The sequence below is a fragment of the Budorcas taxicolor genome, chromosome 15 (assembly GCF_023091745.1).
Source record: "Budorcas taxicolor isolate Tak-1 chromosome 15, Takin1.1, whole genome shotgun sequence".
Taxonomy (NCBI): domain Eukaryota; kingdom Metazoa; phylum Chordata; class Mammalia; order Artiodactyla; family Bovidae; genus Budorcas; species Budorcas taxicolor.
Window position 1 is genome coordinate 79,226,649 of NC_068924.1, and position 71,514 is coordinate 79,298,162.

The 71,514-nt window shown below is 47.3% G+C and overlaps 2 protein-coding genes across 2 annotated transcripts; one reads left to right on the top strand and one right to left on the bottom strand.

Annotated features, from left to right (window-relative positions):
• Positions 1 to 41,743: 41,743 nt before the first annotated feature.
• LOC128059994 (olfactory receptor 9I1-like) lies at positions 41,744 to 43,676 on the bottom strand. The gene is made up of 2 exons (XM_052652211.1): positions 43,626 to 43,676; positions 41,744 to 42,709 (listed from the first exon to the last, which is right to left on the bottom strand). Exons 1-2 carry the CDS (start codon positions 43,674 to 43,676, stop codon positions 41,744 to 41,746), a joined length of 1,017 nt encoding a protein of 338 aa, XP_052508171.1.
• Positions 43,677 to 64,230: 20,554 nt separating this feature from the next.
• Positions 64,231 to 65,169, top strand: LOC128060637 (olfactory receptor 9I1-like). Its single transcript, XM_052653019.1, has one exon. It carries the CDS (start codon positions 64,231 to 64,233, stop codon positions 65,167 to 65,169), a length of 939 nt encoding a protein of 312 aa, XP_052508979.1.
• The last annotated feature ends 6,345 nt before the right edge of the window (positions 65,170 to 71,514 follow it).

A 71,514-nucleotide genomic window follows, 5' to 3' on the forward strand; every position in this document is an offset into this window, starting at 1 on the left:
ACTGCCAGCCCTTGGAGGAAGGCACATTTTATGAAACAAAACAAAGCAAAAACCCTGCTAACCTGTGCTAACGGCTTATCTCATCTCCCAAGTTTGTGCTAACTCGTGATTAAAAAGGGGAGTGAGAGCTGAGTGACTGGAAACCTGGAAGCATTGGGTCTTGATTAAGGTCAGTTCGCTCAGAGGCTGATCTTATGGACACAGGTGTCTCCATCCACCCAATTCTGCGCCATCTGTCCTTCCAGATTACTAAGCTTCCTCCTTTGTGCCAGACATGATTGGGAGCTAGGCCACAAAAGCTGAGATCTACCTTCAAAGCGCTGCTGTGTTCATCTCAGCAGTGTGGCCAACAGAGAAGGCTTGTGATTAAAAGATGGTGTAGCCCGAGGAATATGTTTCAGTGCATCCCAAACATTTCATAGCTGGGAGAACCTCAGCTTATGTGACTGTTAAAGCCCCATCCTTATTTCCTTCTGGGAATAACTTGACAAGTAGAAAAGGCAGGTCAGGCAAAGATCCTTTATGAGCCCTCCTGAGACTTTAGTGTGGGTGCTTCTGGGTCTTTTAACACCTTTGGAGAAGATGGGATTGCCTTTAATTCTCTGCTTAGGTTGTGATCTTGTCTAGAAAGCTGGAACTCTAAGAAAGCCTTTGAGGGTCTCTATAACAGCACTTCCTCCGGCCTTTCCAACCTTTCCTTTCGGCTGTTTTTTTTTCTTAGTCTGTCCCATGGTTTGAACCAACTGGATCACTTTCCCACTCCTGCCATCCCCTCTCATATCTGGTATGTGTGATTATTTATTACTCTTTCCAACTAGAGTGTAAACACTTTGAAGGCAAGCACCCATTTGAGCATTTCTGTATCCCCTCCTTGCTCCAAGATGCATGGAAGTCACTGCATAAATACTTGTGGCATAAACACGCGTTTGTTGAAGTAGTTATGGAATCCCTATAAGAATACAGGAGGGAGTCTGAGCAGATTACTCGGCTTGCGGGTGAAGCTGGGTGTAGACTCATGGGAGATTCCTGGAATTCTTCAGTTTTGAGGGGCAGTGCCCAGACTGCCTCCAGGCTGCCTGGCTTGACTTCTGACTCTGCCTTGAACCAGGTGTGTGACCTTGGATATGAAATTCTATCTAAAAGGGGACCTGTCTCATAAAGGCATCACAAAGAGGAAATGCATTAATATCAATACATACATAGTGCGTGGAGCATCACTTGGCATAGAACAGTACTCAAAAAGGTAAACTATTACTACTGTTACAGTCTTACAAGATCTCACATGATATAAATGTTGATAAAATTACCGAAAACCTATTTTTAAAAAGCTGTGCCTAGTTCAAAGACATTCTTTTAAAATTAGGACTTTTCTTCTATTCTGACTTTGTTCTTATAACTGGCTTGGATATTTGTAGCGCTGTGCTGCTAAATGTTTAACAACTGGCTCTCTGGGGAAAAAAGCTGGGATTGTAGTGTTTGCTGATTTCTATGGTTTAGCAAACAATTTGCATAATTTCTGAAAATTTTACAAAGACTTCCCATTGCCAGTAGGAGCCAGTTCTCTCTTCTACAACTAGACCCCTGATATCTTTAATAATAAGGTGTGTGCTAAGTCACTTCAGTCATGTCCGACTCTTTTGCAACCCCATGGACTGTAGCCCGCCAGGCTCCTCTGTCTATGGGATTCTCTGGGCAGGAACACGGGAGGGGGTTGTCCTTTCCTCCTCCAGGGGCTCTTCCTGATCCAGGGATGGAACTTATGCCTCTTATGTCTCCTGCATTGTCAGGTGGGTTCTTTACCATTAGCGCCACCTGGGGAGCCCAGTAATAAGTTACCTGGGTCTTAGTCCCTTTGGCTCTAAGTTCAGTATTCCTTCCGTTAGGCTGCATTGCCTGTCTGCAGGTCTCTGAGATGAACAGGGTCTGGGCAAGGGTCTTGGCTGCTCACCTGCCAAGGCCTGGCGTTCTGTGAACTGGCACGCGCACCTCCCAGGAAGGGTCCCTTTCCTGGGCAGCAGGTCATCAGGTTCCCATGGGCACCAGGCAGGCTTGGTAAGTGGCGGTCAGATCAGGACGTCTGAAGGCAGACAGGTGGACAGCTGTCGCCTTCTCAAGCCCCCATGCAGCTCTGAGTGCCTTCTCCGGGCCTTGGGGTAGATGCCCCGAGTCAGGTCCACCTGCACCCCTGTGCTCCTCCCAGAGCTTCCTCATCAGACTGCTGCCTGAGTACCCAGCCGGGCGGGGCACCAACAGGAAATCCACAAAGCCAGGCATCGCTCTGGAGGATACAGTCAGGCTCAAGCTGCCCTTGAGCAGGCCCTGGGCCGTGGGGCCCGGCCCCAAGGCCTGCAGGAGAAGGAGGTGGAGACCCCTGTCCTCTGGGTCACCTTCTTCCCATGGCCTCGGCCAGGAGCCTGGAGTGGAAGTGGGCCCAGGCACAGACGATGCCCGTGGTGGCGGGGCGGGAGGCGATGCCGCGGCGCGGTGGCCCAGCCCCCTGGAGTAGGCCACGCGGCCGCCCGCGAGCTGGATCTCCGCCTGCAGCGGCTGCTCTGGCCGCTTGAGGCTGTCATTGTCAGAGCCCACCAGGCACCCGCGGGGCCAGTGAAAGTGACTCAAGAGCTTGGCCAGCACCCAGGCCTGGTGGGTGCTGCCCGGCACTGCGCGCAGGAAGGACGGGAACCGGAAGTGATCCCAGAACTGGGGAGGCTGAGGCCCGTGGCCCACCTGCGGGAGGTCTGGGGCGCATTCCTGGCTAGAATGCCCGCCGGTCCCCCTGCGGAGTATCCACTAATCTTCTCATCAGACACCAGGTGCTTGGCCTTATTCCTCCCTTCTCTGTCCAATGTTATTAAGAACATTGTTTCTCCCTTACAAAAAGCTGTGCATAACGAACATACAACTGATGGGTCTGGAGAGAAGTATATGCCTGTGGAAACATCACCACAATCTGCCACAAACCTGTCCATCAGGTCCAAGTTTCTTCCCACCTTCTTCTTTATTATTATTTAATAGTTGTTTTTGTGATAAGGACACAGCACAGTACCTGCCTCCTTAGCTAATCTTTAAGCATGCAAGGCAGTATTGTAAACTGCAGGCATTATGCTATACAGGAGCTCTCTAGGACTTGCTTCTTCGGCATAACTGACAATTTGTACCCCTTGACTGATATCCCCCACTTTTTTCCCCCTCCTTCCAGCCTCTTCCCTCTTCCCTCCTTCCAACCATTGTTACTACTCTCTGCTTCTAGCAGTCTGACTATTTTAGGTTATCATGTGAGAAGTATCATGGAGTACTTATGATTCCGTGTCTGTCTTTTATTTTTAATTTTGTCTCTTGTCCAGGGCGTTCCAAAGCCTACAGGCTCAGGCTGGAGGAGCCAGGTCGCCTTCAGAAGGAATGCAGTGGGACTAAAGGATACATCTTAGGGCGCTGAAGGACGCAGAGAAGTGAAGTGTGCTGTTAGTGAGTGCTTTACGTTTCAGTGTTGTGTAGTTCTTGACACTGAGAAATAAAAGTTCAAGTGAATTAAAAAGGGGTATCGTTGGAAGAATTGAAACAGCATTTAGAATTTCCCAAGCACTATAAGGAAAATATATTTAAATAATTAGGAAATTTCAAAAAATGTAGGAAAAAATTAGGAAAAAACAAGAAAAAAGTATAATAAATGGAAAACTATAGTAATAGCAATAGTAAATGAATGCATAGGCATCCCTTCTAAGAAATAAAAGCGCTTTTCTACTTATCATTTCTCCTAACAAGGTTTATTATTTATTAGTAAAATGTTACGACCAAGCGCATAAAAGAGAACATTTTATAGGAGGGAGGAATGAGGTCACGCAGGTCAGCAATCAGAATGAGTGTGAAAGGAAACTACTGTAGCTAAGAAGAGCGTGTCGTACACTGTGTTTAAAATAGATGACTAACAAGGGCTTCCCTGGAGAAGAGGATGGCAACCCACCCCAGTATTCTCGCCTGGAGAATCCCCATGGACAGAGGAGCCTGGCCGGCTACAGCCCATGGGGTCTCAAAGAGTTGGACGAGACAGCAACTGAGCACAGCCTGTATCTCGTTCACGGTGCTGTGCAGCAGAACCTGACATGACGTTGTAAAGTGGTTAAACGCTAATGAAAAAGAAGCTAAGAAACTCCCACAGAATTAAAAGACTTTTTTTTTCCATATTGAAGCGTGAAGACTAAACAAAATATGACTTGTCTATTGAGCGGCACCATCTGAAGCCTCCCCGACACCTGCCCCTCGGGCTGGGCTTGAGCTCTTGCCTCTCGTCCCCTGCCGGCCCCAGGACTCTGGCCTTTATCTCATCATCACAGAGCTCCTTCTATCTCAGACGGTTTGAGCTCAAGTCTTTCCTCCCCTCATTATACCTTAAGCAGGGCCCATTGAACAGGTCTTGGCTGTCGAGCGCCTGAATGAATGTATGCCCTTCTCTCTCGTCCTTCTCCTCGTCTCCCTCCCCTCCTCCTGGAGGTTGTCCAGGCTACTCCAGGAAGGGTTTACAGTCTCAGACTTTGCCCGCCTGTTAGGGAAGCTGTTCCACCAGGTGGACGCAGACAGGTTCTTTCACTTCAAAGTGTTTGGTGACTCTCCGGCCCTAGACTAGCCGAAATGACACAGAGGACTTGGGAACTGGCTTTTCTCAAAAGGTGACTGCTCCTTCCAAGTTTACATTGCTAGCATTACTGTTAGAGCCTTATCCTTATCCTCAGAATCTTTCATTACGATCATTCTATTGTTAGAACATTACTGTTACAGAGTCTATCATTATTGTTAAGAGCAACAATCCCTAACTACTGGAGTAGGTTGCCATTTCCAACTCCAAGGGATCTTCCCCACCCAGGGATCGAACCCACGGCTCTTGTGTCTCTTGGCAGGCAGACTCTTTACCACTGTTATACCTGGGAAGCCCCTAACCTTTATGAGCATTTGTTATACGGCAGGCCCAATTATTCCATTGTCAACACCCACAATGACTCTAAGGTATATCTTTGTCACCTTCGTCTTGTAGGTGAGGAATGTGGAGCTCCAAAGGGATGCCTTAGTTGGTCAGGATCGCGTAATGAATAAGATGTTTTTAAGATTCAAATCCAGGTTTCCTGACTTTGAAGCCAGGGTCCTTCATTATTTCTAGCTTCTGCTTCCCAGCCCATCTCTGCTGCTTCCCTCTGCTGGTTTGCTTCCTGGGATTCCTGTGAAACCAGGAGAATTTCTACCAGGTCCTTTGACTGGATGAACTCTGGGGTTTTACAGAAGCAGAGTTGGAAAAAACAAGGACTGCTGCCAAACGCTCAAGCATATCTCAAGATGTAGTCCATTTGGAGCTCCCTTGAATTTTAGCAAAATGAAGATACCACGCCACGGAGTGGGGTCCCCCGTGTTTAGAGGGACGATGCGGACACCCTGAGTTCGTGGACCTAGGAGCGTGTGGCCTCCCAGGCTGGCCCTGGGGAAAATGAACTTCATTGACAGAGGTCAGCCTCACGTCACAAGTGACCCATTGGGCTGTGATGCTGCGGAGACCTAGGAGGTGGGCCAGGTGTATTCTCAGGGCTGGAATGTAACCAGCCAGACAGGTGACAGTACCATCAGCTGAAGACTTAACCTGCCTGAGTGATGTCTCAGCTGTGCCAAGAGTTCTGGCCGCAGGTCTGATTCACAGAGAGTCTGGTCCAGTTTCTTCCCTACGCTCCAGTTCTAGGCTCATGGTTCATCCTTCCGAGAAGACACTGGCTTCGGATAGAGGCTCTTCTGCAGGGACAGATACACCGACCAGCCAGCTCAAGGCTGTCGGTCGTGTTGAAAACCGCATTTCTCATTCTGAGTTAATAAGTGATGTCTGCTTTTGACAGTGATTTTGGGCAGCTCGAGCCAGCCCCGCCAGTACCAGGCATTCCTGGGTGAGTACTTTTTCCTGGAACTGTGACATCATGCCATTGTCTGTGCCCTACTTGACTGTGAGCCCTTTGAAGTTGGCAGCTGGGGCTTACTCACATTAGTATCCGAGGGGATTATCTGGCCTGTAGCAGTTGTTCAGAAAGCACCTATTGACTGGATGTGAACCGTGAGATTTTTGGAGCTACTAGTTGTCGGCACCTCAGTGCTGAATGTGTCTGGAGGCTTTGGGGTACCTGACCCAGGAGCGATGTTTGCTCTCTCGTTCTTGTGAGGACCATGGGGGCTAGCAACGGAGCCCCCGGTGGGAAGCGGCGGGTGGTCTCAGATCCTCACGTCACCCACCCTGCTGGAGCGGGACCTCGGAGCAGGCTGTACCCATGAGGACTGGACTGACCTCCTGCACTTGAACCTTTCTCAACTAGGGCAACGTGGGTCTTGTCTGGACTTCTCTGGTGGCTCAGTGGTAAAGAATCTGCCTGCAATGCGGGAGATGAGGTTTGATCCTTGGGTCAGGAAGATCCTCTGGAGAAGGAAACGGCAACCTTCTCCAGTATTCTTTCCTGGGAAACCTCATGGTTTCCTCCACTCATGGATGGTTTCATCCACTCATGGATGGAGGAGCCTGGCAGGGTTCGTGGGGTCGCAAGAGTTGGACACAACTTAGCGACGAAACTACAACCACCACCAATGAAGGTCTAGCAAAGTAATTTTTAAGCCACCTTGGTAAGACTTTTCTCATAAATTAAAAAGCTAGAAAAGGAATTCTCTGTCAGACAAGTGTCCTGACGTCTGACTTGGAGCTGAGGTCCCTGTAGCCCAACATTCCAGCTCGTAACCTTGGGTCTGGGCTGTTCTGCTCCAAGTCCTCCTGGTAGGGCCCTGGGAAGCCACATGGGTGCCCTGGTCTTATGGCTGTCTGCATTCATGCTTGCCTTCTGGCCCAGAGCAGGAGCATTTCTGAGGGTAAGGCCACGACCTCAGGCGTGTCTCAGGGTACACGTGTTGTGCTGTAACAATCTCCACCCTGAGTAGTGTGCAAGTAAACATTTGGACTCATAGCCAGCCCCGCAACAGGCAGCTTTTTCGTTTCACCGAGTTTCCCTCCTCTGCTTCTGCGCCTTTTTCCACCCCTGGGGTTGAATTGCCTGACTTTGAATCCCAAACTGCTACTTACTAGCTGCCTGATTTTGAGCAAGTGACATTTCTTCTTTGAGCCTCAATTTCATCATCTGTAAAATGGGGATAGTGATATCAACCTCATAAAGTAGTGAGAATTAAATGACATGATTAAAATAAATGCAAGGAATTCCCTGGTTGTCCAGTGGTTAGGACTTGGTGTTCTCATTGTTGGAGCCTGGATTAAGCCTCTGTTCAGGGAATTAGGATATCCTGCAAGCCATGTGGCATCGTCAAAGCAAACAAACAAACAAACAAGAATATAATAATAAATGCTGACAGAGCACTTTCTCTAAGTTATCAGGCATTTTCTAAGTATTTCACATGTATGATCTCATCTAATCTTTAATCTAAAATGATCTAATTTAATTCTGTATAAGAATTTTGATACTGTTAAGAATCCAAAAAGGAGTTTCCACTCATGGTAACTGTTCAATAAATGATATCAATAAATGATAGATACAGTCATTACTAAGTTATCTCAACCCACATTGCAGAAAAAAGGACATGATAAACTCACTTTTACTAGGATGTGAATGACTGACAACTGCTATACATTACTCAAGAGTAGCTATTGAGAGTTAAGTGTTTGCTTCTGATTGAGTGATTTTATGATTGTGGCATTTGATGCCTCAGTGGAATCTGGAAGGGAAGATATTTAATATTTCTTAGTGTGTCTTTTAAAGGTCACAGACTTATCTTTATGCTTCCAGGCATGCTGGAGGGGACTTAGATTCTCCGCCTGGAAATTGATTTGGTAAACATTACTTCCCTACCTAACGTTTGCTGAAGATTAGACAGAACTCAAGTCCAGGCAAATGTCTCACAGAAACATCAAGGAATTCAACAGAGTGGCCTGTCATGTGCTCAACTTCCCAACCTACCGAGAAAGGCAGGGAGGGACAGTGAGATGCTTCTGGCTTGAGTGATACATCTTAGGGTCTATCTTCAGCCCTCGGTCAGGGGATGCTGGAAAACACGTGCCCCAGTCTGCTTAACAAATCAACAAAAAAATTATGGAACTTTGGCCTAAGGTTGCCGAATTTTAGTTTTGCCATAAAATAAAACCTACAATATCCAAGATGGAGAAACAATGTCCATCCATCTATCTATAGCTATCTATCTATATATATGGCATATATACACACCACACATACAATGGAATATTATTCAGCCACAAAAAAGAGGAAACCCCACCATTTGTGATAGTGTGAATGGACCTGGAGGGCGTTAGTGTCAATCTCTCAGTCACGTCTGACTCTGCGGCCCCACAGACTGTAGCCTGCCAGGTGCCTCTGTCCATGGAATTCTCCAGGCAAAATAACTGCAGTGGGTTGCCTTTTCCATGTCCAGGGGATCTTTCTGATCCAGAGATTGAACTCGGGTCCTCTGCACTGCAGGCGGATTCTTTACTGTCTGAGCCACTGGGCTTTATGCTAAGTGAAATAAGTCAGACACAGAATGTCAAATACTGTATGGTCTCAGTTACACATGGAATCTAAAAAAAATCCTCGAAACAAAAAGCAGCCAAAATCATTGAAAATGGGATCAAATTTGTGATTACTGGAGGCAGGGAGTAGGGAAGGCAGAACTGCAGGAAGGAGGTGAAAAGGTACAGAGTTTCAGCTCTGAGATAAATAAGTCCTAGGGTGTACTGTGCAGCATGGTATAGTTAAAGCTGCTGTATGTTACATACATGAACTTGTTAGGAGAGTGAATCCTAAGAGTTCTCATTACAAGGATACATATTCTTCTTCCTTTTTTTTTTACTTTCTCTTTTGATTGTATCTGAATGAGATGACTCAGAGAAGGCAATGGCACCCCATTCCAGTACTCTTGCCTGGAAAATCCCATGGATGGAGGAGCCTGGTGGGCTGCAGTCCATGGGGTCGCTAAGAGTTGGACACGACTGACTGACTTCACTTTCACTTTTCACTCACATGCATTGGAGAAGGAAATGGCACCCCACTCCAGTGTTCTTGCCTGGAGAATCCCAGGGACAGAAGAGCCTGGTAGGCTGCCATCTCTGGGGTCGCACAGAGTCAGACACAACTGAAATGACTTAGCAGCAGCAGCAATAATCATTTCACCGTATACCTAAGTCAAACCATTATGCAGTGATGTATGTCAATTACATCTCAACCAACTAGGAAAAAGAAAAGAAAATAGAATAAAGCCAGCATCTAAGAAGGGCTGGTGACCTCACACAGACACACGTGTGCACCTTGTTGCTTCTTTGTCTTTCTCTCTTGTTGCCAACGAGAGAAACCGTCTTATGGATCAGTGCCAGTGTGTGGGTCGGCTTAGGGAACCCTGATCGTGTCCAATACCCACTCCCGGATTTTGCAGAAGGGGAATCCCAGGCCTGGAAGAGGAACGTGACCTTTAAGGTCACAGCCTGCGGCCGTTACGCCTCTGTCCTCTGGACCTAGCAGCAGTGCCCCCGTCAGAGCGTCCCCGCGCTTGTCTCTGTCCGGGTGCGTCTCTCACCCGAGGGACTCTGTACAAGGCAAGCAGCTTAGCCATGGGCTTGGACTCCGGGGGGCATCCCTCCAACTGCCCCCAAGAGTGGTGGCTGGGCGCCGCCCTGAAGCTGGGGCCGCGCTGAAGCTCGGCACGGGCCGGGTCCACTTGGACGGCAGGGCAGGGTGCTCCCAGGGCTTGACACCTGAGGGGCAGGAATCGCCGACCTGCAGTCCACGGTGACGCTGGGCAGGAAGGCTGGGTCCTCTTCCACCTCGGACACAGCGAAGAGAAGGCCCGGAAGGTTCAGGAAAAAGCAGGCTTCCAGTCTTGGAGAGGGTGGAAGACAGAGGGTGTTCAGATTAGTCAGTAGCCTTGTAGAGAGCCACACGGAACAGCGCCAGAGTCTCTCCGTGGGCCAAGCAAGGGCAGGCAAGGGTGTGGGACTGAATTTAGGCATATGTCTGTTGAAAGAAAGAAGGCTCGGGGGCACTGGGGTGTCTGGGGAATATAGGCATGTACAAGTGGACTGTCAAGGAGAAAGGCTGGTGGCCTCCCCAAGATGGGCAAAGCGACACACAAAGGGATGGATACACAAGGGCGTCCAGACATACAGAGAGATGCTGCAAGCCACACAGACGCACACACAGCATCAGGTCCCCAGACTCAGGCAGGCCCGCGGGCTGGGGCACGCGGCTCAGGCGCAGAGGCGGGCAGAGGCACCCAAAGACAGGCGCTCAGGTGTGGCTGAGACAGGCAGACGGGCGACACAGGATATGCTGAGCGGGACAGACGCAAGTGGGATCTGGCAGCCATGTGCCCAGGCGGACACACGGGCACGCGCCTGCACGGATGAGTGGCCACCGAACAAGCAAAGGGCGGTGAGTGGATGCAGAAGACGCCCCGGACGGCTTCTGACAAAGACTCGGGCAGGAAGAAGTCACACAGACCTGGGGAAGGCGGACAGTGGGGTTCAGCTCCGTACCTCCTGGGCACCCCTTCTGGATAGACCCGGCAGGCTCACAGGTTGAAATCTGGGTAGAAACCAGGGAAGCCTTGGAAATGGTTCAGGCATCTGTGGAATCTGGACTCGTGGGAGAAAGTTGCTGACAAGCGTGGCCTGGGGCTGCCTTCTCTTTCATCCCAGAAACGTGCGTGTGGATACGTCTGACTGCAGCTCCTGTAGCCATGATTCTGGAACATTCCTGGCTCTAAACCTGCTAACTCTTCCCTCCATCGCGTTTAAGGGATGTTAGCATTATGGTGGCTCACATGGTGAAGAATCTGCCTGCCAGTGCAGGAGAGCTTCTCTTTCCCTGGGTTGGGAAGATCCCTGGAGAAGGGAGTCTTCTCCCCTCCAGTATTCTTTCCAGGAGAATCCCATGGACAGAAGAGCCTGGTAGGTTTCAGTCTTGGTGCTGCAAAGACTTTGACGCGACTGAGCACGCGCGCGCGCACACACGCACACACACACACACACACGCACACACACACACACACACACACACACACACACACACGCGCGCGCGCAGAGCACCATCCGGGTGAGAAGGGTGTGTTCCTCCATTTACTCAAAGACTTGAGAGTGTCTCCACCGCCCAGTGCGCAGGGGGCCTCCCTGCCTGGGTGTCCCTGCCAGGGGGCCTTGGAGGCTGGGTGGCAGGCCCCGGGTCCCCCGATGCCTGCATCTATCAGGAGGGCTCCTCCGCTTCCCCCCGCCTCTCCCCTCCGTCCACGTGGGTAAAGAGCATGACCCACCATGGGCATGGAGACTGCCCAAAGGTGACCTTTGGCTGACCCAGCACTGCGTGTAAGGGGGTCACAGGCCCGATGATCACATCCCCTTTGGCGGAGAAGATGTCTGAGGGCGTGGATGCTGGCAGGTACCGAGGGGCCCGGACAGTGATCTCCACAGGCATTCCTGAGAGTAGGGCCCCAAGGACCTGGGCACAGGGGCTGCCCTGTCCTGTGGGCGGGAGGCTGGGGCTTCTCGGCCAGCAGACCCCCTGGGCCTGGCTTCCCCTGGAGGCTCCAGACACCTGTGCTGGGTCTTTCGGAGACCCTGAACAGGAGCACAGTGAGTGTCAACGAGCTCCCACACTTCACCCTCCACCACTGTACCCTTGGGCTTCTCCAGGGCTCTGGGACACCCTTCCAGCCCTCATTCCAGCAGCCTCATCCTGGCTGCTCACACTCTGACTGGTCCTGAAGTTCCTGACGTCCTGGCTGAGGGAGGCATTGGCTGGGACAGTGGGAGCTGGGGATGTGCCCTGCCCAGCAAGCCCTTCCTTTCTTCCAGGATGCTGCAGCAGGGGGCCCGTGTTTCTAAAAGCCTCAGACTTCCCTGGCCAGGGTCTCCTGGGCCTGCTTACACTGCAGAATCTTCGAAGCCAAAATTAACCCAGTGATTCCAGCAGAGAGGCCTGAGGTCTCCAGGAAAGGGCTGGAGAACAGGCCAGAGAAGCAGCCGGTGGCCTGTGGCCGCCGGCCTCCGGGAGGCCTGACTGTCACCGGGGTGGGGAAGCTGACATGGGGCTCCCGGGGGCCACAGCCTTAGGGGTCAGCTTCACGCTGCTTTGGGCTGTACTCAGAGTTGTGTGGCAAACACCCCAGTGGGCCTCCGTTTTCTCTCCTGTGGTAGGAAAATACCGGAGTCCATGGGTGATTCTCAGACTTGACTTCAGCAGCAAATCCCTCTTGGGACACACGACAGAGGCTCAGTGTGTGAAGTCCGGTGGGGCCGAGACACCCTCTGCGAGGCCGGGGCAGTTTTGCCTTGCATTTTGCCCGCTGGCCTCTCCCTGGCCTCTCTCAGTGGTTTCGTGGGCTTCTTGAAAGTATCTTCCACTTGTAAGGACCACAATGTGATGCTGGTGCCTGAATGTCCTAGAAGGCTTCTTTCAGGGTGAATTCTAATTTTCTCTTGTTTTGAATTGTACACTTTATTTTTTCTTCCAGTTTTATTGAAATAGAATTGACATGTTGTTGTTTAGTTGCTAAGTCGTATCTGACTTTTGCGACCCCATGGACTGTAGCCCACCAGGCTCTGCTGTCCATGGGATTTTCCTAGGCAAGAATACCGGAGCGGGTTGCCATTTCCTTCTCCAGGGCATCTTCCCGATACAGGGATTGAACTCTCAGCTCCTGCATTGGCAGGCGGATATTTTACCGCTGAGCCCCCAGGGAAGCCCAGAATCGACACACAGCCCTGGACAAGTTTAACGTGTACAGCATGATGATTTGACTCACAGACGTCAGGAAATGATGACCACAGTAAGTTTACTGAACATCCCTCATCAGAGATAAAAATAAAAGAAATAAATTTCATTTCTTGTGATGAAAACTGTTAGGATTTACTCTGGAAACAGCTTTCATATGTAGCATACAGCAGGGTTAATTATGGGGATTCCCTGGTAGCTCAGGTGGTAAAGAATCTGCCTGCCACGTGGGAGACCTGGGTTCAGTCCCTGGGTTGGGAAGATCCCCCGGACGAGGGCATGGCTACCCACTCTGTATTCTGGCCTGGAGAATCCCATGGACAGAGGAGCCTGGGGGCTACAGTCCACGGGGCCACATATTTATCATGCCGTACGTTACATCCCTAGTACTTCTTTATAACGGGAAGGGAGTGCATTTTGCCTATCTTCATCCCATTTTCCTTCTTCTCCCTTCAGTTTTCAAGTGAATATGACCACAGGAGCATTGGAATAGTTGTAACTGTTTATTTCTTAAAAAAAAATTTATTGGCGTGTAGTTGATTTACAGTGTCATTAGTTTCAGGTGTACAGCAAAGTGATTCAGTTTTATATATATGCATAAATATATCCATTCTTTTTCAGATTCTTTCCCCATGTAAGTTATTATAGAATATTGAGCAGAATTTTTCATGCCGTACAGTAAGTCCTTGTTGGTTTTATATTATAATATTTTATATATAATAGCATTATATTATATATATATAATACTGTTTGCGAATTCTAAACTCCTAATTTATCTCTCCCTGCAAAGTCTCTGCTTTGGTAACTCTAAGTGAAGTTACTTACTAAAAAGAAGCAGGCTCACAGATTTTGAAAACAAATTGCTGGTTTGTAACCTTGACCCAGGAGGGATCCGGGCTGAGGAGAGGCCAGGGAGTGTCTGGACTCGGGTTAGAAGGGCGTGCACAGGGATTATACACTGTGCTCGAGGGGAGACCAGGAATACGGAGTGAGCAGAGGCTGTTAATAAACTAAGGGCCCGTGGGTTGTGCCAGGGACAAACACAGTCCTGGTTCCAGAGAGCTCAGGTGAGCGCCGGAGGGCGGGTATGAGCGGGCAGTTTCGGGGCAGAAACGACTGCACAGGGTGGAAAGCACCCTTGAGCCCACGCTCCCATTCGGTCCTCATTATCCTCCGGGTGACGCAGGACTTATCCTTCTCATTTTACAGGTGGGAAGTGCAGAGACATGGAGCCGTTTGCTCCGGGTCACGAAAGCCGTAAATGCAAGATACAGGCTTCGAACCTGAGTCACCTGGACCCGGGCCCACTCCTGCGCCGAGTGACAAGGCAGTCCTTCTGAAACGGGACAGGGCGTCACTTGCCAGAGCCGCTTGGATAAAAGGCCGGGGCTGCTTGTGTGTTTTGAGATATCTCCCAATGCAGGGGGTGGATCGGCGGAGCTTTGTCCTTCCCCACCCCGGCTGCCGGCTGCCGCACAGAGCAGGCTGCGCATCCTGCCACGAGCTCTAGAAAAGCCTTGGGAGGCTCAGGGCTGCCGCGTCCCTGCCCTGGCTGATGGCTGAAGCCTGAAATTCTTCTCTGCTGTATAACCGCCCCGCCCACCCCATCAATGAGAAGGAGCCCAGCCGTCGTAAAGCAGGCTCCTCTCGTGGAAGCTCTCGGGAGACAGCTTGGACATTCCCCAGGACTCGAACCCTGACTCAGACCCCGCCATCTGTGTGAGTCTATGGGGTCGCACAGAGTCGGACACGACTGAAGTGACTTAGCAGCAAGACATTCAGTTCCCTGGGTCTCACTTTCGTTTCTCCAAAGATGGGAGCTATTGTGCATCCCACTCGCTCGGCTGCTGTGAAACTTAAACGTGATAATTAGGCGCTCAGCAGAGCTTGGTCTCGGGGACGCTCCCGGCAGCAGGTGGGCTGGAGGGCTGCGTGCAGGGACTGTGCACTGGTCAGCCTGGAGAGGGCGCCAGGGAGGACGGAACGCGCGGCGGGAGGGCAGGGCCCAGGAGCGCGCATCCCGGCCAGCCATCGGCTTTACGAAACGAAGCTTCACTGCAGCGCTGTCACGACAATTTGTTTGGTGTTGCCTTCGGCTGCTTTTTCACCCTACTGGAAGACGAGCAGCTTTGACAGAGGCTGGATCAGCCGGCAAGGCCTAAATATTTACAGTCTGTTTCTCTCCAGAAAAAGCTTATCTGATGCTGCTTTAAAGCAGCTCTTCAGTTCAGTTCGGTTCAGTTCAGTTCAGGCGCTCAGTCGTGTCCGACTCTTCGCGACCTGATGAATTGCAGCACGCCAGGCCTCCCTGTCCATCACCAACTCCCGGAGTTTACAAGAAATACAGAGGAGGGTGACATACGTGTTTTCCATTGCCGAGTGACAGATCGCCACAAACTTAGTTGCTTAAGATGATGAGCGAACATGAGTTCTTGGGTCTGGTGCACAGTGAAGACGGACGATACTGAACCGTCAGGGTCCGGGGCGGAGGGAGGGAGGGCCAGGCGAGGAGGCGAGTGGCTCCCGCTCCCCGAAACCTCTCTCTCCCGAGGGGTTCAACAAAGCATTCTCTCTTTTTTTTTTGAATTTATATATAAAAACAAGTTTTTATCGGCGTATAGTTACTGGTACTTATTTACAAGGTTGTGTTAGTTTCAGGTGTACAGAAAGTGGCTCAGTTATACACATACATATATCCGCTCATTTTTTTTTTCAGACTCTTTTTCGTAATTACAGGGTATTGAGTAGAGTTTCCTGTGCTACACAGCTGGCACTTCCTAGTCATCTAGTTCATCTACAGCAGAGTGTACCCGTCAGTCCCGGTCTCCCAGCGTGCCCCTCTCCTCACTTAACCCTGGTAAACGTGCTTGTTCACTGCATCCGTGACTCTGCTTTTGTATCAGCAAACATTCCTCGTGTTGGATTTTTTAAACTGGGGTATAGTCGCTTACCATGTTGTGTTAGTTTCTGCTGCACAGCGAAGTGATCAGCTGTGTGTACGCGTGTATCCCCTCCCTCTTGAGCCTCCCCCTCCCGCCCCGCGTCCCCACCCCCAGGTCCTCACAGGGCACAGAGCCGAGCCCCACGTGCTAGCCAGCCGGCTCCCGGTACCTGATCGTCTCACACGTGCTCGTGTATTACGTCAGTGCTGCTTTCCTGACTCCTCCCACTCTCTCCTCCCCCCACCCCCACTGTGTCCGCAAGCCCCTTCTCCACGTCTGTATTCCTGCCCTGCAAGGATGTCCCTCTGTACCGTTTTTCCAGGTTTCATATATATATATATATATATATATATATATGTATATGTGAGTTATATTCAGTATTTGTTTTGCTCTTTCTGACTTCACTCTATATTACAGACTCTAGTTTCATCAACATCACTACAAATGACCCAATCTTGTTTCTTTTTTTTTTTTTGACCAGTGTTCTTTTGTATATCTGCACAGCATCTTTTTTTAAGCCCCTCATCTGTTGATGGACATTTAGGTGCTTCTGTGTCCTGGCTATTGAAAATAGAGCTGCAGTGGACAGCGGAGCACAGGCGCGTTTTTGAATTATGGTGTTCTCAGGCTGTGTGCCCAGTAGGGGGATTGCTGGGTAGTTTCGGTAGTTGATGGCAAGGTTAGGGAGGGGTGAAGTTGGTTGTTCAAGCTTCTTGGTGCGGGAATCCTTTGTCCGAATAGGTCGGGTCATGATGTTCCTATGTTGCTCCTGCTGCTGCTGCCAAGTCGCTTCAGTCGTGTTCGACTCCGTGCGACCCCATAGATGGCAGCCCACCAGGCTCCTCCGTCCCTGGGATTCTCCAGGCAAGAATACTGGAGTGGGTTGCCATTTCCTTCAATGCATGAAAGTGAAAAGTGAAAGTGAAGTCGCTCAGTCGTGTCCAACTCTTAGCGACCCCATGGACTGCAGCCCACCAGGCTCCTCCGTCCACGGGATTTTCCAGGCAAGAGTACTGGAGTGGGGTGCCATTGCCTTCTCTGGATGTTCCTTAAACCTCCAATAAAGACAATGTCATTCTCAGTTCTGCCACTTTTTGTCTCTGTATGAATGGAAAACCCTTATACTCTTAAAGGTCAGAACCTTGAGTACTGACTATCTTATACATTTCAGGCTATAGGCAACATTCTTAACTCTAAACAAAAGCATAGACTACAAAGGCTGAAGTGAAGGAAACACATCTAATCTAATATGGAGGCAGAGTTGCTCTTCCCTGTTACAAAATGGCACGTATCTATTATCTCATAATGTCCATGAGTGGAGAAGGAGATGGCACCCCACTCCAGTGTTCCTGCCTGGAGAGTCCCAGGGACGGGGGAGCCTGGTGGGCTGCCGTCTGTGGGGTCACACAGAGTCGGACACGACTGAAGCGACTCAGCAGCAGCAGCAATGTCCATGAGATGGCCATCAGGTCTTGAGTTATCCGTGTCTTCTGCTCAGGGTCTCCTACGGCTGAAATGTAACCACTGGTGAAGGTGAAGGTGAAGTCGCTCAGTCGTGTCCGACTCTTTGCGACCCCGTGGACTGTAACCTACTAGGCTTCTCCATCCATGGGATTCTCCAGGCAAGAATACTGGAGTGGATTGCCATTTCCTTCTCCAGGGGATCTTCTCGACCCAGGGATCAAACCCAGGTCTCCCGCATTGGAGGCAGACGGTTTAACCTCTGAGCCACCAGGGAAGCCTGGGTGGGGTAATAATTTCACCTGATCCTCAAAGTTCTCTTTGAGTCCCTTCAGGTTGTCGGCAGAATTCATTGCTTTGTGAGTTTAGGACTGTGGTGCCCATTTCCTTGGTAGCTGCAGGCCAGGCAGGAGCTGGTTTCAAGCCCACCCTTGCCTCTTGGCCCCCTCTCACTGAGTGGAAGCTTGCTTCTACAAGGCATGTAAGACGATGTCTCTACTGTTTTGAATTTTTCTTTGAGGCTTCTTCCCTGGTGGCTCAGATGGTAAAGCATCTGCCTACAATGTGGGAGATCCGGGTTCAATTCCTGGGTCGAGAAGATCCCCTGGAGAAGGAAATGGCAACCCACTCCAGTACTCTTGCCTGGAAAATTCCATGGACAGAGGAGCCTGGTGGGCTACAGTCCACTGGGTCACGAAGAGTCAGACACGACTGAGCGACTTCACTTTCTCTTTGAGGCTTACTCCATCAGGTCAGACCCGGTCAGGCTAACTGCCTGTTTGGATGAACTCAGAGTCAACTAATTGGCGACCCTCTTACATCTTAAAAATCTGGTACTCTCATAACAGAAGTGCTATCCCATCGTATCTCAGGGGCTGCCCTCATCCTAGGAGAGGGGATTGTAGAATTCCGCCCACTCCAACCACTCAGACAAATCTAGAATGTAGAATATTTATAACACAGCAATGTGTCTCGGAACAAGGGAAAAGGAAGGAGGAAGGAGGACTGTATGAGATTAAAAGAAGGCAGAAAATGAGGCAGTCAAATGCAGGGCTTTAGTTTAGACTGGACCTGGATTAAAACTAATAAAAAGTGCAAAACCCATTCTTGGGTAAATAAGGAAAATATGAATGAGAACAAGATATTAAATATTGTGATGGGATAATTGGTCGTTTTCTTAGGTGTGATAGTATTGCAGGGAAGAACCAAATCCAACTCCATGTTGGAACTGTTTCTTTGACTTGCTTTTCGTTGCCTTTGTTATTATAATCATACAGAAGGGAACTTATCTCAAAGAACCCTGACCCTCTGTGAATGGTCCCTGGACCCTGTCCACCTGTGAATGGTCAGAAGGAAGACATTAACACATCCCCTGTCCCTCTGCCCCTGAGATCCACTAGCTCTCTCACAACTCTGGAAGAGGGTGCCATGGAGAACAGAATGGTGGAGAAAGAACTAACCCCTGGGTTAGGACAGCTGCCAGTAGAGTCCTTTTTTGCTTGCTATTCTAGGAGATATTTGCAAGATTAATGGTCTTTTTACTTTGTTTCTTTACCTCTCGCAGTCTTTGACCTGTAAAAGAACCTGGCATTCAGACCTCATAAGATGCCGCTTTGAAACGTTAGTCGGCCATCTTCTCCGTCTGCTGGCTTTGCAAATAAAGTATTCCGTGCCTCAGTACCTGGTCTCCGATTCACTGACCTGTCATGGGACAAGCAGAGAGAACTTGGACTCGGTAACAGTAGTATTATAATATCGTAGTCATGTAGAAGAATATCCGTAATATCCATAGTATTTAAAAAAGATCATTGAAGTGTAACAAACACTCAGAAAAATTAACGGCATACATGAATTTTCAGTCTGAACAGACCTGAGTTACCAGCACCAGATGGAAATCAAAGACATCACTAATCCCTGAAGCCCTTCTGTGTGCCATTCCAATCATTCCTCCTGACCCAGGTCTAGTAGCACTGATTACTTTGTTTGCCTCTGTCCTTCATGTATCTGGAATCATATAATAATAGTCATTTGTGTCTGATTCCTTTAATTCAACATTATACTACTGAGATTCATCCAGCTGTTGCAGCAAACTATAATAGTTTTGAGGGAATCACTACTGTTTCTTCATAGAGGTGTCTAGTATGCTTTAAGAAATTTTTGCTGAATGGAGAATATTTTTAATTCTATTTTTTCACATTGAACTGTATGTTTCAGTGAAGATAAGTACACACGTGCATTTTTTGACCTTTAGTTAGAACACCTACTTTTCTTTGATAATTTCTTTTAAGACAAAAATCATAAAATTATGATCTTTTGAATGTTTCATCAAATTTAAATGTTGAATGAAAAATGATTGACTTTATTATTTCATTCCAGTTCAGAAGAGAAATTTCTCCAAGTCAATCAGGGACTTCACCAAAAAGAGTCTTGTCACAAGTCAATGTAATCCAAGCCACAATTATGTAAATTCAGAATTAAATCTTGTACATTGATTTGTGTGTTTGTTTAGTTTTTCCTTTTCAATGGAATGGATAAATTTCAATTTCAATGCCTTCTAGTTTGCGAGACTTGCTTTCAATGCTTGGAACTTGCTAAAACCTTCAAAAGTTGAAGGTTCTTGTGCTCCATTCCTTACATTTTTTGATTAAAGATCAAGATTTCTAACTGATTTTAAATAAATACAATTCAAATTTTGGGAACATTTAAACAAAGGAGCTCAATATTATTGTAGATCACTCAGGTTGATTAAAGAGGAGCATTTCAAAGGCTTACATACTTCTATGATGCTGTGGATAAGAAGCAGGAAAGAAACGTTGAGCTGCCATGCCAGAGAGTTTTTGTTTTTGTTATTCAATCCCATCTTGATCAAAACATTTTGTACTCCCTTTTAAACTGTATCACTATGAAAGTACTTGTAAATGCTAAAAACTATAGCTTCTATTTTGATGGAAAAACCATGATAACTCATTTGGATGTGATTCTAAATTATGTGCGCCACAGTTGACTTCAAATATAAGTCTGTGCCATAGGTTTCATAATTCAATAAGAACATCCTTTTCTTTTTTTCATGATTTCGTGCTTCAGTAAAACTTGTATTTGTCTTACCAGCACATAAACAAGGAAGTGTTGTTTTCAAGCTTGACATTTTATGTGGAATTTACAGCAGCGTTCACAATAATGTCAGCTATTTCATATTTGTCAGAATAACTCTCAACAGCTTTGCTTTGAGGAATTGGGAAAAAAAATCAAATTATTGGAGTAGATTTTCTGTTTGAAGTTTTTAATGATGCTGACATAAAACCATTGTCATTTCACTGTGTGAAATTATAATTTTCTATTGGAGACAAGACATTGCCAAGTATTGTTTTATTTTCTCTCTGTGCCCAAAACATTGAAATTAAAGAAATGAGCTAAATTAGTTTCAATGAGTTTGAAAAGTCGTGCTGTGCGGAGTGAAATGTAGACACACCTGCTATTTGAATTGTTGTCATCGGGCACAGGCTTTGAAAGCAAGGGGCGATGCATCTTCAGGTGATTTGCACCTTCTACTGTCCAAATCCTCATGGACAGAACTGAGACATCTGCAGTGGCTGATAAATGACGACAAACATTTTGTGCAAAATATATGTTCATCATTAACTGTCTTGAGTAACATGCACTTCTGTTTTTTTTCCACCAAAAGTGCTCGCTGCAAAATATGAAAATGATACCAAACAATAATATCTATTGGCCTGACTTTGGCCTTGTACAAAAATGGACCAAAGTGCTGTGGCAACAGCTTTCAGACTACTCTCTAATACAGTATAGCAGGAGGTCATTTATACCCAGGAGTCAGCCTAGTGGGCAACCTTGGCATCACGTGCTGAGTCATGGACCACAGTACAGTTGGCTAGTACACCAGTGGCTGCCAGGAGCAGCAGATTTGAATATTTCTCTCAACACCATCCTAGACCTAAGAAATGAGCTGTCTCTAGATCCTATGTCGGGGTGATTTCTTTTTTCTTTTTTTCTTTTTTAATTTTTTTAAGCAGAGGGTACCTTGCTTGCTGTCCTCGGACAAGAGATTTCATTCTGGAAAGAATCAAATAAAGAGAGACGAGACTTGGCTGATCAGTCTTTCAGATTTAAACACATATCAGTGCGATGGCCCTGCTCACTGTGAGCATGTCCCCCGCACTATTAGACTGACCACGGTAGAAGGTAGAAGTACAACAATGGAAGTCTGTCAAGCTGTCAGTTAAAAAGTGGAAAGTCTGGGACAAATGCTCCACTGGCTAGGATGCCAGGACGACAGGGATCGATAAAGACTGCCTGCCCGGGGAAGCCTCTCAGTTGTAAATGTGCTTTTCCTTCCTCTCCTCCTTCCCTGCGCCCCACCTCCCTCCCTGCCTCCTTCCTTCTTTCACCTTTCTTCTTTTTCTTTCCTGCCTTTCTCTTTTTCTTCTTGAAGCATTAAAGCCTTTCCTTCTTTCAAGGTAACTGATGCTAAATACAGGTTTATGGTTTCACGGCAGCGGCACTTTATTGAGGTATAATATGAACACAGTAACTGACACGACAGTGAGTGAACAGGGCTCCCCTGGCGGCTCAGATGGGAAGGCATCCATCCACCTGCAATGCGGGAGACCTGGATTCAATCCCTGGGTTGGGAAGATCCCCTGGAGAAGGGCATGGTAACCCACTCCACTGTTCTTGCTTGGAGAATCCCCACGGGCAGAGGAGCTTGGAGGGCTGCAGTCCATGGGGTCACAAAGAGTCGGACACGACTGAGCAATGAAGCAAAGCACACGCAGCGACTGAACAACAGCAAAATACACTAAGTGTTGCAGTTTAAGTGTGCAGATCAATGAGTCTTGACAGCAGGCATGTTCACACACAGCCACCGCACAGATCAAGCTATAGCAGATTTCCGTAGCCCAGGAAATCCTCCCTGCTCCTTCCCAGACCGTCATCCTTCCCTCATCCTCCAGAGGCAGCCACCACCTGTTTTCCATTTGCATAGGTCAGTTTCTCTACCTGAACTTCGTAGAAGTGAACCCTTTCTGTCTGGCTTCTTTCATTCATCATAACTTTCTTTTTTTGAGATTGTCCATGTTGTTGTATGCATCATCAATTGTTCATTTCTTTAAAAACTGCTGAGTGTGAATAGACTACAATTCATTTATCCATCCTTCTGTACACATTTGGGTTGTTTTCAGTGTTGGGTTGCTATGAATAAAGCTGCAGTGGACGTTGCTATAAAAGTTGTTTTGGGTGAACATAGGCATTTATTCTCATGAGTCCATACCAAGGAGAAGGGATGACTGGGACACAGGGCAGATGTATCTTTAACGGTGTAAGAAACTGGAGAATGATTCTCCTGAGTCTTATAATTTTATACTGATCGTACCAAGGGTCAGAAAGCACACGGAGAGATTGGAGTTCTTGCCACAGGAGTTCCCACATTGCAGGTGGGAATGTCTTGGCAGTTGTTTAAAACTTATCCAATTCCTTCAACAAATGTAGGATAATTCAGATTTTATTATTAGTTTAGTTTGTGAAGCTTATGTTTATTAGGGAATTTGTCTATTTTCTCTGTTATCAAATTTATTGGCATAATCTTGGTTATGCTATCTCCTTATTCTATTTTATGATACCTATAGGATCTGTAGTAATGCCCTTTAAAAATTTATATTACTGGTACTTGGGACTTCTATTAATCTTTTCAAGGAAGCAAAGTTTGAGTTCTTAAAAATCTATTTTTATTAACAGCTTTGTTGAGGTATAATTGACATTCATCTATTTTTTATGTCATGGATCTTTCTCTCATCTTTACTGCTCCTTTTATTCTATTTTCTTCGGGTTTAATTTGATCTTTTTTCTAGCTTCTTGAAGTGGAAGCTTAGATAATTGATTCAAGACATTTCCCCCTTAGTATAGCCATTTAGAACTCTAAGCACTGCTTTAATATCATCCCCATCACAAATTTTCATATTTATTTTATTAGTGCTCAGTTTAAAATATTTGCTTATTTCCATTTTAATTTATTTTTCCTGCACAGGTTATTTAGGAGTGTATTCTTTAATTTTGTTTAATCATTAATTTCTAACATTATTGGGCTTCCCTTGTAGCTCAGTTGGTAAGGAATCTGCCTGCAGTGCAGGAGACCTGGGTGCGACTCCTGGGTTGGGAGGATCCCCTGGAGAAGGGAATGGCAACCCACCCCAGTCCTGTGGCCTGGAGAGTCCCGTGGATGGAGAATCCCTTGGACGGAGGAGCCCGGCGGGCTGCAGTCCACAGGGTCTCAAGTGTTGCAAATGACTTAGCGACTCAGCCACCATTCGCATTATTCGTTTAATTCATTGTGGAAAGAGAACTTGTCTGTCTTGACTTCATTTCTTTGTGATTTACTGAGACCTGACCAGCATATAATCCACTTTGGTGGATGTTCCACATAAACTTGAACAGAATTTGGATTCTTCTGGCTTTGGATGTGTGGCATTCCATGTATATCAATTAGATCAATTTGGTTAGTGATATTCAACTGTCTGCCCTTACTGACTTTGACCTACTTTTTCTACATATTACTGAAGAGAAGGGTTAGCATATCCACCTATGTATTTTCTTCACGTATTTTGAAGCTGTGTTATTGGGTGCATAAAGATGTATGATTGTTACGTTCTTCTGAAAAATTCATGTTTTTCTTTATCTCTGCTTGTGTTCTTTTCCTTAAAGTCTCAGGTTCAATAATCACATAGACATCCTAGCTTCTTTATCTTAGTGTTTCCATGAAATATAACTTTTCATTCTTTTGCCTTCAACCAGTCTATGCCATATCTTTAAAGAGTGTCCCCTATAAAGAGCATATGGCACAAATGCCTATGGCTGATTCATATTGATGTATGGCATAAGCCATCATAATATTTTAAGTAATTATCCTCCAATTAAGTAAATAAATTTTAAAAAATAGAAAAAAAGAGCAAGCAACAGGTTATCCATATCATTAAAACCCCCTTATTCTCTCATTAGCATCATCCCCAGCTGTACTTCTTTCATAAAGAGTAAAAGTCGATATTAATGAGCATGGCGTCAAAAGGGTAAAGAAAGGGTAACTGGAGACTCAAGCATGGTCGCGTTGGGGAATGGGAGATTGGATGTGGTGACCAATTTACTAGGATTACGCTGTCGTTTAGCTCTGTGATATCAGAGAGTTGCCCTAGAACTCTGAGAATTTGGGGGCTGGACTAGAGAGGAAGAGGAAAAGAAAAAAGAGGCAGAAGGAACCAGCCAAACAAATTTCACCAAGCTTGCAGCTTTTCTTGCAGAGCTGGTAGTTCTCGCCCACTTCCGAGGTGCTAGTGAAAGCGTTCGTTCTTTAGGGTAAGCTTCATATGGCATTGATGCTATTGATGCTTATCTCTCTGGGGAGACTGTGGGTGAGGATGAAGGACCCTTATCTAAGCTACATCCCTTGGGAACTGAATTATACAAATGACTTTTCTGATTGCACCTTCTATGTGTTTGTTCCTCAGACTGTAGGTCAAAGGATCCAGCATAGGGAAGACTGCAGTGTAAAAGACACGGTCTTGCTCTCTGGGGATTTTGTCTGAGTTACTTCTCTGGCACATGAAGGCAAGTGTCGCAGAGAACAAAAGCAGTGAGATGGGAGGCGCAGGTGGAGAAGGTCTTGGCTTTCCCGCCAGCAGACGTCATCCTCAGAATCGTTCTGATGATGAGCGGGCAGGAGACCAGGACGATCACGCCATTGGCCGGGAAGGTGAGTTTGGCAGAAAAGAGGGTGACAGTCTCACTGTGCGTCGTGCTGCTGGAGGCAAGCTTTAGCAGGGGTGGGAGAAGGCAGGAGAGGTGGATCTGATTGTCGTCACAAAAGCAGAGGGTACAGGCGCACACGGCACGCAGGATGGCCCTCGATGACCCCCAGACACAGGCGTCAGGGACGTCGCCACATCCTAGCTCAGTGGATCGCTAACGGCAACAAATCGGCCATAGGCCATCCCAGCGAGCAGGCAGAGTGAATGGACGGTGAAGCTGATGGTAAAGAACTGGGCTGCACATCGGCCATAGGAGATGACCATTTGGCTTGTGGTCAGCGTGGCCAGGATCGGAGGGGTGATGACCGAGACATAGCAGGCATCCAGCAGGGAAAGAAGGCCCAGGAAGAAGTCCGTAGGGTGCAGAGTTGGGTGTCCCTGGGGGTTAGAATAAGCGTCTCCACATTTCCCAGAAGGGCGACTAGAGAGAAACTGCGAAACATCAGGAAGGGCTGAATGGTCAGTTCGGGGTGGTCTGTGAACCCACAGAATGAACTCTGTTGCCGTGGTGAGATCTCTTCGGCCACGGGTTCCATGCAGCTGGGTGGCCTCAGAAGGAGAATGGAATTAGAGATTCCAGACTTGCAGGCCTGTGTCTTCTTTCATGTCAGATGTTAGCTGAAAATCTTATGTTTTTCTGCTCAGAGAGAGAAAAGAATGTTATGATTTAAAGACTCCGCAGGCACTGCCCCAGTGGTCCAGTGGCTGAGACTCCGAGCTTCCAGTGCAGGGGACCTGGGTTCAATCCCTGGCCAGGGAAATAGATCTCACATGCTGCAACTAAAGATTCCGCATGCCACGAAAGATTGAAGATTCCGCGTTCTGTAGCAAAGACCTGGTGCACCCAGTGGAGAGATGAATAAAAATAAATAATAGCAACAAAAGAATCTACAGCTGGCGGTTACTATGGAGCGTGCTTACCTACCTGTGCATCCTTCTGGAAAATGGACTTGGGGTAGGCATTTCCTCAGGTTCACTTGCTTGCTGTCTAAGGTCCAAGACAACACTTGCTTGTTGTCTGTCTAAGACCAGAGAGCCTTACACTATCAAGACTGGAGGGGCCAGTCTGGAGTCTCCCTTTCCTAGGATATCCCCAGCAGACTGTCACGCAGCCCAGGTGTGCACCAGGGTGCCTTACCTGGATTCCAGAGTTGGGCCCTGACAACTCCCAGCAGGACGTAGACTGTGATGAGAATGGTGCCTCCAGGGTGGTCAGACGCCGAGTCCTCTGTGGTCAGACGCAGGGTCCTCTGTTGCCGGATGGGGACTTTCTGGGCAGTCTACCTTTGGAAAATTCTTCCTGTGGGGAAAGCTGCATTGCCCTTTCTGCATCTTCTACACATTAGTACTGGGTTTCCCAGCTGGCACAGTGGTGATAATCTGCCAATGCAGGAGATGCAGGTTTGATCCCTGGGTCCGGAAGATCCCCTGGAGGAGGAAAGGCAACCCCCTCCAGTATTCTTGCCCGGGAGACCCCATGGACAGAGAAGCCTGGCAGGGTACAGTCCACCAGGTTGCAAAGAGTTGGACATGACTGAGAGACTGAGTTTAAGGTTAAGTTTTCCACATTAGTATTATGCTTGATTCTGCATGTTGAGCAAGACCCCTCTCTCCCAAGACAGAGAGCGATCATGCCCACTCTTATCTTGTCTCTTATTCTTCAAGTCAAACATTTCCAGTCATTTCAGCAATTCCCGGTGAGCCCTTTCATAATTTATTTTTGTTCTGCTATGAACACGGTTATCATCTGTCTTGGATCTCTTTTGGGAGGAGCCTTGAGAGAAAGCACTTCTGTGAAAATCGTTAGATTTATGAGGCTCTCATTCTGTGTTGGACGCTTCCACATTAATTGACTGATTTCTCTCAATAATCCTGAAATAGCCGTTATGAATTTTCACTCTTGAAATGTGTAGGCTGAGGGTCAGGAAGTTAAAGTGGCTTGTCAAAGGATAAATTGCAAGTGCAGAAGCCAGAGCTTAAGCTATGGTGTCACGACTCCAGGGCACTGCTTCTTTCATTTCCTACACTGGTCCTTCTTGACCACCATCCGTCTGCTTTAATCTTTAGCTTCTGTAGGCTAGAGGTAGCTCATAGGAAGGGGGTTAATAGAAATCAGGTTGATTCTTCACTTTCTAGGGGTGAAAATGGGCTCTTTGTTAGCTACTCATTGCTCCAGGCTCTGCACTCTGGAATGAAGCCTCGAGGGGGTGGGGGTGGAGGCTTCTCCATCACCCGGAGACTCACCGGGAGGCTGGTTGGAGTCAGGGTTGAAGACTTGTTTGTGAGCTAGGGGTTCTCACCAGCCAAAGAACTTCCATAAAACATTTTGGGCTGTCTGCCAGTTTTGATCCTGAGAATTTCAAGGCTCATAAGGCAAAGTCAAGTTCCTGGTATCTCAGAGTGCCAGGCCCTCCAAGTTTCTGATAATTACCGTATCGAATCTGTTGATTGGCAGTAGCTTGAGTATCGACCGCCCTGGTTCACCCCATTGCTCTTGTCTTTGATCGTAAGTGCCTTTCTCTTTTTTACTCCTCATAACTTACACGTGGGTGTGGCTATTCACCCCCTGGAGGTCCATCATCTTATTGAAAAACTGAAAATTTTTTTTCACGGCTTTTTTTTTTTTTTTTAGTTCAAATACTTTAAAAAGAGAATTTGATGTATCCAGCTGCCTTTTTGAGAGCCAGTCCAAAAGTTAAAAAGTTGAAATCATATAGCCAGCCTACATGTTAACTGTCTGTTGTGTCCAAAGGGTCAGTTATGTGGTACAAAATAGAGCTTCATGTCTTCACCTGGATTGTGGAAGATGCTGGCATTTTGGTATCTTTTTGAGACCCAAGTCTTGAAAACTCAGCTTGGAACTTATTGATATAGACATCCTGAGTTTGCACTCACATCTATTATTCTGTTCCAAGACTCTATAAATCCTTATTTCAAAGCAGCATTCTTTATCCTTATTTAGCCACACACCCCTTTTCTCCTTCTTTCCATAGAGATGAAAATTTAAAGACATGGAACCCATGCTTTGGGACACGCTTAACTAAATGTCCTCCAACTCTTTTTGCTACGCTTGTCTCTGAATCATAAGATTAGAAATGTAAGTTTCTTTGAAGCATTTAAAAGATTACTTTGAAAATTTCAGTATTTGGACTAAATAGCTAGCAAATTCAGATTTCTAAACAATCACATGCTTTGTAGACACAGCAATAGCCCACTGCTTAGTCGGATTTGGACTGGCTAATCCACCATCTTTTTTCCAGAGTGGGCATAATCTTTCGGCTTCCCAGGTGGCTCATTGGTAAAGTAGCTGCCTGCAATGCAGGAGATGCAAGAGGTGAGGGTTCGATCCCTGTGGTGGGAAGATGCCCTGGAGTAGAAAATGGCAACCTGCTCCAGTAGTCTTGCCTGGAAAATCCTATGGACAGAGGAGCCTGGAGGGCTACAGCCCGGTGGTGCTAAGAGTCGGACACCCAGTGAACACACAGCCAGCAGAACCTTTCCGTCCAGCGCTTGTTTGTGTCCCACAGCATTTGCATAACTTAGTTAACACAGCCTGAGGACAGGCACCTTCATTGGTGCCTTCAGTAGGCCCTCATTGACCTAAAGAGAAACGTTCATCTGGCAATGTTCTTTGGAGGGTGGTAGCTAAAATTTGCATCTGTCCAAGACGTCGTCTCCACTGGGAAGTGACAGAGAGAACTTCCCTTGAAATGCAGCTATCAGCAGTCGACTTCTGGTTTCTGGGTCCGTGTCTGTCCGATGTCTGATATTTGAATGTGACCTTGTGTTGGGAGAGTGTCTGGGTGACTGGTTTCTCTTTCTCTCCAGGGTTTGGGGGTCTCTGTGCCCATGGCCATCAGGGTGGGCTTACATGCTCTTCTGCAGTTGGTGGGAGTCACCATGACCCTTAGCAGAGCTCCTGGACTTTATAAACACACAGATGCTGGAGTCAGAAAGGACCTTGGCACGCGGTTCTGTGATTTCCGCCCTCTGCTCCTCAGAGGCCTCGGCCTTTGTGGAGAAGCCGCGCGGGACACAGCAGGGGAAGTAAGCAGGAGGCTGAGCGGGTAAGGTTCAAACAAAGCGGCGTTTCTTGTCACGCTGGTAAACAGGTACTTTATTTCATTTTGTTTGGAAAGGGGGTTCTGACGTTAAAGAAAGATGACCCTCTGCTCCACTATGTTCTTCTCATTTGGCAGAAGAGAACACTGAAGCTCAGACAAGAAGTAACCTTTCCCCGGCATGCCGGAAAACATTTCCTCCCAAGTTGGTCTCGGTGGGGCATCTTAGGTGGCGCCTCAGGACAGGCCACTGGGTCGTGAGACAGCACACCGGAGCTGACAGGTCCGGGCTGGAGCCCCAGGGCTGGGAGGATTGCGACAGCAGAGTGGGGACCCTCAGAGGCCAGGTCTCGAGGTTCCCCAGTGGTCACCTCCCTCTCTGAAACATCCATTGCCACATCACCTTTTTTTTTTTAATTGGGGGATGATTCCTTTACAATTTGTGATGGTTTTGGCCGCACATCAGTGTGAATCAGTCACAGGCATGCGTGTGTTTCCCCCTCCTGAATCCGCCTCCCCCCACCTCCCCATCCGCCCCTCCAGCTCGTCACAGCACTGGCTCCGGGTTCCCTGTGTCAGCCATCAGCCCCCACTGGCTCTGTTTGACTTATGGCAATGTGAATGTTCCAATGCCATTCTCCCCAGTCACCCCATCCTCGCCTCCTCCCACTGAGCCCAGAAGTCTGTCTTTATGTCTGTGTCTCCCTTGCTGCCTTGCACTTGGGACCATCACTACCATCCTTCGAGATTCCATATATATGTGTTAATACACAGTATTTTGTCATTCTCTTTCTGACTTCCTTCACTCTGTATAACAGGCTCTAGGTTCCTCCACCTCATTAGAACTGACTCAAATATGTCCCTTTTCATGGCTGAGTAATACTGCATTGTGTGTATGTTCCACAGCTTCCATATCCACTCATCTGCCAATGGACATCTAGGTGGCTTCCATGTCCTAGCTGTTGTAAACAGTGCTGCATGGACATTGGGGTACACGTGTCTTTTTCAATTTTGGTTTCCTCTGGGTGTACGCCCAGCAGTGGGATTTCTGGGTAGCGTGGTAGTTTTATTCCTAATTTTTTCAGGGAATCTCCACACTGTTCTCCATAGTGGTTGTAGCAGTTTGTATTCCCACCAACGGTGTAAGAGCGTTCCTTTTTCTGCACCCTCTCTCCAGCATTTATTGTTTGTAGGCTGTTTGATTTTGGCCAGCCGTTCTGACCGGTTCTACATGATCTTTTCAAAAGCTTCTCCTGAAAGAAGGTCTTTCTGACCTCACCAGCTGAAACAGCCTCCACAGAGGGATGGGACCTAGCCTTGGTACGTGCTCTGAATACCTAGTTATTCAACCATGTGGGTGTTAGGGGAGTAATAATATCTCTATGCCAACTATTGTTCCCTGCGCTGGACATACTTGGTGCCAACTGCTGCAACCATCAGTAAAGAATGTAATCCTGTGTCTGCTTCACAGGAGATAGAATTAAGCCTTGACAAGATAACCTGTCTGAGAGGTCACAGAAAAATTTAAATTGTTTTCAAACATTTGGATACTTAACATTCTCTGGAATATATCTCATCTCCCAACATAGGTACAGGATTTACCCTGCCTCATGGGGAAAGAGCTCGTCCTTTTGCTTTTGTGAGGGAATTCTATGAAGCACTGTGATATTTCCTGTTTTCTGAGCAGATCCAAAGAGACTGCTGCTGTGGTGATCTGAAAGTCACAGAAAATGCAATTACCTAATCTTCCTCGGGCTGATATTACATTTTGCCGAAACCCGCTTTTGAACACACTCCCAGCAGGTAGCAAGACCAGGCTGTGAGCCCAGTTTTATTCAGAGTTCCTGGGCAACATTCAAAGCTTGCAACCCCCAGGCCTTCCGGTGTCTGACTGTTTTGCCTTCTTGCTCAGACAACCCGGTTCAGATGGTCTTGTTTCTGAATCATTGAGTTTTCTGATCCTACTGAATTCTTTGGTGGTTTTAACCCCTTATAGGTATCACGTGCGTGTGTGTGTGTGTGTGTGTGTGTGTGTGTGTAAGTCGCTTCGGTCCTGTCTGACTCTTTGCGACCCCATGGGCTGTAGCCCTCCAGGCTCCTCTGTCCGTGGGGTTCTCCAGGCAAGAGTCCTGGAGTGGGTGCCATGCCCGCCTCCAGGGGCTGAGCCACACCTCTCACCGCCCCTGCACGGGCAGGCGGGTTCTTTACCACTAGCGCCACCCGGGGAGCCCCTAGGTGTCACCTAAGGTGGTGCTAAATGTAAATGGGGTTCTTTTTTCTATACGATTCACTGTGATAAGTCAACTGCCTTCAGTGGGGGTTGTATGAGCCCAGACTTGGCTGCAAATCACAAAACGAGCGGGGCAGGGCTCCGTGTTTCCAGGAGAAGTCAGCTCCCTTGAGTCGGCGCTGACTCACGGATGTCATCATAGCCTCCTCTTTCTCTCCGTGGGTAAGAAAACCACGGGGCTAAGGATTCAACGCTCAGGAGGGTAAGCGGCAGAGCAGTCTTGGATGACACCGTTTCGCATGCTCCTTCCTCCGTGAGCCCTTCAGGGAAAGAGCAATGTCACCTCCGAGCCACGTCCGCCGGGGCTGGCAGGAAACGGAGTCGACCCAGGCCTGCTCTGACGCTCACAGATGAAGAAGCAGGCCCGGTCGGGGAGGGCGCATGTCTCATCTGCGGCCGCACGGCTTCTCAGCTGCCTGCTGAGGGCCGTGAGGGCTGATCGGGAAGGATCACTGAGGTAGCCAAGCCGGGGGAGGCGCCTAGGACCACCGAAACCGCGCTGCGCTCGATCAGGGTGGTCTCGCCCATCAGTCTGTTCTGCTCAGGGATTCTGCTTCCTTTGAGACCCAGCTGGAGTCTTACCACCTCTGGGAAAGCTGGCTAAACCCCATATGGATGTTCTCAGGTCTCAGTGAGCCATACCTGGGTTAGTTCCCCATTCGCTATTGTAGTCGAGTTCTGAGCATTAGACCTTCTTTAGTTTAAACATCTGCCTTCTAAAATATTCTGTGGGAGAAGTGTTCAGTTCTTCAACTTATTTAAAACATTAAAAAAATTTATATCGGAGTATAGTTGTTTTTACAATGCTGTGTTGGATCAGAAGAATAAAAAGCCTTCAAGTAGTGAGTCATCCTGTGGCTCTTTGACCTTCAGCTGGCGGCTTCCAAGGTCACAGTCTTTACTGGCCTCAAGCTAGCAGGATGGGAGGAAGCAGGGCTTGTTGGGATGGTCTGCACCATTTATTCAAACATTCTATTGGCTAAGCTGCGTGTCCATACTTAGCTGCAAAGGAGGCTGGCTAGTTGCTTCACCAGTCCTAGCTGGATAACATGAATCTGGGGGTCAGAGGGCGCGATGAGGTAAGCAAGCCCCAAGGTGGCCCCCGGTGATCCCTGCCATCTGGTATGCGTGTCTTTGAGTGATTTACTCTTTTGAGAATGGCCTGGATTTAGTGACTCACTCACTCAGTAAATGAAGTGTGATGGGGTGTTACTTTTGAGATTATTAAGTTTCAAAAAAATGCGGGTGCCTGTTTCGAGCTATTCTCTCTGAGAAGTCAGCTGTCATGTCATGAGCTGCCCCAAGGGGAGGTCCATGTTGCAAGGAACTGGCCTATTTGGCTACCAGTGGGGAAGGATGCCAGTCTCGCCAACAGCCCTGCCTTAACCTGCAGCCCTGGCCGAGGTGTTAATCACTGCTTTGTGAGAGACCCTGAGGCCAACACACTAATCACTGCTTTGCGAGAGACCCTGAGGCCAACATGCTATCACTGCTTTGCGAGAGACCCTGAGGGAGAGTCCCAACCAACTGGTGCCTGGATTCCTGACCCTATAAAAATGGAGACAGGAAACGTTTGCAGCTTTAAGCTGCCAGCTCAACAATAATAGACAACTAACACATCCTCATGGGGAGATGCTACAGATGGCAAACAGAGCTTCAGTACTCTGCTTACTTCTTGTGGTTCTTTTTTTTGCCTTGGATGTTTAGCCCTTGGTTTCTTAGTATCTTTCACTTGTTTATCTTTCTAGGTGCTTTTGTTTTATCTCTTTACATGTTTTAAGGCCAGTTCGGTCAGAAAATCCTAGGCCACCGTCTTGCCAGAAATGGAAATCCTATTCATTTAAATCTTTCTGCTTCTCCATAAGTCTTTATTGAGCACCTGCTGTGATTCAGGAAGCTCACTAAAAATAATGGATAGTTCTCGCTTCCGTGGAACTTACATTCTACCGGAGGTGGGGGTAAAAAACAAGCAGGCAAACAGAGAGCAGGCCTTGTCGTGTCCTGAAGGGTAAAGTAGCAGGGCGGGGGGGGGGGGCGGGGGGGCGGGGCGGTGGGGGGGAGAGCGCAGCAAGGGAGCTCTTGTTCTAATGGTCAAGACGGCTTTCTCTCAAATGAGGCAACATTCCAGCAGAGACCTGAGTGAGGTCAATGAACAGTCTTGGAGAATGATAATGGGGAGATGGGGTGGTGAGAAGGCTTGTGCAGACCCTTTCTTCTTGGAGGTCTGCAGGAAACGCTGGGAAGGAAGCATTCTCTCATTCCTTTCATTCCAGGGGGATTGAATGTAGGGAGCTTGGACACAGCGTAGTGGATTGGTGGATCTGAGAAATCACTGTTGCTTTCAGCCTCTCAAGCATCAGCAGAGCTGTCTTGTCTGGGACAAGACTTCCAGCTGAAGCTGACTTAAGTGCCCTGGTCCCATCTTCGCCATCACGGATAATAGTGTCAGCGTAGGCACTGAATAACTTTTTTGTTGCATGACTCTTCTATACAATGTCTTTCATTTTCTACCCAGCTGTTTAGCCAAGAACTTGCAGGTGTATAGGCATTTAGGCTAAGTAAGTTTCTCTCCTTGTTAAATACATTTTAAAATTTTATTTATCTTATCTTCTCTGACCTATTGACCTTTGGATTGTCCCTGACTGACTTTTGAATGGCCCTTTAGATGACTCCCAAGTTCCCAAGCAGGAAAACCATCTTCTATGATTCTTGGAGAAAGAGCCTAATGAGTAAGTCCTTTCTGTTGTTGTTGGGACAAATTTATTTATTTATTTTTAATTTAATTTTTATTTTGTATTGGAGTATCGTTGGGCTTCCCAGGTGGCTCAGTGGTAAAGAATCCACCTGCCAACGCAGAAGGTGCAACCTTGACCTCTGGGTTGGGGAGATCCCTCGGAGAAGGAAATGGTAACCCACTCCAGCACTTCTGCCTGGGAAATCCCATGGACAGAGAAGCGTTGTGGGCTGCAGTCCCTGGGGTTGCAGAAAGCTGGACGTTACTGAGCACACGCATCAGCGACTCACAGTGTTGTGCTAGTTTCAGGGGTACTGCAAAGTGACGTGTGGGCTACTTTCCCTTAAGTGATTCTGCACCCAGAGAAGGCACAATTGTTCATAAATTGTTGTTCAAAGGTGACATAAACTGGTATGTAAGAGTTGAGTTTCTGGAGCCAGATCCTCTGAGCTCAAATCAAGAGCCTTGCTTCTGTGACCTTGGACAGCTTAACTTCTCTATGTCTTAGTTTCCTCACCCCCAGGAAAAGTGAAAGTGAAAGTCACTCAGTCGTGTCCGACTCTTTGCGACCCCATGGGCTGTAGTCCATGGAATTCTCCAGGCCAGAATACTAGCTTGGGTAGCCTTTCCCTTTTCCAGGGGGTCTTCCCAACCCAGGTTTCGAACTGGGGTCTCCTGCATTGCAGGCCGATTCTTTACCAACTGAGCTATCAGGGAAGCCCACCTCACCCCTCAATTCAGTTCAGTTCAGTTGCTCAGTCGGGTCCGACTCTTTGAGACCCCGTGAATCACAGCACGCCAGGCCTCCCTGTCCATCACCGACTCCCAGAGTTCACTCAAACTCACGTCCATCGAGTCAGTGATGCCATCCAGCCATCTCATCCTCTGTCGTCCCCTTCTCCTCCAGCCCCCAATCCCTCCCAGCATCAGGGTCTTTTCCAATGAGTCAACTCTTTGCCTGAGGTGGCCAAAATATTGGAGTTTCAGCTTTAGCATCAGTGCCTCCAATGAACACCCAGGACTGATCTCCTTCAGAATGGACTGGTTGGATCTCCTTGCAGTCCAAGGGACTCTCAAGAGTCTTCCCCAACACCACAGTTCAAAAGCATCAATTCTTCAGCACTTAGCTTTCTTCACGGTCCAACTCTCACATCCATACATGACCACTGGAAAAACCATAGCTTTCACTAGACGGACCTTTGTTGGCAAAGTAATATCTCTGCTTTTGAATATGCTATCTAGGTTGCTCATAACTTTCCTTCCAAGGAGTAAGCATCTTTTAATTTCATGGCTGCAGTCACCATCTGCAGTGATTTTGGAGCTCAAAAAAAATAAAGTCTGACACTGTTTCCACTGTTTCCCCATCTATTTCCCATGAAGTGATGGGACCAGATGCCATGATCTTTGTTTTCTGAATGTTGAGCTTTAAGCCAACTTTTTCACTCTCCTCTTTCACTTCCATCAAGAGGCTGTTTAGTTCTTCTTCAGTTTCTGCCATAAAGGTGGTGTCATCTGCATATCTGAGGTTATTGATATTTCTCCCGGCAATCTTGATTCCAGCTTGTGTTTCTTCCAGTCCAGCGTTTCTCATGATGTACTCTGCATAAGAGTTAAATAAGCAGGGTGACAATATACAGCCTTGACGTGCTCCTTTTCCTATTTGGAACCAGGCTGTTGTTCCATGTCCAGTTCTAACTGTTGCTTCCTGACCTGCATACAGATATCTCAAGAGGCAGGTCAAGTGGTCTGGTATTCCCATTTCTTTCAGAATTTTCTACAGTTTATTGTGATCCACACAGTCAAAGGCTTTGGCATAGTCAATAAAGCAGAAATAGATGTTTTTCTGGAACTCTCTTGCTTTTTCCATGATCCAGTGGATGTTGGCAATTTGATCTCTGGTTCCTCTGCCTTTTCTAAAACCAGGTTGAACATCAGGGAGTTCACGGTTCACGTATTGCTGAAGCCTGGCTTGGAGATTTTTTTTTAATTTGGCTTGGAGAATTGTGAGCATTACTTTACTAGCGTGTGCCTCACCCCTCTGTGGGGATAATAACTGCACCTACATTGTAGGGCTGCTAAGGCGTCACAGGGTTGTTAAAAACATCTAAAAGTTTTTAGACTTGTGTTTTGCATATAATAGGCATAACTCTTAGCTGTAATAATAGTAATATTTTATTAGGAGTCAGGACAATGAGTTATTAGGTTCTTTAGATTGTAAAAGAGACCACTCAGATTATCTATAGAATAAGGGTCTATGGTTAAGATGTTTATGCTCCAGGAGGGAGACAGGGATTTCTTGAGGGAGTTACTGGCGATGCTAGAACTCAGTCTGGAACACAATTCGAGACTCGGAAAGATCTCATGTAGCACCAGGGACTGGTCTCTCTGGCTGCTTTCTCAGCATCTGACATTTGCTCATTTCCTCTCCATCTGCCTGACTCAGCCCTTCTCTCCGTATCTTATCATCATTTGTGAGTCTCATTTCGTAGCTAACGTAGTCTTTCCCCGTATTTTTCAGTTTAAATCCTCAAGGCGGAGAGACGTTTATTGCTTCTGCTTAGTAATCACCATTGTATGAGTCTAGAGCACCTCACGGTTCTCCACTCTGTTCACGGACTGATGAAATCTGCGCCAGGGGCTGGTTTAGTCTGATCACCGGAAGGGTAAAGTCAAGCGCCAGAACCGGAGTTACCTAAGCAGACGGCGACGAGTAGGGCGGTTTCTCCTGTAGTGGGAGAATGACGGAAGTATAGACACGCTCTTCGTTTACACTGTTCCCTCACACTCAGTCTCACGCTGAGACCCAGTCCTTTGTTTATTCAAAGAGTGTGGATGAAATGAGTGTCAACGAGGGCAGCCCTGCTGCAACACGCTGAAGAGCTCCTTTCTGTTAGCGTTCTGGGAGGATGGCGCCCGTTGATCCTGATGACCATGCTCGGGCTAGTCCCCAAAGGGGAGTCTGTCACAGGAGCCCGGTGTGTCCTGAGGAAGCAAGAACATGACTGTGGCTGGCTTCAGGGCAAGGAAAGTAGGGAACGGGAGCTGTCCCGGCGCTTCCTTAGTCTTTTGTTGCAGGGTCTTTTAAAAAAATTTTTTTTTCTTGGGGTGTAGTTGCTTTACAGTGTTGCGTTGCGGTTGCTGCTGCTGCTAAGCCGCTTCAGTTGTGTCCGACTCTGTGTGATCCCAGAGACGGCAGCCCACCAGGCTCGCCTGTCCCTGGGATTCTCCAGGCAAGAAGAACACTGGAGTGGGTTGCCATTTCCTTCTCCAATGCATGAATGTTGTGTTAGTTTCTACTATAGAGCAAAGTGAATCAGCTATATATATATACACACACACACACACTTTATGTATGCATATATGCCCTCTCTTTTTTGATTTCCTTCCCAGACATACAGAACAAATGTATGGATACCTACCAAGGGGAAAGACGGGGATGGGCTGAGTTAGGAGACTGGGTTTGACATATATAGATACCGGTACTATATATAAAATACATCCCTGGAGGAGGAAATGGCAACCCACTCCAGTGTTCTTGCCTGGAAAATCCCATGGACAGAGGAGCCTGGCGGGCTACAGTCCATGGGGTCACAAAGAGTCAGACATGACTCAGTGACTAAACAACAGTGACGTAAAACAGATAACTAATGAGATCGTACAGAGAAGGGAACTTACTTAATGCTCCGCCGTGACCTAAATGTGGATTCTCTTGGAATAACTGCTTCGTCGTCGCCCCCTCCTTGACTTCTCTACGTTGGTCAGTCTGGTCTCCTACACTTGATCACCCGTATGCTGAGCTTCACGATACCCAGTGAAAAGTTTCTATCCATGTCAGGTGCTGACCTGAACAGAACAGCTGCAGGCAGGGGGGCAGCCCATCTCAATAAAACAGCTGTTCCCATGTGGAGGGGCACGGAGGATCAACTTCTCATAAAGTCCAGTCTGGTTAGAGGGATTCATCCGGCACACAGCAATACATTCAATAAAAAGGACATACTTGGGTTGCCCTTGAGTATGTGGGATGCAAATAAACACACTCACTGCTCCTACCCCACCCTCAAATTGAACATCCATATTCATTTATTTCTTAGTTGGAAAGGAATGTTATTCATCTTTCTGTGTTCATTGTCTTGCCTTTTCATTTGCTCGTGATCTGTTTAATATTTGCTCGAGGCTGTGGAACTGTGGCAAGGGCCAGGGCTGACATCAGAAAGTGAACGAAAGAGAAGGGAAGAGAACAGTATACACTGAGCAACTGATTGGTGCTGGATTTCTTTTTCATCACTTTATTTAATTTTTGCAATATGCTCTTGAGTTAAAAGTTGTTATATTTGTTTTAGACTCGAGGAAATTTAGGATTTGAGACATTAAAGCACTTATCCCAGTTGTCACAGTGAATTAGGGGTAGAGCTGGAATCCGAATACAAGCCTGCTTCTGAGAGTCACGCCTTTGTCTATGGCTATAAACTGAACAAAAGGACTTTGAGCAAAGGCCCAAAGGGACTGTGAGAGAGTGCTTTCTTAACTGCAAAGTGGGGATCTTCTGCGTAACCGTGGCTTCTGTATTTGCCACTTCCGTGAGGCTCAGATGAGACCATGCACGTGCCCTAAAAACGGGTTCAAAGGCAATTACTGAGCACTCCTCTGGTTCAAGCTCTGGACTTGGGGACGAGTTCAACCTGCAGAAAACAGGCTCTGCCCTGACGGGTTTCTCAGTCTTGTGAACGACTTACAGTTGCTTTCCCCTCTTACCAGATCTTTTGCTAGAGAAGATAATATGCGATGCAGCCTTTTCCTTTGCTCTCTGACCTTGCTCTTCCTGGAAACGGGATGCTTGGTGGGGAGAACCGTGTATGAGGCGGGCAATGTGAGTCGGGAGGGGAGGCCATGCTCCATATCCTTCAGAAACGAAAGACCTGGTCCTTGAGGAAACACTCCCAAAGGCTTAATTCATCTTGAAGGCATCAAAGTAACATTAAAGCAGGAAAGAAACTGAGGGATTAAGTGGGAAGGCGGTTTGCAGGTTTGCAAATTCCATTGTTCTGGTGTGAACCAGGAGGAGAGACACTCGAAGACTTGAGAATCTAGGATGTGAGGAGGAAGGCTCGTTTCTTGACCACTCCCTTCCCGTGACCATTTAGAGACTCACTTTTTAAACGCTGAGGTATAGTTGCTTTACAATAAAGTGTTGGTTTCTGCTGTGCAGCAAGGTGAATCGGCTACATGCGCACACATGTCTCCTTTTCCTTGAATTTCCTTCCCGTTTAGGTCCCTGCAGAGCAGAGCATTGCGCAGAGCTGTCACTGCTCTACGCTTGGTCCCCATTAGTTACGTATTTTATGCACAATATCAGTAGTGCCCGTATGCCGACCTCAGTCTCCCGATCCATTTCACCTTCCCTCTCGGTATCCACATGGCGTTCTGCAAGTCTGGGCAGAGACTCAGTTTGTCTTACACAACACTCCCCACTTACTGAGGGAATCAGTCACTTCTGCATTAAAAAAAAGGCTAGCTTTTTTTTTTAAACTTTTTATTTTGTATTGGAGTATAGCCGATTAACAGTGTTGTGATGGTTTTACCTGAATGACGCAGGGATTCAGTCCTACGTATACGTGTATCAATTATCCCCCAAACTCTCCTCCCATCCCAGCTGCCACAGAAGACTATTTAACTTTATCCACTGGTATCTTCAGAAATAATCCTTGTCCCAGAGAAGAAGGCAGAACTGATGGGAGCAAAACTGAGAAGGAAAGGACGGGAAACCCAAGTCTGGCACAAAGGGCACAGGACTGGGGAAGAGAAGCTGAAGACCCCTGGGGTCTCTGAGATACTGAGAGGCACGATGTCAGTGAGCAGCTTGAGACTTCTGGGTGCTGAGGAATGGAGTGGGGCTGGGAGCAAGAGAAGAAAGTACACTTGAATTGCTGGAAACAAGTATTACCATATACACAGTTAAAATTTTTAAAAACAAATTTTATTGAAGTATAGTTGCTTTACAATGTTGTGTTAATTTCTACTGTATAGCAGAGTGATTCGTTTATATATATATATAGAAATAGATATATACACATAATATATTCTTTTTTCATATTCTTTTCCATTATGGTTTGTAAAGGATATCACAGGATATTGAATATAGTTTCCTGTGCTATACAGGAGGACCTTGTTGTTTATCCCTTCTGTATAGAATAGCTTGCATATGTTGACCCCCAGGCATCCCCAGTGGTTCATCTAGTAAAGAATTCGCCTGCCAGTGCGGGAGATGCAAGAGACCTGGGTTCGATCCATGGGTCAGGGAGACCCCTTGGAGGAGGAAATGGCAGCCCACTCCAGCACTCCTGCCTGGAAAACTCATGGACAGAGGAGCCTGGTGGGCTACAGTCCATGGGGGCTCAAGAGTCGGAAGCACGGTCTCATTCACACATCTGCTAACCCCAACTCCCTACTCCTCTCCACCCTCCCTCCCCCGTGGCAACCACAGTCTGATCTCTGCGTCTGGGTGTCTGCTTCTGTTTTGCAGATAAGCTCTTTTGTGTCCTGTTTTAGATCCCACCATAGGTGTATCTTGTCTCCCTGCGTATTTAACTTATATGCAGAGCGCATCATGAGAAACTCTGGGCTGAAGGAAGCACAAGCTGGAACCAAGACTGCCGGGAGAAATATCAATAATCTCAGATATGCAGATGACACCACCCTTATGGCAGAAAGTGAAGAGGAACTAGAGAGCCTCCTGATGAAAGTGAAAGAGGAGAGTGAAAAAGTTGGCTTAAAGCTCAACATTTAGAAAACTAAGATCATGGCATCCAGTCCCATCACTTCATGGCAAATAGATGGGGAAATAATGGAAACAGTGAGAGACTTTATATTTTTGGGCTCCAAAGTCACTGCAGGTGGTGACTGCAGCCATGAAATTAAGATGCTTGCTCCTTGGCAGAAAAGCTATAACCAAACTAGACAGCGTATTAAAAAGCAGAGACATTACTCCGCCAACAAAAGTCCATCTAGTCAAAGCTGTGGTCTTTCCAGTAGTCATGTATGGATGTGAGAGTTGGACCATAAGGAAAGCTGAGCACCAAAGAACTGACGCTTTTGAACTGTGGTGTTGGAGAAGATTCTTGAGAGTCCTTTGGACTGCAAGGAGATCCAACCGGTCCATCCTAAAGGAGATTGGTCCTGAATATTCGTTGGAAAGATTGATGATAAAGCTGAAACTCCAATACTTTGGCCACCTGATGCGAAGAACTGACTCATTTGAAAAGACTCTGATATTGGGAAAGATTGAGGGCAAGAGGAGAAGGGGACGACAGAGGATGAGACGGTTGGATGGCATCACTGACTCAATGGACTTGAGTTTGAGTGAGCCCCGGGAGTTGGTGAAGGACAGGGAAGCCCGGTGAGCTGCAGACCACGGGGCTGCAAAGAGTAGGACACGACTGAGTGACTGAACTGCACTGAACAGGTGAAATAGCATGGTGTTTGTCTTTCTTTTTCTGACTTAATTCACTTAGGGTGATAATCTCTGGGTCCATCCATGTTGCTGCTGATTTGCAGTTTTTCACGTGTGCCTGTGTAATTACTGTCTCTCTGAGGATGCAGTTTGCATATATTTCTGGTGCCTGTTAGGACAGGTTGATATGGGGAACAAAATGGACCGAGAGAGCCTTTCACCCAGGTCTACATGCTCTGGGACACCTGGAACCTGCCAGCGACCTTTCTGAAGGCTGCTCTCACATCTGCGTTTCTCAGGCTGTAGATCAGAGGGTTCAGCATGGGGATGACCACAGTGTAGAAGACAGACACCGCCTTGTCTTCCTCTAGGGATGTGCCTGAAGCACTCCGCAGATACATGAAGGCAAGGGTCCCGAAGAACAGAGCCACAGCAGTGAGGTGAGAGGCACACGTGGAGAAAGCCTTAGCCCTGCCCCCTGAAGAGCTGACCTTCAAAACGGCCTTGATGATAAGCAGGTAGGAAATCAGGATGACCAGAGCATTGACCAGAATCACAAAGTTGCCAAAAAAGACAATGACAATCTCTGCATCTTTTGTGTCACTGCAGGCCAGCTTCAGCAGGGGTGGGAGGTCACAGAAGAAGAAGTTGATCTGATTGTCGTCACAGAAGGAGAGGGTGAATGTGCAGGAGGTACGCAGGATGGACCCTGTTAGCCCACAGACGTAGGCTCCGAGCACCAGCACCCAGCAGATCCTGGGAGGCATGGCCTCAGTGTAGAGCAGCGGGCTGCTGACAGCCACGTAGCGATCGAGGGCCATCACCGACAGCAGGAAACACTCCGTGCCTGCACAGATGGTGAAGAAGAAGAATTGGGCTGCACACTGGCCATAGGAGATGACTGTCCTGCCTGCGGCCAGGGTGGCCAGGGCCTGAGGGGTGATGACCGAGGTGTAGCAGGTGTCCAGCAGGGAGAGGTGGCTCAGAAAGAAGTACATTGGGGTGTGGAGCCGGACATCCTCCTGAATCAGAATGATCATGCCCAGGTTCCCCAGAAGGGTGACCAGATAGAAACTCAGAAACGCCATGAAGAGGGGGATCTCCAACTCAGGATAGTCAGGAAAGCCCATGAGGATGAACTCAGTTACTATGGTGAGATTATTCTTGGCCGTGAATCCACATAGACTGGAGATCTGAGGTTGAGAATGAAATGGGAAAAAACAAACCTCAGAATTGAAGAACAGATGTTGTCTCTCCGGTTGAAGTTAGGTTTATCTTTCTGGGCAAACATACGGAAGTTGTTTTTGAGAAATCTTGTACCTGGCTGACTCTTCTTGGACATCCTGCATTTCTGGGGGCTGAGCCATGAGCTGGTGTTTCTAAATTAAAGTAACTCTGGTCTACATTTGGAAATTTCTGTGACGATAAGAGACACATAGACTCTGAGGTTTGGAAATTATCTAGGTTGCATCTGCTCTAATATTCATTAGACACTGGAGTGTCCTCTACTGAACACCGTTCCATGTGTTTGTCTGGTGGCCCTGTGAGCTTCTGTCTGTGGACGGTTCTACCTGCTCATTCTGTTTTTGGTTCTAGATTCTCTCTCTTTTTCTTCCACACATTGGCTTTAGTTTCACCTCTTCCAGACATAATGATTTTAAACCCTTCTTGTCAGGAAAGCATTTCAGAGGTTGGAAGATGATAAATCTACTCTTTCTGTGGACTATGCCCTCATTTACCCATTAATATATATGTGTGTATATATAAGATATATATATTTTACTTTGCAATTTTACTTTTTTATTGAGGTGCAGTTGCTGCATAAGTTACAGGTGTATGTATAGTGACTCTCAGTTTTGAAAGTTGTGCTCCGTTTATAGTTGTCATGAAATACTGGCCGTCCTCTCTCTGCTGTACACTATATCCTTGCAGCTTATTTTCCTTCCTTCTTTTTTCTCTTATTGAACGATGATTGCTTTACCTTGCTGAGTTGGTTTCTGCTGTACACCAAAGTGAGTCAGCTACACGTGTACATATATTGCACCCCTCTTGAGCCGCCCCAGCCCACTTCCACCTCCCTAGGCCATCACAGAGCACTGAGCTGAGCACCCTGAGCCGTGTATCAGTAGCTGCTTCCCGCTGGCCATCTAGCTCACACATGGTGGCCCGTGTGTGTCCACGCCAGTCTCCCTCCATCCCACTCTCCCCCTTCCCTCCTGTGTCCATGCGCCCATTCTCTATGTTTGCACCTCTATTCCTGCCCTGGAAGTAGGTTCATCTGTATCCTTTTCCTAAATTATACATATATGCATTCATATAGATTTGTTTTTCTCTTTGTGACTTACTTCACTCTGTATGCGGAGAAGGCGATAGCACCTCACTCCAGTACTCTTGCCTGGAAAATCCCATGGATGGAGGAGCCTGGTGGGCTACACAGTCCATGGGGTCACTAAGAGTTGGACATGACTGAGCGACTTCACTTTCACTTTTTACTTTCTTGCATTGTAGAAGGAAATGGCAACCCACTTCAGTGTTCTTGCCTGGAGAATCCCAGGGACGGGGGAGCCTGGTGGGCTGCCATGTATGGGGTCGCATCACTACAGATGACCCAATTATTATCTAATTCAACGTCTGGTCAATAATAGGTTAGTTAGATGATATTAAAAGATGATGTTTATGGGTCCAAACTAGCAAGTAGTAGATAAGTTCTGAAGGTTTAGTGCACAGCAGAGTGATAGTTGTCAAAATATTGTATTTTAAACTTCAAAGTTGCTGAAGACCAGTTCTTGACTGTTCTTACCACAAAGACAGGACAGTTATGGGACATGGTGGAAGATATGCTATGGTGGTGATCATACTGCAATATGTGTGTATCAAGGCAGCACATTGTACAACTTACACACTATTATACACCAATTATATCTCAATCATAATAAAAATTATAACTGAAAGACCTTTCTCCACTTTAATTTTTAGCACATTATTCTTGGGTTGGAGGTGTCCTCTGGCTGGGACCAAGGGTCCCTAGTGGGAGGGAGCCACTGGCTTATCACAGAAAACACAGCCTCCTTGAGCTGTTCCCCGCACCTCACTCCAGCAGCCTGGTTATGGAGTGAAGTGTGCTCTTCGGGAAGCCCTCTTGGTATTGTCAGGATCCACTGCTACCATCTCTAGTAGACACTAGCCAGCTGAATAATCTTCAGAAGTTCTCTTCCTCTCCTTGGGCTTTACTTTCTGTGCTGAAACATGACGGGGCTAGATGACATGATCATGGACGTCCCTTCGCTCTCACAGTCCATGGTCTGTATGTCTAGATGCGTGGGCTAAACGAGGCTCTGCAGAGGACTCCCTCAGCGTGTGTGCTGTGCCTTCTGTGTGCTCTGGCTGTGACTTGCTCAGTACGTAGACCAGCAGCTCTATTTCAGGCGAGCGGTAGTTTGTTTTCTCGTTTAGTAAGTCGGGTCTGACTCCTTTGTGACCCCGAGGACTGCAGCCCACCAGGCTCCTCTGTCCAGGGGATTTCCCAGGCAGGAATACCGGAGTGGGTCGTCACTTCCTTCTCCAGGGTGTGTTTACTTAAACATCATATGAAATCTTGCATCCAAAATTAATCATATTCCCAAGTTCCTGGTAAACCATTACTGAGCAGGGTGAGAGCCTTCATATTATTTTATTACTCTTCTGTCCACCCTCAATTGTTTCCCCACCCCTTACAGGGATACATTCCAGCATATGTGAACTATATATACCCCTGTGTATATTGCTTTTATATTTACACATATTTAAAAATATGTGTATATTTGAAAAATACTTATTTTAACTGTAAAGTTTACAAACATGATCTTTTTTGTGTCTTTTTCCACATACAGTATATCTTTTTGATTTATCCATGTTGTCTTGATAAATCATTTTTTTCTGATTTTGTTATTCTCTTCTTGTGAGCCCTTCCTAAGAGTGCCAGCCAGGTTATCAAACATTCTACATACATTATCTCGTACAATCCTCACAATGATCCTATGATAAAAGTATCATTTTGTCCTGGAGGGAACTGAGGCTCTGAATAGTTAATTACCTTGTTCAAAGTCACACGACTAGCCAGTTGAAAAGTCCCGATTCTAACTCAGGTCTGCCGTATTTCAAAGCCAAAGCTGCAGTACAAAGGAGCAATCCCACCTACGGCATAATTACAGATATCCAGTACTTTATGGTGAATTCTCTGGTCTAAGCCAGGCAGTATAATACCTCCCCCCCACTACCTACGTTTTCTAAATAGTGCCTACTGACATACACATAAGCCTGAAAAGATCGCAGCTGTAGGTTTTCAAGAAAAAAAAAAAAAAAAAAGAGCCAGTCTTCTTCGTGTATTTCATGTAAGAGCTGAAATCCCAGTCTGGACGTGGTCCCATCAGGTGACAAGTTCTGATGCTGTGGCCAGAATCCCTGCTCAGTTTCACCTTGCCTAGTCTGTGTGGACCTTCCTTCAGAGCCAGGACCCTATCAATGTTATCAAGGTCTCGATGACATCTCACTTACCTGGTAGAATAATCCGGTTGGATTCATCTTAATTTTAGAATCAAACTAATCAAAAGTCATTTAAGAATTTTGAAGAAGCAGCTCAGATTATGCAAATGGATGTATAGAGCTGACAGATTTTAGGTTTTCTTCTTACTCAGCGAACCAGAGGCTCTTTAAAAATACGTCTGGGGATGGTTTTGTAGAAGGATGCAGTGAGTGTGAAAACGGTCCCTGACTCGTGACTCCGCACCTGGGCAGCCCCCGGGGCTCCCTGGGAAAGGCAGCTCTGTCAGGGGAAATTCTCTTCTGAAGGTGCTCATTATCTCATCTCCCACATCAGAGAGGATGAAAACAAATCTTGTGGGATTTCGTGGCAACTCCCGAGTCTCATTAGTCTCAAAGCTCATCCGCAGCTTCTCTGAGGACTGAATTTGGTTCCTCTTCGCCACTGGCCCCGTGTCCAGCTGTCCCATTGGTGGCGGTGCCAGGAGCAGAGCTCCACTCCGAGAGCCCCGGGTGAAGTTTCATATGCTGCGTCCATCCTACATCCGTCCGTCCTTAAATCTTAAACCTGACGTCAAGTTTCATCTCAGGATCTGAAACCTAGGCACAGCATCTGCTCCGAATTTTTTAGGAGGGATGTTTATTGATTCCGGAGGAAATGAGGCGAGGTGTGCTAAACAGTCTTCATCCCGAGGACAAAGGAAACTGGCAGGCTACAGTCCATGGGGTCACAAAAGAAGTGGACACAACTTAGTGAAACAATGAAAGTATGTGCGCTGTATTGTGAATGCTTCCTGGAATGCTCTAGAGGGCACAGTGGCTGTTGGGACAAAATAGAGAGAAAAAGAGGGAGAATAAGCCCGTAATGATAGTATTCCATTAAACGCCCCCTCCCCTGCCCCGCCCCGCCCCTGACCCTGCTCAGTTGTGTCTGCGCTTTGGGACTCCGTGGACTGCCGTCTGCCCGGCTCCTCTGTCCACAGAGTTCTGGCAGGAATACTGCAACAGGTTGCCATTCCCTTCTCCAGGAGATCTTCCAGACCCAGGGAGCAAACCCTGGTCTCCTGCACTGCAGGTGGATTCTTTACCATTTGAGTCACCAGGGAAGTCCAAACATCCCTTTGGGAACTTGCAAAATAGTAGGGTAATTATTGCTTTCATCTCTTTGTGACATATGGGGAGGATCTGAAGCACTTGATGTATTACACAAATATTACTGTTGTTCCATTATTAATATTAAGCATAGAGCTTTTGCCTGTACTTCTGGAAAGAGATGTGCCTTAGATTGGGTTCTTTAACAAAAGAGTTGAGCCATGGATTTTGGGGCCAGTGTTTCATTGAGGGAGTAGAAAATATAGGAGTGGGATGGCTGGGTGTTTTCTGCACACTCAAAACTCTGCACACAGTAAAGCCCATTTACTGCGGGCTGCCTCATTAACTCTGGATGCAATGATATCATTTCAGCTGGAGTCAAGCTTCAGCTGGATCCTCAAGGGACCTCTAGAGTGTGAACTACACTGTGGGCTCAGTTCTGCCTCGAGCAGGGGTTTGGGCCTTCTGCAGGCCATATTAACTATCTGTTGACCGAGGGGTGCTCCCAGGAGATTGGCATGTGACACCTGCCTCCCCCCCCCCCCCCAGTGGATCCCTTGGTTGAGGGCAATACCCCAGAGAAGGCTGCACCTAGGAGCCATTAGCAGTCCACACTCAGAGCAAAACAGTGTGGTACCAGCATAAAAACAGTGGCACAGGCCAGTGGGAGAGAACAGAGGAGAAGACTTTTGTAGAAGCCGTGTGTAAGTGATGTCAGACAGCATTTGCCCTCCTCTGACTTCTGGCGGCTCTGTGGTGGGTTAATGCTGACCTCCTTCAAGAGGGCTCATGGCACACCTGGGTCTGCTGCACCCAGAGCCCTGCCCCTGCGGCAGGCCACTGCTGACCCGGGCCTCCGCAGGAGACACTCAGACACAGTTCTGGCTCAGGCTCTGTGGGGTCTCTGGGTACTGGTGCACACAAGTTTTGTTTGAACCTTCCTAGCAGCTCTGGTGGCTATGGGGTTTGATTCAAAACACCATTTCGCCCCTCCTACCTTGCTTGGGCTTCTCCTTTGCCCTTGGACATAGGGTATCTTTTTTGGTGGGATCCAACATTCTCCTGTCAATGGTTGCACACAAGAGAAGACTCTACACATGGACATCACCAGATGGTCAATACAGAAATCAGACTGATTATATTCCTTGCAGCCAAAGATGGAGAAGCTCTATATAGTCACAAAAACAAGACCGGGAGCTGACTGTGGCTCAGATCATGAACTTATTGCAAAATTCAGACTTAAATTGAAAAAAAGTAGGGAAAACCACTAGACCATTCAAGTATGACCTAAATCAAATCCCTTATGATTATACAGTGGAAATGAGAAATAGATTCAAGGGATTAGATCTGATAGACAGAATGCCTGAAGAACTATGGACGGAGGTTCATGACATTGTACAGGAGACAGGGATCAAGACCATCCCCATGGAAAAGAAATGCAAAATGGCAAAACTGTTGTCTGAGGAGGCCTTACAAATAGCTGAGAAAAGAAGAGAAACTAAAGGCAGAGGAGAAAAGGAAAGATATACCCATTTGAATGCAGAGTTCCAAAGAACAGCAAGGAGAGATGAGAGCCTTCCTCAGTGATCAATGCAAAGAAATAGAGGAAAACAATAGAATGGGAAAGACTAGAGATCTCTTCAAGAAAATTAGAGATACCAAGGAAACATTTCATGCAAAGATGGGCTCGATAAAGGACAGAAATGGTATGGACCTAACAGAAGCAGAAGAGATAAAGAAGAGGTGGCAAGAATACACAGAAGAACTATACAAAAAAGATCTTCATGACCCAGATAACCACGATGGTGTGATCACTCACCTAGAGCCAGACATTCTGGAATGTGAAGTCAAGTGGGCCTTAGGAAGCATCACTACAAATAAAGCTAGTGGAAGTGATGGAATTCTAGTTGAGCTATTTCAAATCCTGAAAGATGATGCTGTGAAAGTGCTGCACTCAATATGCTAGCAAATTTGGAAAACTCAGCAGTGGCCACAGGACTGGAAAAGGTCAGTTTTCATTCCATTCCCAAAGAAAGGCAATGCCAAAGAATGCTCAAACTACCGCACAATTACCCTCATCGCACACACTAGTAAAGCAAGGCTCAAAATTCTCCAAGCAAGGCTGCAACAGTATGTGAACCGTGAACTTCCAGATGTTCAAGCTGGATTTAGAAAAGGCAGAGGAACCAGAGATCGAATTGCCAACATCCACTGGATCATTGAAAAAGCAAGAGAGTTCCAGAAAACGTCTAATTCTGCCTTATTGACTACAGAAAAGCCTTTGACTGTGTGGATCACAACAAATTGTGGAAAATTCTGAAAGAGCTGGGAATACCAGACCACCTGACCTGCCTCTTGAGAAATCTGCATGCAGGTCAAGAAGCAACAGTTAGAACTAGACATGGAACAAAAGACTGATTCCAAATCAGGAAAGGAGTACATCAAGGCTGTATATTGTCACCCTGCTTATTTAGTTTATATGCAGACTACATCATGAGAAACACTGGGCTGGATGAAGCACAAGCTGGAATCAAGATTGCCGGGAGAAATATCAATAACCTCAGATATGCAGATGACACCACCCTTATGGCAGAAAGTGAAGAAGAACTAAAGAGCCTCGTGATGAAAGTGAAAGAGGAGAGTGAAAAAGTTGGCTTCAAGCTCAACATTCAGAAATCTAAGATCATGGCATCTGGTCCCATCACTTCATGGCAAATAGATGGGGAAACAATGAAAACAGTGACAGACTCTATTTTTCTGGGCTCCCAAATCACTGTAGATGGTGACTGCAGCCATGAAATTAAAAGATGCTTGCTCCTTGGAAGAAAAGCTATGACCAACCTAGACAGCATATTAAAAAGCAGAGACATTACTTTACCGACAAAGGTCCACCTAGTCAAAGCTATGGTTTTTCCAGTGGTCATGTATGGATGTGAGAGGTGGACTATAAAGAAAGCTGAGCACTGAAGAATTGATGCTTTTGAACTGTGGTGTTGAAGACTCTTGAGAGTCCCTTGGACTGGACCAACAAGCCCAGGAGATCCAACCAGTAAATCCTAAAGGAAATCAGTCCTTGGAAATAGTCTTTGGAAGGAATGATGCTGAAGCTGATACTCCAATACTTTGGCCACTTGATGTGAAGAGCTGACTCATTGGAAAAGACCCTGATGCTGGGAAAGAATGAAGGCGGGAGGAGAAGGGGATGAAAGAGGATGAGATGGTTGGATGGCATCACCAACTCTATGCACGTGAGTTTGAATAAGCTCTGGGAGTTGGTGAAGGACAGGGGGGCCTGGCGTGCTGCAGCCATGGGGTCGCACAGAGTCAGACACAACTGAGCGACTGAACTGGTCAACAATGTTGATAGTTTCAGGTGCCCAGAGAAGGGACTCGTTCATACATATCCATGGATACATTCTTCTTGAGACTCCTCTCCCATCCAGGCTGCTGCATAACATTGAGCAGAGCTTCCTGTGCTATAGAATAGGTCCCTGTTGGTTTTCTCTCTTAAATATAGCAGTATGTACATGTCCATCCCAAACTCCCTAACTGTTCTTGCCCTCAACCCTTCTCCCAGCAACCATAAGTTCGTTCTCTATGTCTGTGAGTCTGAAACTTCTCATTTTTAAGAAATTTATTTAGGTTTAATTGAAGGATGATTGCTTTACAATATTGTGTTGGTTTCTACTAAAACATTTCATTTTTGACGTCTGGTGGTGTGAGTGGCAGGTCCAAGAAGGAGCAGGTGGGATATGGCTGCTCCAGAAATGGAGATTCTGCAGAAAACCCTCCCAGGAAATGCCCTCGGGTGCCCAGGGACTTTCTCCCAGCTCACTTCCTGCCCGGAGGGCTTACGCAAATTGCACTTGGTGGGCGCAGTGGCACTTCGGCAGGGGTCAAAAGTTAATGACTGGCTCTTGCTTGGTATTATTTTGCAGTAATACCAGAGGCTCTGGCCGCCTGTGAGAGCACCTCCAGACTCTCCCAGCCTCAGACAACAAGAGTGGCCCCTCTCCTGCCTTCATAACTGCTCCTTGAAAGCCCAGCTTATTCCCACCCCAGGCCTTTGCTCTTGTGGTTCCGGCCGTCTGGCATGTTTTTCACATAAGAAGATGCTCTTGTGTCTTCTCTTCATGCAGATCTCAGTGTAAAGGCCACTTCAGAGAGGAATTCTCTGACTTCCAGGAGTCCTCTTTCTCTGTTACCACAGCAGACAGTTACCATCACATCACCCTGCTCTATGTCTTCATGACACTGTCTTTTGTTTTTTTGGAGGCGGGGGTCTCTGCCTATTAGACTGTAAACTCCACAAGGGCAGGAATTTCATCTGTTTTGTTCATTACCACATCTTTAGCGCTCAGTTGCTGGCACACACCAGGCACTCAATCAACTGCTGTTGTTGTTCATTCACCAAGTTGCGTCTGACTCTTTGCAGCCCCATGAACTGTAGCATGCCACCCTTCCCTGTCCTTCACTGTCTCCCGGAGTTGGCTCAGATTCATGTCCATTGAGTTGGTGATGCTATCTAACCATCTCATCCTCTGCTATTCTCTTTTCCTTTTGCCTTCAATCTTTCCCAGCATCAGGGTCTTATCTAATCAGTCTCTTCACATCACTCAGACAAACCAAAGGTGAGGGATTTCCCTGGTCCAATGGTTAAGAATCTGTGCTTGCGTTTCAGGGGGCGTGGGTTCAATCCCTGAGCATGGAACTAAGATCTCGCATGCCATGTGGTATGGCCAAAATAAATAAATTAAAAAATAAAAATAAATTCAAATGGAAGGAGCGATCCTTAATGCTTCTATGGTTCAGTTAGAGAAGTCAAACATCTCATTGGAAAAAAGAGGCAAAAAGAATGAATGCTAAATTTACAAGAAATGTATGCTGCTGCTGCTGCTAAGTCGCTTCAGTCGTGTCCGACTCTGTGCGACTCCAGAGATAACAACCTATCAGGCTCTTCTGTCCCTGGGATTCTCCAGGCAAGAACACTGGAGTGGGTTGCCATTTCCTCCTCCAAATAGAAGTGTCTAAATAACACATGAAAAATGGTTAAAATCTCAAACCTATCTGAAGACCCTGGAAAATGAAAATGCCCTTCTCCCCAGAGTTCTGCTTCTAAGAAGTTATTCCAAGGAAGCAAGCATTAACATCTGTAGAAATCTGTGGTCATGTTACTTCACGATAAAAAGCTGAAAGTACCAAAGAGGCCGAACTTATTTAGCATAATAGGATATTTTGGATGAGGGACCTGGGGTTCAAACGTAAACATCTCCCAGTGCACACACTTGCTTTTAGTCTGTGGATGTTGGGTTGGTGGAGGTGAGTAGGACCAGTGATCTACACAGGAGGCTGAAGAATTTCCTCTTAGATATAAGGGATTTGAGCTGAGACCTCCAGAGAGGGGCTCAGGAATGTAAACTATCGGCTGGAGAAACCCGCAAGGAACCCGCCTTGAGGGCGGAGCCTCGCTGGTGGGCGGGGCTGCGTGAGTGGTGGGTGTTGGTGCCAGGCGTACAAAGACGCAAATGAAGAGGTCACCTCCATCCGGCTGTGTTGGTGGGTGGCGGCGGAGGGCGGGAGTGACTTGAGAGCTCCGCACGCTGGGGCAGAAGCCCACGTGCTCCACGTGCTGTGGCGCCGCCTCACTAACTCTGGAGCGGGCGGTGTGCGCCGCGCTCAGTCCGCTCAGTCGTGTCCGACTCTTTGGGACCCGGTGCACTGAGGCTCACCAGGCTCCTCTGTCCGCGGGATTTCCCAGGCAAGCGTGCTGGAGTGGGCTGCTGTTTCCTCCTCCCGGGGACCTTCCTGATCCAGGTGGAACCCTGGAGCAGGCTGGGAGTGCAGAATGGTGGCCGGACACTAGCGCAGCTCTGTGGAATGGGCAGTGGTCCTGGGGCTTCCGGGATGGCTCAGTTGGTGAAGAATCCGCCTGCAAAGCAGGAGACCCTCATTCGATCGAAGATCCTCTGTGGAAAGGAAAGGCTACCCACTCCAGTATTCTGGCCTGGAGGATTCCATGGACTGTATAGAGTCCACAAAGAGATGGACACAACTGAGTGACTTTCACTTTCACGTTTCACTTTCTAGGACATTCTGAGATGAGGTGGAGTATGAATGCACATGTGACCTCATCTGACCACCGAGGTGGAGAAGGCTCAGGATATAACGCTAAGTGGTCGACAGTGTCTGTGATTTACGTTTTCTCCATCACATGTGAGCATAAGAGATTCCATGTACCTTTTTTAAAGTATGCATGAAGCTTTTATTTTTATTGAAAGTCCAAACTAATGAACTGGCAATTATTAGAGCTCAGCAAGTTTTCCAGGCAAAAAGGACCTACATAAATAATTATCAGTAGCCTTTCTTGACAAATATCGCGATATCACTTACATGTGGAATCTAAAAAAATGATGCAAACGAACTTATTTACAAAGTAGAAACAGACTCACAGATATAGAAAACAAGCTTGTGATTATCAAGAGGGGAGCAATGGGGGAGGGATAAAGTGAGAATTAACAAGCACACACTGCTGTATGTAAACCAGGTCACTTACCTACTGTAGAGTACAGGGGACTATGTACAGTACCTTGTAGAAACCTAGAATGGAAAAGAATCTGAAAATGTGTATCGACATATATGTATACCTGCATTGTTTTCCTGTGTACCTGAATCATTGTAAATCAACTATGAAGTGTGAAGTGAAAGTTGCTCAGTCATGTCCGACTCTTGGTGACCCCACGGACTGTAGGCCACCAGGCTCCTCTGTCCATGGAATTCTCTAGGCAAGAATACTGGAGTGGGTTGCCATGCCCTCCTCCAGGGAATCTTCCCATCCCAGGGATCTAACCCAGGTCTCCCGCATTGCAGGCAGATTCTTTACTGTAGTTCAATAAAAAATAGTAAAAAAGCCTTTTTTATATTTTCTCTACATGAGCAGTAATCAACTGAACAATGAAGGAGAAAACTGAAGGGCTAGTGAGGGACTAACTGGATGGAAGGGAGGTCTCATACCTCATCGATTAGTATAGGCTTAGAAGTGTGTGCCTGTGTGTAGCAAATCCTTATTAGTGTTTCCAAAATTACACAAACCTATTTAAATTCCCTTTCTGTCAAGTGTAGAAGGATATTACATCTCAGAAACATATATATTAAAATTTTAAAAGTATTTTTCTTTATAGGGTCTCTCCTTCACCAGAGCATTTCGAGGGTTTCTGTATTCCAGAAACCTGGGGATGTCTTTTGCGGCCAGGTTATCATGACCACCCTTGTGATCAGGTATCAGACAAGGGCAATAGCAGCACCAACTATTGTGAAAAGTTTGGGAGTTAGTTTTTTCTTTTCCTGGGTTGCTTAGACTTTTAGGGTATAGAATCTTGGGGTATATTGGTTGATGACCCCAGCATCATGAACTGCATGAGGTCTCACCATTTTCCAGGGTATTGCAGTGGGCTATAGGTTCCTCCCACTTGAGTAGCTTAAAACAGCTGTTTCTCATATTAACTCACCCCAGCAGAACAGCATAAAAAGTGTATGAATTTTGATACTGAATTTTAAAAACATGCAATAAATGTCTAGATAAAAAATTCAGGAAGGATATTAATAGTACCAGGATATCTGGAAGGATATTAATTTTTTATCACTATGTTCTTTAGTATTATCCACATACTTATTGGCCCTTTAAAAAAAACAAATAAGAGAAGGACCCATCGTTAGTATTTCAACCTGAAAACCAGTGTTTTCACAGGTTAATGTACTAACGGCAGGCACCTGGGGTCATGTACATTATTTTCCGCATTTCTCTCTCTGTTTGAAATATTTTTAGATTAAATTTTAAGAAGCTTAATAGAAAATAGAAAACAAATGCTTTCTAAAAGCTGATACTCAAGATGTATGAGTGTTCTGTATGTTTTCTACGGAACATCCTTGTCCATCTTTGTTTCTACGGAACATCTTTGTTCTACGGAACCTCCGTGTCCATCTCAGGAGGTGGGTTTAGGGAAGTCACATGAGTTCTTTAAATTCCCAGCACAGAGAAGGAGGATGTGAACCCATGCAGTCCACTGCCAGAGTTTCTGTGCTTAATAACTACGCCTTGGTGCCTTTTCCCCCAGCTAAAACGGTACTCGTCGGAATGGTGTGATTACAGTGCTTTAAATGTTTTCATTAGGCTTGCCTGGTGGCTCAGTGGTAAAGAATCTGCCTGCTGGTGTAGGAGATGCTGCTTCCATCCCTGAGTCGGGAAGATCCCCTGTAGAAGGAAACAGCAACCTTCTCCAGCATTCTTGCCTGAGAAATCCCATGGAAAGAGGAGCTTGCGGGCCAGAGTCCCCAGGGTCCCAGAGTCAGACGTGACTTCGTGACTAAACAACAACCCCCAAAATGCCTTCATTTATGGTTTTGGACACTGTCCAGATTTTCTGTCCTGAACAGTGTTGTTTGTGATCGGCTGACATCAAGTAGTCCAGAAGAGTGGTGAAGAGCACAGCGTCTGGAGGTGTCATGACGAGCTTCCCTAATTCCAGTCTCAGCTTTCCCCCTTACTACCTGTGTGACCACGGGTGGTGTTTCACCTCTGCGAGCACCTGTTCCCTCGTTGGTAGAGCAGAATAATAATAGTATCGACCTCATGGAATTGCTGTGAGGGCTCAATGGGTTAAATTTGGATAAAACTAATATGGTGTGCTAGGGACTTTGTAAGCACTTTATATATAGATTTTTTAAAATTTTAATTTAGTGTTTATTGGAGTTTTGTTGCTTTACATTGCCATTTCAGTTCGTGCTGCGCAGCAAAGTGAATCAGCCATGCGTATACGTTCATCCCTGCTTCGTTGGGTTTCCTTCCCATCGAGTCACCGCAGAGTGATGAGTGGAGTCCCCTGGGCTCTACAGTAGGATCTTGTCAGTTACGTGTTTTATGCACAGCAGCGTGTGTGTGAACCTCAGTCTCCCGGTTCATGCCCTACCCCTTCCCGCCCTGGGGTCCAAGTGTGTGCTCCGCATGTCTGTGTCTATTTCTGCTTTGTGAAGACAGATTGTTAATATTAGTTGAGTCAAAGAGCAGGCAGTGTTCTGGGACTTCACACAATCACTAACTTCACTTGTGCCCCATAAATGAGATTGTTCAGGTGTGTCCTTGGGTTGTTGGGAACGTCTCGGGCCGTGGCAATACCTCCCCCATGCCCCCAGTGGCCGGAGCTGCCAGATGAGATACAGTCCGCCTGGGGAGGAACTGAGAAAGCTAGCTTTCCAGGGGCCACTTCCTGAACATTTCTCTCCTCTGGGGCTCAGAGAAGCCTAATTAGAAGCTTGGGGCCTGATTAGAGACGCCCAATCAGTGGCGAATTCCCACACCTGGTTTTCTAATTGCCTTCCTGGAGCACCCAGAACAGGACAGACATCTAGGCACCTATCAATGGATGCTTCTGTGGATGAAGCAGCTTACGAGCTGCAGGCGCTCAAGATGTTTATTCGTCTTGTCTCCAAAAGCCACGTTCGGACCTTACGTCACATTCCGCTCCCATCCAGCCTCATCTTCCTGGAAAGGAGCTCCTTGTCCTGCCGAAGGTAAGTATGGCCAAATTAGATCAGAGAGGAAATGAACCACAGTCCAGATTCAAAACATACTTGACAAGCTTGAATCTTGGTTTCCTCTCATCGAAAAAGGGGTCATCTCTCTTTTCTTTGGAGAGCAGGGTCAGAGCCAGTGTGGTTTGTGCGGAGCACAACGTGCTTGGAGCTGGTGGTGTTTCTTCTCCCTTGCAGGGATGCGAGACGCTTGGCATCTTTGGGCCTCAGTCCCCTCATCTGTGTCACGGGACTGATAATGCATCTCCTACCTCTTCCAAGTGATCGTTTTCAGAATCAGAGACAAGTAGGTGAGACCATATGGAAGACTAGGGAGGCTATTTCAGCTGCTGAGAAAAGGGAAAGAGCAGGAAGCATCTCTCGTTGAATATCTAAGAAACATGTAAAACTCCGGTAGGTATTTGGAATGTGATGGTACTGACATTATAAGGAGAGCTGGAAATGATAGGAAGGCTCTAAAACAGAATGAGCTCCTTTGTGGGAGAAGAATGTCCCCATCGTGGGAATCGTTCCAGCTCCATAAAGACTGGTTGGAAAGGGTCACCATTAGCTCAAAGGTCAGCCGTCAGAGATGCCCTGTGTGGGAGCTCTGCTGTGGGGCAGAGGGAAATCTGGTCCTTTCAGACTGGAGTCCGAGCAGTTACTTCTTTTCAGTGCTCACTGCTGAGTCGCTCAGTCATGTCTGACCTTTTGTGACCCCTTGGACTGTAGCCCTCGGGGCTCCTCTGTCCATGGAATTCTCCAGGCAAGAACAGTGCAGAGGGTAGCCATTCCCTTCTCCAGGGGATCTTCCTGACCTAAAGCGTAGAGAATTGAGGTCTTTCTTTTAGGACTGGTCAACTGGGTGCTGACTTTGGGAGAAGCTCTAAGGAGGTTGAAAGTGAAAGTGCTAGCTGCTCAGTCATGTCCAACTCTTTGTGACCCCATGGACTGAAGCCCTCCAGGCTCCTCTGTCCATGGAACTCTCCAGGCAAGAATACTGCAGTGGGTAGCCATGCCCTTCTCCAGGGGATCTTCCTGACCCAGGGATCAAACCTGGGGTCTCCTGCTTTGCAGGCAGATTCTTTACCATCTGAACCCCCAGGGAAGCCCTAAGGAGGTTAGAGGGTGAAAAACTCCACCCAGGGCTAAAGAGACCTGCCCACACTTTGCATGGCTGGTCCTACCCAGGTGTTCCCCATCATCAGAACGCCTCTCCCCTCCCACCCCCATTTGCCGGGGTCAGCTCATCTAGCCTCATCACTCTCCAGTAGGCAGAGGGCTTGAAGTGCTCTGGGACACAGAAAAGCTAAGGTTTGGAAAAGGGGGCACAGTCCAGACAGCAGGAAGAGTGTCTCGCCAGGCTGCATGCAGGGGGCCTGTCACTCCCATCATTTCCCACTGGTGTTCGCCTCTTGGCAAGACCCCCCTCATCTCTGGACCTCTTTTCCTCATCTCGGCGGCATCTGTCTGAAGTCCAAAGGGCAGAGCCGTGACCGTCAGAGACTCCTGTAATTTCCAAGAGTCTCCTGTACTCTCTGCCCAGGGAGCAGAAGAGGCAGAGAGAGCACGCAGTGATGAAGTGTGAGAGATGTGAGGTCAGTGTTCGGAGTGAATGTATGTGGCGCTCTAGAAGTTGATCGTGGGATCACAGAGTGAGGGAGAGCTCAAGATTTCCACTTTCCAAATCTCCCACCTATGCCCCCCAAGCTCCCCCAAGCACCTTCAGGTGGGGGCGCCTGTACCCCTATGACCGCCGTGCTGAGGGGCTGGGAGGTGAGGTGGAAGGGTTCTCAGGTCCGGCTGCTTTTCTTCCTGGCTATGTGGCCTTTGCACAAGTCTGACGACCTCTCCAAGTCCCAGTTGCCTCACTTCAGAATGGGCTATGTGACGATCAGATGGGATCATGGGAGGACAGGGTTTTAAAGTGAGGGATCACGAGAGTCGTCTGTCATCTGGGGAAGGGGCATCCCTTCTCCAGGGGGTCGTCCCCTCCCAGGGATTGAACCTGCGTCTCTAGCATTGGCAGGCAGATCCTCTTACCACTGAGCCACTAGGGAAGCCCAGGTGTGTTGACCAATATAAAAATGAAGCTGTGAGTCTTGAGCAGACACGAGTAACGGGGGGGAAAGATAACCTAGAGTTCGCGGTCCCCCAGGAAGTGTCTGGAAGTGAGATATTCTGTGCCCAGCAGCAAATAGGTAACAGATCACTGAGAGCATGCAGTGCTGACGTGGCTCAGTACCATGGAGCATGGTGGGTTTATGATGACGTTGAGGATTCCTTCTCTTACTGTGCATCCTCAAAACCCAGCAATTTCAGCTATTCTGTGGGCTCCGAAAACAGGAAGCTGCTGTTTCACTGTTCTACTCATATTTCCCCAGAAGCTTAGTTTATCTAAATTGCCTGGGACCAAATACTTTCCTCTGAGGCTGCAGTGATCCATGGTTCTTCTCCTTGCCTAGAGATTTTGTGCAGCTGCTGTTGGTTTTCTCCAACCATAACATTAGGAAATCAATTGGCTACTCTGTCTAGAATTATCAATCATTTTGGACCAGTTCAGGAGTTTAGACAAGGCATCACAAGGAGAGGTGGAACTCGTCCTGGAGAGAACAAACTTTCTAGCTCCTCTGAAGATCAGCAAACACCATCCTGGGTTTTCTCTAACATTTTCCTCCGCCCATTGAAAAGTAGGTGTACCTGATGCTCAGAAGGATGATGCTAAAGTGATAGGTACACACTGCTATATTTAAAATGGGTAAACAGAATGACCTCGTGTGTAACGCAGGGAGCTCTGCGTGATATTATGTAACGACCTAAATGGGAGAGGAATTAGAAGATTAGGTACACGTGGATGTGTAACTGACCCACTTTGCGGTACATATGAGACTCACCCAACATTGCTAATCAGCTATCAGTTCAGTCCAGCCGCTCAGTCGTGTCCGACTCTTTGCGACCCCAGGAATCGCAGCACACCAGGCCTCTCTGTCCATCACCAACTCCCAGAGTTCGCTCAGACTCGCGTCCATCGAGTCAGTGATGCCATCCAGCCATCTCATCCTCGGTTGTCCCCTTCTCCTCCTGCCCCCAATCCCTCCCAGCATCAGAGTCTTTTCCAATGAGTCAACTCTTTGCATGAGGTGGCCAAAGTATCAGCTATACTTCAGTATAAAATAAAAAGTTGAAAAAAAGAAACACACAGATAGAGTATGTTAGGGACTAGGAGGCCCTCCATGCTTTTCACAGTTTCAAGGTGCAGTCCTGGGTCACTGTCCCGGAATTTGGGGGTGCAGTCCTGGGTCACTGTCCCGGAATTTGGGGGTGCAGTCCTGGGTCACTGTCCCGGAATTTGGGGTACGGAGATGTCAGGAACTGACTGCAGTCGCTCAGCCCTGGAGCCCTCCCCGGGCTGCCCATCTGCTCCCCTGACCGTCTGCCTCTCTTCATCGCCTTCTTTGGGTCTGATTTAGACTGAACCGCCGTGCCTGCGCTGCCTTTCCAGAATCCATTTGGCAATGGCCTCTGGCGGCACTGTTATTGGTCTGATGGCTGTTGTTCGGATGATCTTGGCTTCTGGCAAACAGGCGATTTTATTTTGTATTTATTTATTCATCAATATCTCTTTCCCGAAGACATTTAAAGTGGCTTATAAAAATGTATAACATGTAGCAGGATAATAAATAAAAAATGAGGAATGAGACTTGGGCAAAGCGAAAGAACAGGGAGGAACTGGTGAGGAGTCAGGAGCAAGGCTGGCCACTTAAGCCTGTGCGGGAGGGGACGGCTCCTGGTGGCAGCCTGTTCTTGACTGGAGCTTAGTTCTGATGGTAGTCTTGGGCACGTGGTCTGCCTCGCAACCCTGCAGACAAGGCAGGACCAATAAGGATGATCCTACAAAGAGGAGAATGTGTGCAGCGTTTTCAGAGCTGTGGTCAGTTTCCAAAATTTTAATGTAATTTGTGTTACTCTCCTCTCTGCCCAAATGTAGAGAGTAATGCTTGTAAAGCCAGCCGAAAGTTCTGGTTGTGGTGAAAAGGTGCTCACTAGACGGTAACTCATTACCGTCTTCGTGAGCTGTTGGCAGCATGACCTTGAAGTCCAGCAGACCTTGGTTCAAATCCCAGCCTGGTGGTTTGTCGTTGTTTAGTATCTGAGTCGTGTCTGACTCTTCTGCTGCCCCCTGGACTGCAGCCCCAGGCTCCTCTGCTCATGGGATTTCCCAGACAAGAACACTGGACTGGGTTACCATTTCCTTCCCCAGGATCCTCCTGACCGAGGGATCAAACCTGCCTCTCCCGCAGTGGCAGGCGGACTCTTTGCCACTGAGCCCCAGGCACACCTGGTGGTTCACCTGAACCACATTGCTTCATCTCCACAGGCCTCTATTTCCCAGCCTATAAGTAAACACAGTCGCAGTCCCCAGCGTCGGCTGTTGTGAAAGGTCAGTGAGGCCGTGTGTGTAGAACACCTAGACAGAATCTCACTCAAAGTGACTGCTGTCTTAATGCCGTGCTTCCTCGCTGCTATTAGTACACGCCCTCTCCCTCTATCGTGGGACTTTTAAGAGAGAAGAGAGGTCCTCACACGGTAGCACAGGACGCAGCGGCTGAGGTCACGGAGTCCCGTCTGGTCACATGAGGACACGGATCCAGAGATGGGAGGGGAGCTGCCTGAGTTCCTTAGTGGCAGACAGCGGGCGTCCGTGCAGGCCTCCAGACGCCGCTTCCGACCTTCCCCTTGTGCACTCTTGCTGGCTCAGCACCATCAGTGGCCCCTCCCCACTGTGACGCTGCGCTCCCCAGGTGACCAGCTCCTCCCGCAGAGGAGATCTAGAAGAGTCTCTCAGGGGGAGTGGTGGGAAGAGGTGGGACCAACTCAGGTCTCCCCCTTCCCCGGGGCTGCCGGAGCTGGGCTAGCATCTCACTTCCTGGGCCAGAGTCACGAGTCATGTGTCGGTTGGTGGAAGCACAGTGAATTTAGAGCCAGAGGGCCTGGCGTGGTCTTGGGAAGCTTGGTTTAACCAGTTGAGCCTCATTTTACTCAGTAATAAACAGGGGTAAATTCAATTTCTGCATGGCGGAACAACGTAGTGGCTGAAAAATCATTTTGTAACAATTACATGTATTGAGTGCTTACTCTGTGCTAGGCACCTCATGTGTATTTCCATGAATTATCTCTTTTGCCTCCAGCAGCACAGCAGAGCTGTTGTTGCTTTTGCAAGGATATTGTGTCTGAGTCTAGAGGTCAAACACCTCGCCCAAGGTCACACAAATATGGAACAAGCTCTGTCTTCTGGGCCCATTTTCTCAGCCACTGTGCTATATTCTAGTCAGCCTTTGCAGTGAGTGACCTTAGGCTGATTATCGAGCCTCTGATACCTTAGGGGTTTCTCTCTGTGTTAGGAGGTTGGCACTTCTGAACAAAGTTGTCTTCAGGTCTCAGAAGGACCCGAAGAATTCTGTGTGTTGTGGAATGGAAGCGCAGTGGTCTGCTGCTGGTGTCTTCATTTCCTACGTTCGTGCATAAATGATGTGTGCAAATGAGCGTGAGTAGCTGCCTGATCCCACCATTTCTGCAGAAACGTCCCCTTTTCAATGAGCCTTCCTTGATGAGCCTATTAACACTCCTCTCCATACTTGGGGTCTCCCAAAGCTCTGTGTGCGTGCGTGTTTCACAGCACTTATCTTCTAGCTTGCTAAAAAATATAGCTCATTTTTAAAAGAAAATATTTTGTATATGCCTAGCTCTTCAGCTAGAATGACCACCTCACTAGGGAAAGATCTTTGTGTTTTCTTCCCAGCAACCAGAAGAGTGCCTCATGCATTGTAAATTCTCAGCAGATTCTTACTGAATAAATAAATGAACATAAGTCTCTCTCTCTTTTTTTCCCTTTTTGGTCAAGATGATTTGTGTGAATTCCAAGAATGCAGCAAGTCATTGTTTTGGTTGAGAGTCAGTATTATACTGGGCCCTGAGGAAAGAAAAGAACTCCTAAGTATTTACATGAGCGGGACTTCAGTGGGGGAGAGGTAAACAGACACCCACATTTATTTCATCATTAGATCAGCTTTTGCCAAACATTGGCCAAAGTTTTATTTTCTTAATTATCTAAAATCCTGTGAGAGCTCTCTCAAATTCAGTTTTTGCTTCAAGGACGGAGGACAAAAAGAATCACCTCTGAAGTCCACATTCAGTATTTCCGTTAGCCCAGATGATGAGCAGAAAAGGCACAGAAGCAAGATTGTCTAAATACTTGGCAAGCCCTCGACCTTTATGAGAATTCTAAACCCAGTGTGATGGCTTTGTCCCTTAAGGGGCTTTGCAGGCTAATTCTGGAATGGCTTGATTCATGATTCTCACCAATTGAAGTGATCTGGCATTTTAAAATAATGGGACAGTTCCTTTGGAGTAAGAGAACATGAAAACCAGGGTATGTTGCCTGGCAGAAGCAGAGAGGAGGAAGAGACTCGGTGGGCAACAGCTCGTAGGAGTTCTGGCCATGCTTGCTCTTCACAGCTCACCTGCATCCAACTCGATTGGGTTCATATGTGCATCAAAATAGCCACGCAGAAAGATGGAGTTGATATTAGAACTCCAAGGGGCTGTGGACTTGGAGATAAGATTCCAGAATATACCTGAACCTAGAAGCATGTTACATTGTTGCAGAATTTAGAGAAAATAATTCCAAGCGGGTGAGTCAGACCAAGTGTTAGACAGAGTTACCTCCTTCACGGTAATATCATGACTTTAGCACTGACATTCTCACCCAACCAACAAGGATGCTAAGGTTGAGGAAGTTGGATTAACTTGGCCAAGGTCTCAGGAGGTGGGAACCACGGTCTGATTTCAAAGGTCACGTCCTTTGTGCTATACCGCCAGGGTTCCTCCTCACTCTTCAGTGAAGCCGATGACTGTTTCCAGTTCGGAACCTGTAAGAAGTGAGGGATCGCCTATGGAGCTGCGTTCTAGCTCTGGTTTCGTCTCTTTACTAGGAAATCACGAGCTAGTCATTTCACCGCTTTGACCCTCATATTCTTCTCACGAAAAGCAGGATGAAGAAATATGTGCTTGCAAGGATCTCTGCAGGATCCAGGGAAAAAATGTTTGTAGAAACTGTATAGTGAGGACTTCCCTGGCGGCTCAGTGGTGAAGACTCCGCCTGCCAACGCAGGAGACACGGGTTTGACCCCTGATCTGGGAAGGCCCCACACGCCACGGAGCAACTGAGCCCACGCGCCACAGCTATTGAGCCTGCGCGCGAGAGCCTGGGAGCGGCAACTGCTGAGCCTGCGCGCCCTGGAGCTGGTGCTCCACGAGAGAAGCCTCTGCGGCGGGAAGTCCATGCACCGGAACCAGGGGGTGGCCCAGCTGGCCGCACCCAGGGAAGCCCGCTCGCAGCAACCAAGACCCAGCACGGCCAAAAATGAATGACATTACTCGAAACCCGAAAGTGATTTGCTGAAAGTGGTCAGGTCGTGTTCATCTTAATTTATCTTTAATGAGGTTTTATTTTTCGATTTCAGTGGGCAGCCTAGGACTCATGGCAGAGAATGGCACAGTGGTAACAGAATTCGTTCTGCTGGGGTTCCGGCTGTCGGCCGAGCTGCAGACGGGTCTCTTCCTTGTGTTTCTGCTCCTCTATCTCGTCACCCTGGGAGGCAACCTGGGCGTGATGGCGCTGATTCAGAGTGACCCTCGCCTCCGGACGCCCATGTACTTCTTCCTCAGCCACCTCTCCTTCCTGGACGTTTGCTACTCCTCCGTTATTGTCCCGCAGCTGCTGGAGGCCTTGCGGACCGAAAAGAGGACCATCGGCCTCGAGCGCTGCGCCACCCAGTTCTTCTTCACCCTCTGTGCCAGCACTGAGTGCTTCCTTCTGGCCGTGATGGCCTATGACCGCTACGTGGCCGTGTGTTACCCTCTGCTCTACGCCTCGGCCATGACGCCCCGGACGCGCCTGGGGCTGGTGGCCGGGGCGTACGGTGGCGCCGCCGTCAATTCCGTGGTCCGCACCGGGTGCGCCTTCTCCATTTCCTTCTGCAAGTCGAACCACGTGGATTTCTTCTTCTGTGACCTCCCACCTCTGCTGAAGCTTGCCTGTGGTGAGACCAGGCCACGAGAACGGGTGATCTACCTTTTAGCTTTCTTGGTCATTGCGACCAGCGTGTCAGTGATTCTCATATCCTACCTGTTCATCATTCGGGCCATTCTGAGGATCCGTTCAGCGGGTGGCAAAGCCAAGACCTTCTCCACCTGCGCTTCTCACATAACTGCAGTGGCGCTTTTTTTTGGGACGCTCATATTCATATACCTGAAAGGTAACATGGGAAAGTCTCTCGGGGAGGACAAGGTTGTGTCAGTATTTTACACTGTGGTCATCCCGATGCTGAACCCAGTGATCTACAGCCTGAGGAACAAGGAAGTGAAGGAGGCTCTGAAGAGAGCTCTCAGCAGGATGAAGGTTTCCCCAGTAGAGTAAGACTTGCGCTCCATTGATTCAGAAGCTCCTGCAGATAATCCTTTGGGCTTTCAGCTTGTCTTTGTAACAGAGAAACCAGACCTGATAATTACAAAGACATACGGAGGCAAAAAGAAAAAATGTAGATTTAAGTTCCAGTAATTGCTTTATTAACTCTGTGACCTTGAGCCAGAAATTCTCTGCCTCAGTTATCACACCAGTAAAAATTACCTAGCTGTGATTAAAGCCAGTCTCAAGAGGAATTGAGTGCTGAAGGACTTTATAAGTGATAAGATGCTATAAAATGTGAAATTTATTTTTCTGAACCATCCTGAATATTGCTGATTGTTTTCTCAGCTACACAATTTCTTTTTTCCCACCAAGCTAACATTTGGACCTTGAATACTTACAATACAGTAGCTTATTGCTCACGTAGTGAGGATAGTCATCTTCCTTGGTTGTCGGTAGTGGGGGGGAAATCAACGTTACCAAAGAAACTTTCTTCAACATTCAGTCATGTATAATTTAGGTATTTGTCATGGAAGAGTCAAGGGGAAGAAAAAGAGAGGAAAGAAAGGGGGAAAAAGATGTGAGCTGGAAAATGTTCAAGTTAGTTTCCTGAGACACTGAGGAGGGCCAAGACACTGCAGAATCAGAGAAAGGTGTAATGACTTGCAGTAATTATTGAAGACAGTTCAGTCTTGGTGTGAAGCTGAACTGAGCCTGATGGGTAACTTTTGAAATATTTCTTGATCACCAAAGGTCAGGATCCCTGTTTAATTTCTGAAGCATTGTTCATGGACCATCTGGCTCAGTTCACTCAAGCTATTTTCTGTCCTCCAGTAATGAAAACCAGCACTTCCATCTCTTATAGGACATTTACTTTACAATCCGCAGACAGATGACTATGAATCTGACCGCCACCTTTTAATGACCTTCACGTCCACTAGAAATATTACTTGGGAAATGTCTCCATGGAGATTCCACAGTCTGATTCATCAATTCAGCAAATATTTATAGATTATCAACTATATATCAGAAATAACACTAAGTTCAGGAATATAATAGTAAATAAGATAGACACTGTTTTTTCCTTCATGGAGATTAGAACGGGGGTATAGATATTGAACCACTACACAGTTGAAAAAGTTGGCTTAAAACTCAACATTCAGAAAACTAAGATCATGGCATCTGGTCCCATCACTTCATGGCAAATAGATGGGGAAAAAATTGAAACAGTGAGAGACTTTATTTTTTTGGGCTCCAAAATCACTGCAGATGGTGACTGCAGCCATGAAATTAAAAGACACTTGCTTCTTGGAAGAAAAGTTATGACCAACCTAGACAGCATATTCAAAAGCAGAGACATTACTTTGCCAACAAAGGTCCATCTAGTCAAGGCTATGGTTTTTCAGTAGTCATGTGTGGATGTGAGAGTTGGACTGTGAAGAAAGCTGAGAGCCAAAAAATTGATGCTTTTGAACTGTGGTGTTGGAGAAGACTCTTGAGAGTCCCTTGGACAACAAGGAGATCCAACCAGTCCATTCTGAAGGCAATCAATTCTGAACATTCATTGCAAGGACTGATGCTGAAGCTGAAACTCCAATACTTTGGCCACCTGATGCGAAGAGTTGACTCACTGGAAAAAACCCTGATTCTGGGAAAGATTGAGGGTGGGAGGAGAAGGGGACGACAGAGGATGAGATGGCTGGTTGGCATCACGACTCAAGGGACACGAGTTTGAGTGAACTCCGGGAGTTGGTGATGGACAGGGAGGCCTTGCGTGCTGCGGTTCATGGGGTCACAAAGAGTCAGACATGACTGAGCAACTGAACTGAGACTGAGCGACTGAACTGAACTGAACCCAGTTAATTAATTTTTTAATGTGATTTTGGAAAGGGGAAGAGAGGAAGCATCACAGGATACTGTTACCCTGTATGGTAGGGTTCTGACCCAGTTTGGTGAGATCAGGTAAGCCTCCCCTGAGGAGCTGACCGTTAAGCTGAGGCTTAAAGAGTAAGTACGTCACAGTCATAGGATGGGGTCACCACTGCAGATGGAAGGAGTTGCGAATGCAAGGATGCCTTGAGGAACTGAGGAACCAGAGTGGCTGCAGTCTGGTGAGTGAGAGGCTTACTGTGAGATGCAGCTGCTGAATCCAAGAGAAACCAGGTCACGGAGAGCCTCGCAGGCTCACTTAGGGACTTGTGGACTTTACTTGAAGAGCAAAGCATGAAATAATCTTATCTGAAATTTAACGAGATCCCTTTGGCTGCAGTGAGACTGGTGGAAGTGGGGCAGTCTTAGGTAGTGGATATGGAGGGAGAGACCCACTTCATCAAAGTAACGATAAATGGTGTATTCCAGGGAAAGGTGCTTGATTGCCCTCCAGTACTGTCTGCTTTGTTCTAGAATACACATTAGGCCAGAGAAAGATAGCACGTGGGTGTCTGACCATGTTATTGGTATAGGACTGATTCTGGGAAGATGGTGAATTTGGGGAAATATACTTTTGGAGGCATCCACTTTTTATGTGGTATACCATTTCTTCTCTGAATTGTGGACCTAACTAAGATATAATCAGATATGCACCTGGTGTCCATTCATCAAAATGATTCAACAACTACTTTTTCTTCAGAGGGCAGCACATGTTCAGTAATTCCTGCTATATGCCAGACTGTGTCAATGGGCTGAAGAAATCACCCCCTAGAGGGTTCTTGTATGCTTATAGGCAGGAGAAGCTTTCCACTTAAAAACATAAATAAATGGGAAAAATGCTAGACAGTGAGTGTGCTATTTCAGCAGCGGTGAGAGCAGCCTCGGACTTCTCCCCCACTTCTGTTTGGTGCTGTGGTTCTTCCTCTTTGCGACCCCATGAACAGCAGCACACCAGGCTTCTTTGTCCTTCACCATCTCGCAGAGTTTGCTCAGATTCGTGTCCATTGTGTCAGTGATGCCATCCAACCATCTCATCCTCTTTCGTTCCCTTCTCCTGCCTTCAGTCTTTCCCAGCATCAGGGTCTTTTCCAATGAGTTGGCTCTTCGCATCGGTGGCCAAAGGATTGGAGCTTCAGCTTCAGCATCAGTCCTTCCAATGAATATTCAGGGTTGATTTCATTTAGGAAATCTTGGTGAGTGGCAGCAGACTTTGCCTATGCATGAATGCCCTTTGATGCATGCACAGTATTTGATGTATATGCAATTGCTTCAGGGGTGCACCAAGTGAATGAAATGCAAATGAAGTCTGAGTGTGTTTTAGGGGCCCATCTTCTGGTGATGAGATAAGGCACTAGAGGAAATGGCATTTATGTTAAATTTCCACTTAAGTATATTAATAAATGAATGAAAACATCCCCATATTATCTAATGTATATCAGGCTCTGGGCCAAGAATTTTCACTTATCTCATTGGCAGGACTCATTGTTAAAATAGACACTGCTGTTGTTTAGTAGCTAAGTCATGTCTGACTTTTTTCAACCCCATGCACTGTAGCCCGCCAGGCTCCTCTGTCTGTGGGATTGCTCAGGCAAGAATACTGGAGTGGGTTGCTGTTTCCTCCTCCAGGGGATCTTCCTGATCCAGGGATGGAACCCGTGTCTCCTTCATTGGCAGGCCAGTTCTTTACCACGAAGCCACTTCGGAAGCCAAAATAGACACTACACGCAATCTTTTGGAAAATTGGGTCCCATCCTGGTTGACTTTATGTGTCAATTTTACCCCTTGGGTCGGGAGTGCAGATATTTGGCTAAACATTAATTCTGGGTGTGTCTGTGAGGATGTTGGTAGAGGGGATAAGCGTTTGAATCGGTGGACTCAGTAAAGCAAGTCACCATCCCCAGTGTGGTGGATGCCCTCCAGTCCTGAGGGCTTGACTGGAACACAGGCAGAGGTCGGGGGTCAGGGATCGGGGGCACTCATGCCTTCTTCTCTTCCTGGCTTGCGTGAACCGAGGGACACTTTCTTCTGAACTTGGACCTGGTGTTTGAACCCTGGACTGCACCCCTGCTTTCCTGGGTCTCCTGGACTGTGGGAATTCTTACTTCCATAAAAGGAACTGTGTGGGCCAGTTCCTGGTGAGAAAGCACCTTCTTGGCCATAAACAGATCTCTCACCTCCGAAAGTTTCCTACCGCACTATTCATTTATTATGATGATATTATTGTGTGATAAGAACACAATGTAAGGTGTACTCTTTTAGCAAATTTAAAGTGTGCATTAGAGATTATGGCCATGGTTTTGCAGGTACACACTTATCTCTGAACTCATCAAGTTGTATATACTGAGTATGTACAGTTTTCAGCATGTCAATCATACCTCATGCAAGTGGCTTAAGGAAAAAAACTCTATAGATTGACATACGTGCACTACTATATATGCAATGGATAACTACCAAGGTTCTAGTGCGTAGCGCAGGGAACGCTGCTCAACACTCTGAAATGGCCTATATGTGAAAAGAATCTTAGAACGAGTGGATATGGTGCCCAGCGATAAAGAGTCACCTGCAATGCAGGAGACCCGGGTTCCATCCCTGGGGCAGGAAGGTCTCCTGGAGAAGGAGATGGCAGCCCACTCCAGCATTCTTGCCTGGGAAATCCCATGGACAAAGGGGCCTGGCGGACTACAGTCCTTGGGGCCGCAAAAGCGTCAGACACGACTTAGAGACCAAACAACGGCAGCAGTGTGTACGCGCAGCGCAACACTCCCTTTGTTGTGCGCCTGAAACCAACGTGACACTGAGGACCAACTGTGCTCCAGCAGAAATTAAAGCAGAAAAATCGTACACACGTATGTCCTATTCGTTCTGTGTATCCGGAGAACACCGAGGAACAAAATCCAGCTGGCAATATTGAAATCTCTTTTTTTAATCCCTTTCCACTTCTAAATATATCCCTCTTAGGAATCATGTTTCAAAATTTAAAGTTTCCAGCTGTAATGCTTTAGCTTCAGTCTACCAAAAATGATATAGGAAAGATCAAAGAGCAGACTTTCAGACTTTGAACTGACCCATTTAATTCAACCCATCCAGGGGCCAAGGTGCTGTGTGTTTCTTATTGTTTCGAACAACCCCCAAAATGATGTCACCAAGATGGCAGCGTGGGAGACCCCAGGATTCCTCCCCTCACAAAGATGAACAGTCCACGATCAAAAACAGCTCTGGGAGAGCTCAGGAGTCCACCTCTGAAATGTCAACGCAGTGGAACAAAAGCCTGAGAATGACCACCTAGAAGGGAAGGAAGGACAGCTTCATTTTTTCTGCCTCGTCTCACCCCCAGGCTGGCGCTTCTCTGTGCCAGCAGGGAACTTCCTGGCTGGAAAGACTTCCCTTCCCTGAGAACAGACAGCCAAGCCGCTGACCAGTGTCCCCAGAGGAACCACTTTGGTTTTACCAAACCCAGAGACTGGCGAATCTGAGACTAAAGAGATGGCTAGGAACAGGGAAGCAGGGCAAGGCTCTCAGGACAGCCACATAGTAGGGGCAACCATGGTTCCCAGAGGCCTGCTCTGCAGATGACGCCAACAGCTTTCTCCACCCAGGAAGCCAACGGCCAGCTCCGCCACCGCGGGGGGCCCCAGGCATATCTCACTGTTTTGACCCCACAGGTACTCATGTTCTCAGATGCCACCCACCCGAGTCCTTCCCACCTCTTTACAGCTGCTTGCAGCCAGCACCTGTCTGCACCAGCAGCTAGCCCAGGCTTCCACGGCTGCATGCGTGCAAAAGTCAGCTTAGAAAGGAGATCTGCGCCCGTGTTCTTCACAGCACTACTCACAATAGTCAGATACGGAAGCATCTGTAAATGCCCCCGACAGACGAACGGACCAAGACGTGTACACGGGCACAGTGCAATACTACTCAGCTACTACAAAGAGCGAAATGCCTTCTGCAGCAACATGGGCGGGCCCAGACGTTGTCACATCAAGTGAAGTGAGCCGGATGGAGAAAGAGGAAACCCATATGATATTGCTTATATGTGGAGAGGAGAGCCAATAGGTCGACGAGTCCCAGGGACTGCAGGTTGGGGAAATGAGATGTTGGTCAAAGGGCGGTACAAACGCTTCTCATTATTAAGATGAACAAGTTCTGGGTCTAATGTACAGCATGGTAGAGTTAACAGTAGTGTATTCTTTACTTGAATGTTGCTCTGAGAGTAATTCTTAAATGTTTTCACTGTAACAGCTACAGTTCAATGATACTTATGCAAGGTGAAGGATATGTTAAACTCATTGTGGTAAACGTTTCCACAGTACATAGGTGTATCAGATCATGTTTGCATACCTTAAACTCACGCACTGTTATATGTCAATTCTATCTCAATAAAGCTGGCAAAAATAACATCACCAATACTTTGTGATTTCCATTTTTCAC

Coding starts and splice junctions, on each gene's coding strand:
- LOC128059994 (XM_052652211.1), bottom strand. CDS start 43,676: ATGTGTGAGCTAGATGGCCAGCGGGAAGCAGCTACTGATACACGGCTC. Junction 42,710..43,625: donor CTACTGATACACGGCTCAGG/GTGCTCAGCTCA, acceptor TCTCAACCTCAG/ATCTCCAGTCTATGTGGATT.
- LOC128060637 (XM_052653019.1), top strand. CDS start 64,231: ATGGCAGAGAATGGCACAGTGGTAACAGAATTCGTTCTGCTGGGGTTC.